The 72089-nt window shown below is 40.9% G+C and overlaps 1 protein-coding gene across 1 annotated transcript; it reads right to left on the reverse strand.

The window, feature by feature from the left end:
* Positions 1-41721: 41721 nt before the first annotated feature.
* Positions 41722-55942, reverse strand: Cldn1 (claudin 1). The gene is made up of 4 exons (XM_051150796.1): positions 55494-55942; positions 47245-47409; positions 45786-45870; positions 41722-44100 (listed from the first exon to the last, which is right to left on the reverse strand). Exons 1-4 carry the CDS (start codon positions 55714-55716, stop codon positions 43938-43940), a joined length of 636 nt encoding a protein of 211 aa, XP_051006753.1. The 5' UTR covers positions 55717-55942; the 3' UTR covers positions 41722-43937.
* Between the last annotated feature and the right edge of the window lie 16147 nt (positions 55943-72089).

The following is a 72089-nucleotide window of genomic DNA, read 5'->3' on the forward strand; positions in this document are numbered from 1 at the left end:
TTAGCAGACATCTTGCTACATGCTATCTAGACAAATGTATCACAAAAGATAGGCTATTCAAATTCCCTCTATATACAGTCATGCTTAAATATTGAATAACATTTTAGATATTTCTGTTTTGAAAGGAATAGGTATGGTATAGACTGTATACTCATTTCTTATAGCTCACTGGAAATAGAACATTGTACAGAGATCATATCTTAGTTTTATCCTATAACAAGTACTGAAGATAACCAGCTCATGGAGAAGAGGCTTTTAATCACAGTGCTCATGATCAGCTGAACTCGCTGCTTTGGGCTCACAGTGGCACACTGTGATGGGAATGCATTATGGATCAAAACTTACTTTATGGCTCAGGGGTCCCACAATCCTCTTGAAGGTCATGACACTGATGACCTGAAGGCTTCTCACTTGGCTCTGCTTATTATATGTGCCATCATCCCTCAAACAACTGCTCTGGAGACCAGACCTTTGACACATGGCCTTAGAGAACTTTAAAGATCCAATGGGCACTTCACAAGAATAATGAGCGAATTTGATTCCAAGAGAAAAGATGATAACACAAAGTCAGCTCCATGGCTCCAGTTTGCAGTGAGTTCACAGGAAGGCAGCCATGGGTGAAATGACAAGCACACAAATGTACACACGAGGCTGAGTGCCCAGCAGCATAACATAGTTTAAGAATGAGAGGACTTACACTATCTAGGACAAGTGAAGCTTAGTATAGAGTGTCTGTGTACCATGTGCAAGGCTCCACAGCCAATCTTCAACACTGTGGAATGTATATACATTAAAGATGACATAGGATCAAAATTACTCTACAAAGAGAATTTTTAACCTACAGGGAAGAGATTTAATCCTTATGGGTATAAATATTATTATGACCCAATGACCGCTCTTGAGGAAGCCAGGACAAAGTTCTGGGGCTCAGACAGACTTAATTTATGGATGCCATTGTCTCCTGCCCCACCTCAGCATTCTTGGAAAGATGTCCAACAGATGCCAGTACCATCCACAGCCAACAGGAACATGATGAAAATAGAGAGAAATGGGGAGCTTTGTAGCCAAAGAAAATCAACAGTGGGCTGCTTGGTACTGGGCAGCAGTAAGACCTTCAGCTAGAATGACCATCCATGCCAGTTTGACCCACCCAGATTTTTAAAAAGTATTAAATGTAGATGAATATTAATAATGATGATGTTAGTACTAGTATCTGGCTGAGTTGCAATGTATATAATATTCATTTATACCATAAAACAATATCAGAATCGGAAAAAGGGCATATGAAGTTTAAGTGTCTCTGCCCTTCTTTTAAAAAAGAAATTAAAACATTAAATGGATAGATACTTTTGACCAGCTCATTGGTCCACTTTGGTTCTCAGGAGTGTCTTTCTCTTTCTTAATAAGCTGTTCCTATTTCTATTATGAAAAAGAAACTAATATTATACTCAAGGAATTATGTTTTAATTTCTAGAAGATATGGAAATTTTTCAAAGAAGAGTAAAAGGCTATATAATTTTCAAGTTCATATAAGGAAAAACTAAGAAAGTAACAAAGAGATTCAGTGGAAATAAAGAAAGGAAAATACATTTAAACTAGGGAAGAACATAACTATAGAAGTAAGGAGAATTTGGCAGTAAGAGTAATGCAGGCATGTAAACTCACCTGAAAGCCTAATTAGAGCTAAATATTCTGACAAAAGAAAAGTACTGCCATAGAGGATAAAGAAAGCTTTTAATCAGTTATTTTTTAAAACATAAAGATGCAGAAAAGAATCATAAAAGATAGTAGAAAACATGCCATGTGAATATTGCCTACAGAAAGCCAGTCACTGTTATAGTATCATACAAGCAGCCCTTAAGGGGAGGTGACTTCTCCATAGATATAAATGCTCACTTTAACAGGATTAAATAATTAATGTCTCTGAAAGAAATGCCATTTCAAATTTGTAATAAAAAAGCACAGATTCAGAGCATACAGCTTCCTGGTCCAAGAGAGTGGTGCACAGTGGAGTCTGAGTACCAGGAACATGCTATCTAGAGGATGAACAAGCCACCATGCTTATGACTCCAAAATGCCAATGCCCATTTCCCCCCAGAAAGAGTAGAGGGGAGAAAGTAGAGGATCCTGCATGCCAGACAGGCACAGTACCACCCCCAGATATTCCACCTACACCTGCCATCCTGAAGAGGATGCTAGATTCCAGAGGTATGCAGATATAGACTATGGTTTCTGGCTCTACTAGCTATCTTGAAGAGATTTTCAGCCTCTCACACAGGTTAGAAACCCTCAACCTAATTTCCTGCCTATAGGTACAACTGGGATACAACCAGCAGGACAGAGCTGTAGGCTACAGGAGGAGATTCATTCCCCAGCTTACAAGCTAGGGCTCTTCTTCCATGCCCAAGAAACCCAGTAGAATCCAGGAACAACTAGCCAAGTAGTTTATTGGAGGAGACTCAGGCCAGAGCCCACGGCCTAGGTCTTTTCCATGCACCAGAAAAGTCCAGTAGGTTCCAGGAACAATCAGCCAACACCAGAAACAACCAGATGGCTAACGGCCAGTATAAGAACACAATCAACAAAAACCATAGCAATATGGCAACAAGCTCTGGATATTTTAACACATCTGAAACAAGGAAAACAGTCTTAAAACTATGGTTATGAAGATAGTAGAGGCATTTGAAGAGGAAAAAATAAACTCCTCAAAGAAATACAGGAAAAGACAACCAAACAAATAGAGGCTTTTAAAGAAGAAATGAAAGAAATACAGAAAAACAAAATCAAATAGATGAAGGAAATTAATAAAACAATTTAAGACATGAAAATGGAAATAGAATGAATAAAGAAAACACAAACCAAGGAAATCCCAGAAATGCAAAATTAGGGTTGACAACAGGAACCACAGAGGTAAGCATCATCAACACAATACAAGAGATGGAGGAGAGAATCTCAGGTTTAGAAGATACAATTGAAAAAAATCAATACATATGTCAAAGAAAATATTAAGTTAAAATACCACTCAGCTATTAAAAACAAGGACATCTTGAAAATTGCAGGCAAGTGGACGGAACTAAAAATGATCATCTTGAGTGAAATAGTCCAGACTCAGAAAGACACACACGATATATACTCAAGTATAGCTGGATATTGGCCCAATATAGATGTCCTTTGAGAGACTCCACCCAACGGGGGCTCAGGACATATTCTGGGCCTTTGTGCTGGGCTTCAGCAAAGTGGTTGGACACAAAACTAGTTTTAAAAAATCAGTAGCCCTCTTGTATACAATGACATATAGGCTGAGAAGGAGGTATTTTTATCCCTGACTTCAAACTGTACTACAGAGCAATAATAACTTAAAAATGCATGATACTGGAATAGAAATAGACAGATTGATTGATCAAAGACTTAGAAACAAACTCCTACACCTATGGAAACCTGATTTTGGACAACGGAGCAAAAATGATACAATGGGAAAAAGAAAAAGCATCTTCAACAAATGCTGCTGGTCTAACTGGATGTCTATATGTAGAAAAATGCAAATAGATCCATACTTATCACCCTATATAAAACTGAAACACAAGCAGATCAACAACCTCAACATAAAACATATACACTAAGTCTGTTAGAAGAGAAATCGGGAAAAACATCTTGCATTCATTGGCACAGAGACAACTTCCTGAGCAGAACATCAACAGCTCAGGCCATAAGATCAACAGTTAAAAAATGGGACCACTTCAAACTGAAAAGGTTCTGTAAGGCAAAAGATACTGTGAATAAATAAAAAATGCTATCTAGAGACTGGGAAAAGATCTTCCCTAGCCCTACATGCAACAGAGGGCTAATAATCAAAATATTTAAAGAACTCAAGAAATTTAACCCTAACAAAATAAGCCAATTAACAAACGAGGCACAGTTAACAAATTAACAATTAACAAGTAACAACTGAGGACTCTCAATTGGCCAAGAAGCCCTTAGAGAGGTGAGACAGGTGGATCGCTATGAGTTTGAGGCCAGCCTGTTCTACAAAGAGAGTTTAGGACAGCCAAAGCTACACAGAGAAACCCTGTCTCAAAAAACTAAAACAAGAAAAAAAGAAAGAAAGAAAGAAAGAAATGCTCAACATCCTTAGCCATGAAAGAAATGCAATTCAAAGCAACTCTCAGATTCTATCTCTACACCTATCAGAATAGTTAAGGTCGAAAACTCAAGTGACGGCACATGCTGGCAAGAATGTGGGGAAAGGGCAACACTCTTCCATTGCTGGTGGGAGTGCAAACTTGTACAACCACTTTGGAAATCAACCTGGCGCTTTCCCGAAAACTGAGAATAGTGCCACTCCTAAATGATGCTCCACGATACAACAAGGACACTTGCTCAAGTATGTTCATAGCAGCTTTGTGCCAGAATCTGAAAAGAACCTAGATGTCCCTCAACTGAAGAATGGATAAAGAAATTGTGGTCCATTTACACAATGGAATTTGACTCAGCTATTAAAAACAAGGAAATCATGAAAACAGCAGGCAAAGTGATAGAACCGGAAAAGATAATACTCTGTGAGGTAACACAGATCCAGAAAGACGCACATGGTATATACTCACTTGTAAGAGGATTTCCCCCATAAAATACAGGATAAACATACTATAATTCACAGACTCAAAGAAGACAAGTAACAAGGAGGACCCAAAGGAGGATACTTAAATATCACCGTGAAGGGGAAATTTAATAGACAATGGTAGTGGTTGAAGAGAGGCAACAGGGTAGGAGAAGGAGCTCCTAGAGAAATGAGGATAGGGGTCAGACCTGGGAAGAGTGGGGTGGGGTCAGGGATGGGGAGTGGGCTGGTGAGGAACAGAGGGCATGCAGAAGGAAGAGAAACCATGGAAGAAGGCATCTCTGGGGCAATCTGGAGACCAAAGGCAGGGTAGGTTTTGGGGAAGATATGGGGGTGACTCTAGCTGAGACTCTAGTAACAGGGGTCATGGAGACGGAAGAGGACACCCTCTAAGTAGACCGGACTCCTAGTGGAGGGAGGGGAACAACAACCCACTCACAAAAACTTCGACCCAAAATTTACATTCCTACAAGATGTACAGTGATGAAGCTCAAGCCGAGATTGAGGGAATTGGCCAACCAATGCCTAGCCCAACGTGGGACCCAACCCATAGTGGAGAGCAACTCCTGACACTATTAAAGATACTCTGCTATGCTCACACACAGGAGCCTAATATAGCACCCAGCAGCAGATCCAAACAGATGCTCAGACTCACAACTAAACATTGGACAAAACATAAGGAGTCTTGTGGAAACATCAGAGGAAGGATAGAAGGACCTGGAGTTGATGGGCACTCCACAAGAATAGCAACAGAACCAACTAACATGGGCCCAGAGGGGCTTATAGAGACTGAAGCACCAGCCAAGGAATACGAATGGACTGGATCTAGGCCCTGTACACAGATGTAGCCAATGAGCAGCTTGAGTTTCATGTGGGTCCTCTAGTAAGGAGAATGGGAGTTATCTCTGACATGGAATCTATTGCCTGTTATTTGATCACTTCCCCCTGGCAGGGCTTCCTTGCCAGGCCATAGATGAAGAGGATGCACTCACATCTGATGCAACTTGATGAGCTAGGTTTGGGGTGGTGGCTCCTCTTTTCTGAGGAGTAGGGGTTTAGGGATGGAGAAGAGGGATGGAGGGTGGGACTGCAAGGAGAGGAGGGTAGGGGCTACAATCAGAATGTGAAGTTAATATATAAATTAATTTTTAAAATCACACAGTCTTAAATTACATGAAGTAAGAGATTTAAAAAATTCATAAGTAATTGATTCTATTCGATGCCTTTAAGAACATCTGAATAAACTTTAAGAGACTGACCACAGTGTGTGTTTGTTGACTAAAGTGTAATCAATATATAAATCAATAATTAAGAAATTAGATGAAAAATAGTTTCATATTTTTAAATTTAAGACAACAAGCTTCTAAAGAATGTGTTATAATGAAATAAAAGGAAACTGGAACACGTATTTAGCTAAATAACAGAAGTCATTTCTGAGCTTAGAGAGTGCCAGCAAGTTTATACTTAGAGGGAAACTTATTTATAAATTCATGCACAAGTAAAAGAGTGAGGCTGAAAACATCAGTGGGCTCAGTTAACAGCAAAATTAATTAATTAATTAATTAGTTAATTTGTATTTTGGATGCTAAATGGCTTTGCATATGGTCAGCATGTACTCTACCACAAAGCAAAAGGAGGAAGGAGATTATAAAAAAAGAGAGTGAGAACCAGGGTAATGAAGAAGGGCACAGTATCATGATGTGTGTATAAAAATGTTGCACTGAAATTAATTTCTTTCAGTGCTAATGAAAAAGAAGGTAAGAAAGAGGATAGACTACCTAGCACCATAGAAGAAGCACTGTAGATAGATACTGTTGTGGTCTGGATGAGAATGGCATACCGTGAGGACGAAGACCAGTCAAATTAAAAAAGAGTCAAATAACTGATTACCCGAAAAGCTTAATCCTTAAAGAAAGCAATGAAAAAATTGAAGGTGAGAAGAAAGCATATCATTTCTATTTAATGGCTGGAAGGAGTGTGTTCAGCTTGCATTCAGGTTGCATGCAAGTCACAGGGATTTCTACCATGGTCAGGAACAGACGATGCAACTTAGCAAATGCTGAATTTGGCTCTGTAAAGCAGTTGTTAATCAGTGATGCACTTTTCCCTGCAGGTATTTACTATATCAGTTGGCCAGTCCTGAAACAATTCACAGGATTCTCAGCTGCTGGTAAAATATAGTCTATCACTTCCATATGGTCCCCCACATCACACATAGCATAGTCTCTTCTTTTTAAAGCTCCATAAACATGAAAAGCCTCCTCAGCTCTCCATAGTTTGTATTAAACTAAAACTCTTTTCTTTGTTTACAGTAAGCAAGAGAATGTGGTTTATTTGCTCTGACATCATGACTTCTCGCTTGTGAGACTAAGTAAACAAACAGACATATGCACATACTTATTTTCACAAAGAGCTCAAAGTATAAAGGTTGAGGGCACAGAACATTGCTCACTGAACCAGCATGAAAGCCTGAGTGCAAATCTCCAGTTAGACTTGGTAGAGCCACCCTATCAAGTCCTCCCTTTTGGAAGGCAGAGAAAGGTAGCTCCCTGGAGTTGTTTTACCCATCTAGCTAAGTCAATGAGCTCCATGATCAATCCGAAACCTTGTCAGAAAATAAGATGAACATCCATTGAGGAAGACATCCAGTGTTGACCTCTGGTCCCCACATGTATGCACACATGAACACACATGTACACACACACACACACACACACACACACACACACACACACACACTTCAAAGTATAAAATTTCAGAATAAAGATTTTAAAGTATTGACCCCTGTCTTTGCCTTTTAAGCAGAGTCAAATTCAACACTCACCTTATGGATGTTATATTTTGAGTCTGTATTCTAGAGTTTGAGTTAAGCTGGCAACATAAATGACAGCATATGAAACAGAACAATCAGCCCAGCTGTTCTCACTTAAGGGGTTCCTAACTGCCAATCAAATCCTAAGTGCATTGCTCCGAACGCTCCACACAACAGCTCCAACCACTTCCACATTCTAAGCGATTGCCTCCTCTCAGAAGACCTCCAAGTCCATCAGACCATTCATTGCTCCCTGACACGATCCTGAGCTATCTCTCATTGGGCTGCATGTTCCTCTTCCTGAAGAAATCATAAAAATCTTTTGAAGCCCCTCCATAAATTCTTTTCAAACTTCCCCCTAACTGTTTTGGTTCTCTGCAGCCCCAACTAATAGTTTATTGCATTTTCATCAACTTAAAATGAAACAGAAAATCCAAAACAAGAACAATAACAACATTACTCCTGACATTTTCTAAGACCAATATTTGTAAGCACATACCCCAATTATTTGTATTATTATATGCAAGTGTTTTATGGAAACTTACCATGTATAATTGACTTAAATCACGATGTTTGGAACTGGAAATAGGGAACAAGAGAGAGAACAGGAGCTAATAAAGGAGTGTAGGTATGGGAAGGTGGGGGAGGCAAAATCTCAAAAGAACAAAACAGAACACTAACAACGCTGTGGCTACAAGAACCAAGAGAGTTTCTTGGACTCCAGGCCCAGAGTGAGCTAGAGGTCAGCTCTAGTGTCTTTCATGTTTGGAGAAAACCTGAATTTTTGTGGCTAAAGTCTTCAAAGTTGAAGCTTTTCTGAAAATTTAGTTTTTATATTTGTAAATAGCAATTATATTTTTTGACTTATTACAGTCTATGCTTGAGACTTTTGTGATATAACTGTGTGAAAATGCTAAGTGAATTATGACAAAGGGTACAATTTTGTTTCCATACTTATAATTTGAGGAAGGAATTGATTTGATATGGGTAAGATATATTCCTAATAATCCATAAAAATAAGTAGACATAAGAATATATATACACACACATATATATGTATGTATGTGTGTGTGTATGTATGTGTGTATATATGTATGTATCATGAGAAGACAAAGCTAACATATGTAAGTATCTGTAAAATGTCAGTCTGTTATTATGGTATTGTTTTGTTCTCTGCTTTGAGCCTGAGAAATGGGAGCAAAATTCTCAATCTTCAATTGCTCTGACTACGGAATCCTGGTCTCAGATCCAGCTTTCAGAGTCTATGTTCCAACCTGGCCTCTGTGTGTGCTACCAGAAAAGTGGCAAGAGCTAAGATTAACCCAGAGAACTTGTGGAAAAACCATCTCCTGGAAAAACTGTTTCTTTCTATGAACCATTCCCACTGAAAAGATGATTGGCAGTATTTTCAGAGCTCTACTGAAGGAAATCTGTTTCCTTCCTAAGCATCAAATTGTCAACACAGTGTCAAAGCTAATTGAATATCGTCAAAGCTCTTTTGCTTCTATCCAATTTAATTGCAATAAGCTTACAGCAAATTAAGTTTGTAAGGAAAGAAGATTTAGCCAGACCCAAAATATGATTCTCTTGTGACATAAATAAGAAAGCAAGTGTATTCTACAATTGCATAGCGATCCAAAGGGTTTAGATTAAGCAGGGGTTTGGGGCCACCAGCATTTCTGAGAACACTCTAGGCTACAGAAGTGCACCCTGGGCACTGCAGAGAAACCTGGCAATTACAAGGGAGGCACATGAGAACTTTCTATGCTCAGTAATCAGTTGTACAAACTGAAAGGACCCTCCATGGTTCAGGCTTTCATCTGAACACCATCTGGGTATTGTTTCATCTAAGTGTATGCAGTCTGTCTATCCCAGCACAAAGGCTCTCAAGCATCCCCAAATGCCCAAAGAGTATCTAGACAGTAAACAGTTATTAGTGGTCTGTGTGGGAGTAAATCATTCAGTCACTTTTTGTGTGGGTATGTTGTTTTCAGCTTCAGTGGAAGTCTTCTTTCTAGCCTTAACTGTACAGAAAATACTCATCAACTAATCTGTGACAATAAATAGCTAGGCTTGTTTTCTTCCACTGAAACAAAATGTCACTGCCTGGGAGAATTGTAAACAAGAATTTGGGTATGGTTAAGTTCAAGATCAGAGCCTACCATTGGTTCTTTCTTGTTGTATTGTAGTGTTATGGTTGGTATCACCCTGGGAGAGAGGAGCACAGAGGGAGTGGTAAAAAAAAGGGGAAAATAGGGAAGAAAGGGTAGGGTAGAGAAAGAAGAAGAAAGGGAAAAAGAGAAATGAGGAACAGATAAGGAAAGAAAAAATAATCATGGTAGAGAGAGATGAGAAGAGAAAAAGGAAGCCGTTGAGGGAAGATTGGGTGAGGGAGAGAGTGAGAGAAAGAGGCATAGAAGAAGAGAGGAAAACTGAATCAAATGCTCATTTATCAAGAGAACACCCTGCATTGGCTACCACACTCCCGTGTTAAAGTCATGACCACAATAAAGGCATAGCCTCATGATGTCATATCCTCTTAAGTACCAGTGTCTTAGTACCTTCATAGTATCAATCACATTTCAGCGTGAACCTAGGTGTGCTGCTCGAGAGAACTTGGCCTAAGCAGCTGGTTTAACCCCTGGTCCAAGAACAGTGTGGGGCCCTAAAATTCCTTAGTTATACTTGTTCCATTTCCCCCTGACACTTCAAATATGATCTGGATTTAGACTGTCTATATAACTAACTAGAAACATTGGCAGAAGATTCTTACAGGACGCTAGGTCTGAACTAGGTAACCAAACTTGACCGATGGCCACTGTCTGAGAACGTTGATGCTACTGCACCGTGAAGCATGGTTTATAAGCAGAATACACTTATTTCCCATGGTTCTAGGTCCGGAAGGCCAAAGCTAAGCCTTTGGTAGTTTCAGTGACAATTTTAGTTCTAGTTCAGAAGGGCTGTCTTCTTGCCATAAACCCACAGGGGAAAGATCACACTGATGTCTCTTACACAAGGCTACTAATCTCCTTTGTGAGGTCCCCACACCCATGACCTAATTAATTTTCAAACGATCCATCTCCGAATATTACAATTGGGAAGCAGGTTGCAACATATACATTTTTGGGTGGACACACTGTGCCTTCAATACTCAGACATAAGTTGTGAATCCTAGCCAAGACCTCTTTCCAAAAGGAAGAATTTGCTGAGCCTCTTGGCTTCCCTACTTCTGCGTTTATATATATATATATATATATATATATATATATATATATATATATATATATATATATATATATATTCCATTTAGGTGTTTGTTAAAAGAAGCATTCTATCTTTAACCTAAAGTACTTTTTTTTTTTTAATCAAAAGGTATTTTATAATACGAAGAATGCTCAGTAAGTCACAGAACTGGTTCTGAGCTCACCGATGACCAGCATATATCTTAAAATAGCTCCTCTTCTTATTGCAAGTGTGTAGATATAAGCACACTCCATCTAGACCTGCAGAATTCAGCCAGGACTTTCAAAGCTGCTGCTCTGATGGTAAGATAACACAAACAAATATGGTTTTGAAAAAGAAAGCCCTAAATATAAAAATCAATTTCTTTGACTACTTTTATTCCCTCCTGCATTTACTCCTATTTCTGCCTTCTTTTTTCCTCTCCCTAATTTTTTACTTTGTGGTTACTGGCCAAATAGCAGTGCGTCACTTACTCAGAGACTTGTCAAGTAAGCACTATGTATTAATTTTATAGAGGTGGGCAGAGATACACACAGACTCACACAGATAAATGTAAACTTACTTTGATACAGGATCCAAAAAGACACCTGAGATAGTTTGATTGGCCATAATAAATGGAGGCTGTGGTGTTTTGAATGAAAATGGACCCCATGAGTTCATAGGGAGTGATACTATTATACAGTACGGAAGTACTTGTGGCTTTGTAGGAAGAACCGTGTCACTGGGGCGGGGGAGGGGAGGTGGGATTTGAGGTTATAAATGCTCAAGATAGGCCCTGTGTCACTCCTTCTTCTTGCTGTCTGCATATCCAGATGTATAACTCTCAGCTACCTCCCCAACACCACGTCTGCCTGTGTGACACTATGCTTCCTGCCATGACAATAATGAACTAAACTTCTGAAACTGTAAGCCAGCCCCAATTAAAGGTTTTCCTTCCTAAGAGTTGCTGCGGTTATGTGGTGTCTCTTCACAAGAATTGAAACCTTATCTAAGAGACTTTCTTCAGAAAGTAAGAAATCTAAAGGGAACTAAGTTACAGATAACAGCAAGAGTTTTGATACAGAGAGAACTGAGGGACAAAAGCTGTTGACAAGAGTATGTGTGTGGAACAATCAAGAAACTAGAAGAGAGCTGGTGCAGTGAGAGTGCCACACGGTCACATGGTACTGGAAAAATGGGCACATTAGACCACACTTGATGTAGACCATGCAGGCTAATATCTGCGTAGTTATCTTTTTCCTAAGAGAATAAAGAAGCATGTTAAATGTTTCAGAGATGATGTCAAACTCTCCGTCACCAGTGGGGGATTGCTATTTTTTTGTTGGTTTGGAACCATTAGAAGCTGGAGGGAACAAGTAAGTGACCAGACATTGATTCCTTTCCCCCAAGATATCTTATCTGTGACTCCTTTCTCTGTTGCTTTCTTTGTTGTGTGTTTACTATAAGATAAAACCTCCCCTGCCTGGTGGTCTTGTGGGTATAACATTCTGTCGATGGAAAGAAGGGACATGGGCTGAAACTTCAGAATCCACATGTTAAAACCAATCTTTTTTTTTTTTTTTAATTCATGTTGTTTTCTAATGCATTGGGTCACAGCATGAAATAACTAACACACTGGGTTATCAGGGTCTATAGAGGTCAATCCTTCTATAACATAAACAGCACACAGATATAGTGAGGGGTTTGTTTGCGGACTAGTTGCCCAGGAGTAAGAGGAATGTGCATATTTGAATGTAGTCGACATAAATAAGTGACTTAGACAAAGGTAATAAGAAAGAACTATGAGATATGCTTAGGGGAAAATCATCAGGTCTGGATGATGGATTAGACTTGCGAAGGAAGGAAAAAGTAAGTATTTGGAGCAGTGGCAACTTCAGCTATTTTGTGTGTGTGTGTGGGGGGGGGCTTTCTGAAGAATTCTGCTGTACAAAATAGTTTCTGAATGTTTAACAAAATTGTTCCTTCAGCTTCCAGAGAATATGAAAGGGTGGCCAGCAATTAGCTGGATGTTATGCATCAGTGAAATAGAAGTCTAGCTGCTACCATGGCAACATTGCTTATTCTTACCAGTCGATTCTAGCACAGAGAGCTGCAAATTAGTTGACCAAGATACAGGATGATGCTTGGAGGATAATGGATCTCTTGGATATCTCATTGGGATAAAAAGTAAAACCGGTTTTACTGTCTACAAAAATCAGCCTACCAGAAAAAATGGGAAAGGTAACATGTCAGGTAGGTATGGCAACAAACAACATGTTTGAGTGAGTTTTTTTAGTGTGTGAAGTATTTTGAGAATTTCTATGAAGGGTCATCAAATGTTTTAAATGTGATACATCAGAACCAAAGTTAAAGATGTACCTGGTACACGGATCTGTGGCACAGCTACTTAGGAGGTTGAGGCAGGGGGATTGTGGACTCGTAATGAGATGGAGCATGTTCAAACCCAGGAAATCTCAAACATGAGATTTAAAATCTCATCTTGAGAAAGGACAGTGTAGGACAAAGCTCTATGTTTTTTACTTGCCTCAGGGGCTGGTGATAAAACCCCAAAGTAACCATGTGACAGGTGATCAGTCATGTGAGCTTGTCACCTATTATCTTTCCCCATGTAAATAGAACATCGCCAGAATCCTAGTCCCAGCCAATGAAGTGCATTCATACCCCAAACCCCTCCCCATTGCCCAAGGTTTGTAAGTCCCTGTTCCACATGAAATAAAGCTCGCATACAATCTAGTTCATTGAAGATCATCTGAGACTGGCTGTTTATTCTGAGCTGTAACATTGGGGAGAAAGTGGCCCCCTGCTCCCCAAAGAATTCAGCCCAAGCAGCCATTCTATTCACCCAAATCAGGTCAGGCTTCTGCCACTGCCCGTCTCAGTTTGGGAGTCCTGAACTTCTGCTGCTGTTTGGTGATGGCAGTCCGACTCAAAGAGCCATGAAACTTTGCTGTGGAGAAATCCTTTTCTCCCATGCATCTCCAGCTAACCAGAAACCCTGTGGCATGGGCCTTGTTTCGCCTTCCATCCTTCCCTGCCCATAGCCTAAAGTTCCTGAGGGAAGCAGAATTTGGGACCCCGTTTCATCCTTTTCCACACGGAGACCAATGATGCTCAAATCTTAAGGTTCAGTTCAGTGCCTGAGGGCCTCCGGGGAACATGGAACCACCAAGGATTGCTATTTTAAGGCCTTTCTGAGACACAGAGCAAGTTCAACAACTGCCTGAAATAAGATTCTATTGTAAGTTTGTGAAAGGATTGTGTCTGTAGGCCAATGATAAAAAGCTAGTCTTGCATGTATGAGAGGTCTTGGGCGCAAATTCTAGTACCTTAGGGAGGAAAGAGAGAGAGAGAGAGAGAGAGAGAGAGAGAGAGAGAGAGACTAAGTAGTCTCTTTATCTGTCTTCAACAGCTTTTGGCAAGAAATTTTCAAGAAAGCATTGAAATCTTGACACAATATGAACCTATGGCTGGTGTACCATTAGTGCCAAGCTTTAGTAAAAATGCCAATAGAGGGTATCTAAAGCAGTTCTCTTAATATTCTATATAATGATACAGTACCTCCATGACCTTAGTTAAACATTTACCATTTTCATTGCTTTGTACTAATTCCTACACTGGTTGTAAAGAGACACAGATCCCATTTCAGAACTTTGCAGCAGCCTTTCATTTTTAACTTTAGTTTCACCATTTATTAGTTCTGGCAACATTGAGTTGCAAGGTCACCATCCTGGTGTGTACTCATTTTATACGTGTGTTAAAATCACATCTGTATTCATGGGAACAGTCTATTGTCCCAATCCCTAAATTGTCACACATATGCGTGTAAGCAAAGTTTGAGAACAACATGTAATGTGAACATTTTCTATATGGGCTGGGGCAGGGAGTCTGAGGCAGAACAAAGGTCTATTAAATACTTATTGACATAAAATATCTTATACGTCATAGAGTCTTTGAAGACCAACAAAATAGTTTTGGGGATACATTATGCACTGGGTTCAGAAAAGCTGTCTGGAAGCCTACATAGGCAATAATGCCATGAAAAGATGCCAGCACATAATCTTCTAAAGTGTAAGAGCTAGGGGACGAAAGAGGCAGAAAGAAAATGTCGTGAAAGGAAACCCATGAAGGGCTTGGAGACAAAGCATGTAGAAACTGACACCTCCGATTCCATGAAGATGTAATTAACCAGCTTGGTTGCTATGTGTACACAAACAGGAGGTGTGTGTGTGTGTGTGTGTGTGTGTGTGTATGTGTGTGTGTGTGTGTATGTGTGTGTGTGTGTGCATGTCTATGTATGAGTTGTGTGGGGGGCTAGGGGACTGGTGTCACATTTGTGGGTGTGTCCAAGGAGGCCAGAGGACACAAGCTACCTCATATGTGTGATAGTCCTTTTGATCGTTTAACAAGAATGAAATACTTAGAGATAGTGAGGGTTAGATACAACTGGGAGATAAGCTTCTGCCATGTGTTTGGGTGCATTATCTTGATTGATTGTTGTGGAAAGACTCATCTTAATTGCAGGCAGCACCATTCCCAGAGCAGGGAATTCTGTACTCCACAAATGGAGGAAAGGAACCAAACAGCAGACAAGCTCCTCCCCTTTTTGCTCTTTGTTTCTTACAGTAGACACAATGTGATGGATCAGCTGCTTTGAACACCTGCTGCCTCCACTTGCCCATGAGTGCCTTGACTTCATGATGGTCTGCAACTAAAACTGAGCCAAAACAAGCCTTTCCTTTCAAGACACTCCATTGCAGCAGTAGGAAGAGAGACTTACATGGAAGTGAAGACATCAAAACGTGTAATGTCTTTATATGTTGAGAAGTACCCAATGCTGATAGGAGAATAACAAAATAAATACAGAGATACATCATATTTGCGGATTGAAAAGTCAACATAGTCAAAACACCAACTTTCCTTTGACTTTGCCAGCACCTTTAACTTAATCTGTCTCACGGTCCCAGCATGGCTTCTATGAGTTTAGCCAAAGAATTTCAAGATTTATGTGGAAAACGAAGTATTAGCTAAAGTAATTCTGAAAAAAAGATTAAGATGGGAAGGACAGAAAGTTAATTCAACGTTTTCTGTGGCAACTGGGCAACATGAAAATGCGAACCCCCAACATGTCGCATACTTGACTACAAAAAAGAACACAGAATGAGAAATGTGTAGACTATCAGAGAGAAGAACAAGAGAAAAATCGTAGCATGTAGAGGCAGGGCTAAAGTTTCCGGTGCTACACCTAAGGCACAACCCAAAACAATAAAGCTGAACCTGACTAACATCAGTGACCTGTACTCTCTTGTCAATAAAATCCAAAGACAATTCTGTGGAGTGAAAATAAAGAGAAAACTAAGGATCTGGGCTGAAAAGTTGGTTCAACGGTTAAAAGCACTTCTGCTTTGCCAAAGGATTGGCGTTTAGTTCCTGGCACTAACATCCAGCCCCTCACAACGACCTGCAACTCCAACTCCAGGGGAACTAATGCCCTTTGCTCTTTTCTAGCCTCTTCAGCTCCCCCACCCTCACCATTCACTCACACACACACACACACACACACACACACACACACACACACGCACAAATAAATGATATTTTATAAAAAAGAAAAACTGTGTATCTTAGTATTTAGAATATGTAAATAACTTCCAAATACAGTTAACAAAATTTGCAGCCTATTTTGTAAATGCACGAGATATATGAAGGCCCATGATGGCGCTGTATAAATGTCCAAGTGTCACACTGGATGATGTTCAGGAGCATGGTCAAGAAGGTGGTGTGTGTGCTCAGTCCATACGAGATACCCACAGCTGGGCATGGTGGCAGAGGCCTTTAATCCTGGCACTCCAGGAGGCAGAGGCAGGCAGATCTCTGTCAGTTTAAGGCTAGCTTGGTCTGTAAACCTAATCCAGGACAGCGAGGGCTACACAGAGAAACTCTGTCTCAAAAATCAAACCAAAACATAGGAGGTACCCACAAACCTATAAGGATGGTTAAGATTAAACAACAATAAAGACATGCCATGGAATAATGTGATTTTAAAAAGCAGAGGGTTGGCCTAACTGGAACTAACATGGGCACACCAATATCTCCCGAGATTCAACTTCTTAAGAAAAAAACAACAAAAACCAACCGAACAAATGAAACTGGACTTGTTTGAGGATAGAAAGTCTTTTGTGAGAAAGGTGCTTGTTCCCCTTGGTCTTCAATGACTAGATTCTAGTTCTTAAGCTTTTAATTTTACTAACTTTCTTTTTTATTTTTAAGCAAACAACAAGGATTGCCTTGGTTTATTGACACTTTCTGTATTTTAAAGGAAAATTGAGAAAATTAAAACTATTAACATATACAAATAACAACACCAAACTCCTTATATGTTAACAGAAGCAATATGGTTATATTTTAAATTATGTTTTGTGAGAAAAACATGTAATCAAGGAAAGTAGCGTTGTCTTCCAAGTTTATAAATCTCTTTAGAAGACAGCTGACTTCCAGATGTTCAGCAGTTATTTAGCTAAAATATGTCTTTTTTTTTTTTTTTTAAAGTATACAGAAACCAACACAGATAAGCTCACAAATGTAGCTGGAAAATGGGAATGTATTTCATAGCCATTTTCTATTTTTTGTAGATACTGTTCTTTGATACTAACCTGATAACCTGACAAATAGTTTCATAAAGATTAATTAAGATATGGGTTGTGAGACTATATTAATGCCTTTTTTGTTTTTCTTCTTTCATGCAAAATCCATTACTTGCTTTTATACTTGGTTTGCATATTTCTATTGACCGTTTGTAATTTATTGATTTATTGAATTAAATAAATCTAAGTAGTAGACCATTTTTCTATAATATTAACAAATTCTAGTTGTTAATATTACCAGTCTTATCAGAAAGTTTCTGAAGTGGCTTTGTCAAGGTTATGGTGAGGGATCCACCTTTCCCAAATTATACAGAGAAGTGAGTGTGTGTGTGTGTGTGTGTGTGTGTGTGTGTGTGTGTGTGTGTGTGTTTTACAAGTGCTGTCAAGACTGCAGAGACTCTTGCTTGTTTTCCTTGAAGTAATAGCCTCTCTTCATTTTGGGGCTCAAGGAAACATGTATCTAACACAGCTTTAAGAATAATGAAGGTTTTTTTCTCTCTCATTATTCTTTCAAGGAAAACCAGTGTTCCATGAACACAGCAGCTGTTTCAACGTGTGACTCACACACTCCACAAGGCTTTCCTGGAAGATAGCCATCACATTTTGGTACTCAGAAAATATGTGGTAGGCAGTTGATATCTAATAAGGTTAATTGCTTTTTACTACCTCATGAGGGCCTTCTGTAATGAATGAAACTGGTGTGGCTGTGAGCACACTGTGATGTCACTATGCAGAGCCTGCACTCTCACCTCACTGGGAGTGGTGCTGATGAGAATATTGGGAGAACAGTGTTGACCTCTCACACACCCTGAACAGAAGGCCTTTGTGTTCCCCAGAAGACTAAACGCTATCATGTAGCCTTAACATACTGAATTTGTGTAGTTGTTTTACAAACCTGGAAAAGACCTTAATTTATGATTCCCTTTATCACAATAACAAGGCTGTAGCTTCTGCTCCACAAAACTTATCTTATTGTACCCGAGAAACATGGTGTTACCCTTGATGATAAGCACTGAAAATAATACCAGAAAACATTAAGGTAAATAGAAGTTATCAAAGTATTTCCATAATTGAATAAAAATGTTTTATCTGTAAGCGACATCATTATTTGTTAACAGAGACGTCTTAAAGTACTTGCCTATCTTTTACTAGAATGTGGTGTCTTCTAGCAAATTCTCCTTGATATCAATATAATTCACATTTTAAAACCTGACCCGTCTGTACTTACAGCTACTTTTGTGTAGGTGCTTTCTCTGAACACAGTAGAAAATAATATGACAAGGTATATATTTCCACCCCAGAATACAGAGAGATTAACCTACATTCTATAGTCCCTCATACTGATGTTCAGAAAAGCACTAGTGTCCCAGGCAATGGCTGCCTAGTGGACACCAGGACAGGAAATCATAGCTACTTATTTCACAGTAACAGCAACTCAACCCATTAAATACTTATTAAAACAGATGAAAGTGAGCCTCAGAGAGGACTCTGATGCCCTTGCCAAAGTCAGAGCACTAAGAGGTAAGGAACATAGTCATGATGACTTCTAGAATTGACCAGAGAAAGTAGAGACCACGCAGATCAAGCCGATGGCTCCCCATGCCTAAATCTGTAGCTGGCACTAGTTTGTATGTTTACTGGTATGGACAAGCCTCTCCTGTAATTTGACATTGAATGAGAAACTGGCAAAAGAGCACCTCAGATGCGGGCATCTCTGTGCTGGATCTGTAACCTGAGTCTTGGGGACAGATAGCATGATGACACTCCAGCTGCAGATTGAGAGAGAGCAAGGCTTGGCAGCAAGCGTCAGTGTGTGTGACAGCTCCTCCCCTTGCTTAATATTGTGGCTGACAGGGGATTTGGAAGGTGCTTCTGAGAACTTGACAGGGAAGTCTTGCAGGGAGAAGTGAAATGAATATCAGACTGTGTTGGGAAGTCCTCTTGACTTTGAAGCCTGGAGACCACAGCCTTGTATTTCTGTGAGTCACTCATCTTGAAGAGTAGAAAACCATTTTTTTTCCAGGATCTTGGAAAAAGAATCAAGCCCAGTACAAATGACACCAAGAACTCAACCTTACCGGAAGAGAAGTTTCAGGAGAGAAAACTACTTTTTATTCCTCACCGGTTTCATTTATGAACGTTCCCTGCTGGTATCACTACGTCCCTGAAATTCTACAGAGATAACTAGCTCTCCAGTTCCCTGCTTCCCCAGGACTGCTGTGTGTATATGTCTGTGTCTGGTGTGTGTGTGTGTGTTTGTGCATGTGCGCTTGTGTGTACATGTGTGTATGCCTCTGTGTGTGTGTGTGTGATTGTATGTGCATGTATGCATCTATGTGTATGTGTATATGTGTGTTATGTATGTGAACATGTATGTATGTCTGTGTGAGTGTGTATACATATGCGTGTGTGCGTGTGTGCGTGTGTGTGTGTGTGTGTGTGTGTGTGTGTGTGTGTGTGTGCGTGTGTAGGTAGGTAGGTAGGAGTGGGCTTTCTCTCTCCATTATGTGAGTCCGGGGAATTGAATTCAGGTCACCAGGTTTGGCTGCAGCTATCTTTACCCAATGAAGAAGCCTGACAGTCTCCTATTTTTTTTCTTGTAAGAGAAATAATCTTGACATGTGGCCCAGGCTGGCTCTGAATCCTCAATCCTCATGTCTAAGATTCTGAAATAACTGGAATTACAAACCTATACCACAGCACATTTGTCTGTTTTAGATGAAGAGTGTGAAGAAAACAGAGTCAAATAATTGTTCTAGTTCTGGCTGTTGGGGACCTGCAATACAGTAGTTGTGCAAGTACTAAGGAATGTGAGAAGATTTAACCACTTCTCAATTGTTTAATAAATGCTTGTCCTGAGTCAGGCAAAGTTCTAGAAACTGAAAATACAGCCTTTCACAAAACACTCAGAAATTCCATATTTCTTTGGGAATACGAAAGTAGATGAGCATAAATCAGCATATAAGCTTGGGATAAGCATTGTGGGTTAAAAAGCTAATGTGTAAGGAAGTGTTGAAGGGTAGGCTTTGTATGTATTTGGTGATCAAGTGAGTGTTTTTAAATGAGAGATGAGGTTAAGACTGGGCCAGTAGAGGAGTGGAAAGATCAACGGAGCCTGCCCATGCAGTTTTGGGAAGCTGTGGAAACTGTTTGTCCAGTGTTTGAGGACCATGGTCTCTGCTAGGGCAGTGTTTGGGAGCTGTGGAGACTGATGTTACTGTTAGGGAGTTGTGAAGGCTGCTTGCAGGATGCTGGGAGTTCCCAAGGTTACCGGATGTATCTGACCTGCAGTGGGAGGGCGATCTCCTCACAGGAGGAAACACCAAAGGCTCAACTTCGCTGCTGTACAAGCAGGAAAGGGAAAGCTACCAAGAGCCATATGATGTGCAGGGGCCCTGTTGACCATGATTCGATGTGTGCAACTTAAATTTTATTCCTACTATAAAATTCTCAGATGGTTTTGAGCAGGAGAATGATGCATATGGGTTGAATTTTAAAAGGACCTGGTTGTTCTCAAGAAGTCAGTAGACAGTGCCTAGCGCAAAGGTAAATAAGATTTTGCCAATCACATGGGAGACTTTGCAGTGAGAAGAAATCAAATTGGTAATAAAATTTAGACCATAGTTAACAGGATTACATAATCAGATGAAATGAACAGATGGTAAAAAGAGTGTATTGTCAAGGGTACTGTGAAACTTTGCCCAGGAGACTGAAGAAAAGGATGCAGCTACTCTTAGAAGAGACAGAGAAGTGGGTTTGTTTTGTCTCTATGGTACTGATGAACAAGGGCCAGAAGAGGAGTGATGGTTTAATTTGAGACTACAATTAGCAATTGGGTGGACAGACAAAGTGAGTGGCTATGCCATCCCTGGTTTGCTGGGGGACTGTCTGAACTGCATCGTATGCCCAGGGTGGCTTTAGGTGGTAAACTGTAGTGGAGCCAAAGACCAGTGGGAAGAACCACAATGAGTCTGCTGATGGTTCTGAGAGTTGTTCCCTGTTGGGATTTACCTGATCAGTCTGGAAGTTCTACACCTAGGGCAGTTTCTAAGACTTCAGACGGTCCTGTAATCACTTTAATGCCTCCGTCATGTCATTTTGCATGGTGAGTGCTGGTGTTATGCCTATGTCAGAGTAGATAATTCAGCGTAAACATTAAGTAAGTTAAGTTGTTGCATTAGGTCAGTGCTGAGAGCTTACTGTACGTAGTTGATTGTTATGAGCACTTAATTCATAATTTGGGCTAGTATAGAAGTACAATGAATTAATGCTTAATGTGATAAAGTGTTCCATAAGACTCTAATATAAATGCAAATTGAGTCAATTCTTAATTTTTATCAATATTTGCATTTAATTTTCTTCTTTTTAGAAAATGGGATTTAAAGAGCCAGAGATAATAATAAATTTCAACATACCTGAGTTAGTTAACTAAAATGTTTTAAAAACCATTTAAAAGAGCAGCTTAATACAAATGATTGAAATATACAATAAGCATTATTTTTATATTTTAATTTAAAAACAATTCCATTAAAAAAAGTTTCTGAGACGTTATGTTGTACAGATCAGAGTGGCCACAAACTCACTATATAGCTGAAACTGGCTTAGAACTCTTGATCGTCTTGTTTCTGAGTCATAAGTGCTGGGACTGCAGACCTGTGTCACCACACCCTGAACACTAATTCTACTTCAAATATCAAATTATTTGATCTGTCAGAGCCAGGCTTTGTCTACATTCTTTTTGTTGTATTAAATAGTTTTCTCGTAATAAATAGTTTAATCTACAAACAACATTGCATGAAACTTTGGGTTAAGTAGCATTTTGAAGCATCTCAAAAACTCAATAAGAACATACCAACTATGAGAATTAAAAATGCAGCACATGGGAGGCAGAGGCAGGCAGGTCTCTGGGAGTTCGAGGCCAGCTTGGTCTATAGAAGGAGTTCCAGGACAGCCAGTGCTACACAAGCTAAACCGTCTCGAAAACAACCACACGAAAAGAATTAAAACAGAAAGTCTGTCAGGAAATTTCATGTTCCCTCCAGTAATCTTAAAACATAACGTGGAGACAGTCATCTCCCTAGCTTTATTTTAACCCTCCCCTAGTACATAACCCATAGGAGGCCTGGGGGACCCAGCACAGGTACATCAGAGCTCTGAAGGTATAAGATCTCGGGCCACTCTCACACAAATGGTTGCTGTATACAAACTCCAAGCATTTGTTTTCACAGTCACTGACTGTGAGGCACCTGGACCACAGTGCCCCAGGAATTGAGGAAGAAAGCCCTTTGCAATCCTGTCAGTCTGCAGTGACCCTGTGAAGGCTGTTAGGTGGTGCACAACAGTGTACAAAGACAATGACTGGCTTGTGTTCATCAACATGTAGGGATTTAAAAGACTTGTGGGAAGCCCAGGACAAAGCACGAATGTAACAAATTTTGGGGAAAACCAAATCTTGATACAAAGATTTTTTTCCCCCAGTAAACCTATAGCTTAAGTTAGACTGAGAGGCTTAAACCTGGTATTTTCTTTGGAGGAAGACCCTTTCATTTTTTTCTAAGCTGATTCCCCTAGAGTGATGTGGCAGTTTAGATTTAAAAAGACTAAACAACACTGGGTATTTCATCTCAATCTACTTAGTTTCCTAGGATTCCTGGCTAGAAAACAATGTTGTTTCATAAATGCACAGCCAGAGTTCACAGGATAACCTGAATCCATGCTCCAGCTAAGCAGTAGAGTGGAAAAGCCAGGGCTCGGGCTCACAGGAGCCAAGCTTGGATTTGGCTCCACCGTGAATTTTGTGTGCATGAGCTTTTTGCGGGTCCCAATCTACTTACTGTTGGAGAGGAATGGCGGTATCAGGCAAGGCGCCTGCTGACTTATCTGCCAGACGTGCAAACCGAAGCACGTTAAGATCATTCAGTATTTAGTCTTGCATGTAACTGAAAGCATCAGGGTTCTAATTGCTTCTGAATGTGCTTGCTGGCTTGGCTGTGCACATCCTCAGGCGCTACCCCTCCTCATCTCCCAGTTCCTCCCTACCTGTACAGATGGCCTTATTTGGTGGTGTTGCAGTTTTAGCTTTATTTCATTATCATTAGGCCTCTCCCTCCCTCCCTTCCTCCCTCCCCTCTCTGATGATTATTTTATTTTATGTACATTGGTATTCCACCTACATGTAGATCTGTGTGAGGGTGTCAGATCCCCCTGGAACTGGAATTACAGACAGTTGTGAGCTGGCACGTGGACTCTGGGAATTGAAACTGGGTCCTTTGGAAGAGTAGCCAGAGCCCTTAAGCACTGAGCCATCTCTCCTGCCCTGGCTTTTCTCTTTTAATTCAGCAACCTCTTATCAAAGTAAGGTTCCTTTCCTAATGCTTATATTAGTAAGAGATCTGAAATGTGATTTCATAGGTTCAACCTGGTTGTATGCATTTAATAGATTAACAAATCAATATTCATTAATTTATTACTAATCATTATTTTATTCTTTTATCTCTACTAGGTAATGGAACTTTTTTTAGACATATGTTACAATAAACAATGGAAATAAAACATGGAAGTCCTTTGCTTATAAAGACTTCATTCTTTGGGACAGTCAGGCATAGCCTTACATATGATTAAAAAATACTGTTTTTTATTCTTATCATATTACACAGGTAAACAAAAGCAGGGCAATGAAGTAGAGCAGGCTGAAGGGCTATTTTGTACACTGTGCGTCACTCTTTGCTGATGGACAATGTGTGAGATTCTTTTGGGAGAAAAGCAGCAAGTTTAGGATACTTGTTTGCTTCTCAGGGTGGAGAATATCGGGCATGGGATGAGCTGGGAAGCTAAATATTGACATATCTCATTTTAACTCAGCTGGAAATCTGGAGAATAGTGATTAGCAGTGTGATGAAAGAATCATCTAAGATTAATCTATAAACAGTGCTGCTATTGTTGCATAGCTGAAAGGTTGTAAGAGCTAAGACCAGAAAGGGCAAAACCAGCCAGGAATTGTCCCAATGGCCCTAGTGGGAGTATGGTGATTCTATAGAACTGCCAAGGAGAAATGGTCATCCTCATAAGAAATTCCAAAGGCGGAGTCAACAGCATCTGCTGATGGGTTGAATGCCCTTCAGAAAGAAGAACAAAATCTGTAAGATTATAACTGTGATGAAATAAAGATATAAAGCTCTATGCTCATGCATGAAGGACACTCTTCCTCTGTATCGTACAGTTGCCTTGGTAAAGATTTCTGTAGTTCTGCTTGGGATAAGGGATAAGTTCTGCTTCAATGTTGGGGGTGGGTGGTGGCGGTACCATGCCAACCACACTCACACAAGTGAAGTAGTACCTCACAGACAAACCACAGTGCCTCTTATCGAAAGGGGAAGTAGACACTAGCTGCAAAAGATTGCAGAAGTTGTCTAGACGCTTCCCTTTAGCTCCACAGAAGTACTGTTTTCCCCCTTAGGAATAAGGGAAGCAAGTAGTATGGCCGCTTAGCCAGGAATGGTGGTATACACTGTAACCCTTGGGGGATGGGAACAGGAAGATCAAGGCCACAGTCAGCTAAGTAGCCAACACAATGAAACCTGGAGTGTATGTGGCTTTGTCCTAATAAAAATAAAATCAAACAAATAAGCCCTCTGTATGTTATTGACTCAGTGTTTTACCCTCAGGCCTAGGAAGTCTATAACTTGAGTTCTCTCCAGGCCTAAGAATGAGATGGATTCCAGTTTAGTGCTATTTGAGATGACTGTCCCTGGTCACAGGGTCAGTGAAGGTATTAACAAGAGTGAAATGGAGGGTTAGGGAAAGTGTTGAGGCTCTTTAGCTATATTTTCCTTCCTTTCACTTGGTCTCAATGAGTAAACCGTTGTCTCTCTAGGCACGCCCTCCACTGCCCAGTGGCATTCCCTGCTTTGCTGTGTGCTCAGCAGCTTGCTCAGTCTGGGCTTTTCTTTCATGTATCAATCTTTGGGTCTACAAGCTTTGAAAGCTATGAATCTAGAAAAGGGCACTCTTTAGAACTTTGCCCTGAATGTTCCATATATGACAGAGTTTCCCTATAGGGACTCACAGGTGCTTGTCATGGATCCAGGTCTTTACACCTACCTCCTTTATAGCAGGCTGAATGTCAGCATACATCAATGTAAATACCTTTTTTGTCTAGTCCTTAAAAAATTAAAAGCAAAATTTTTAAAAATCATTCTTTGAGTGTCTTATACAATGGTTTTTTGGTTTCGTTCACTCCCCATAATTCCTTCCAGATCTCACCTTATTTCCATACCCACCACCCCCCTACTTCCTTTTAAATTCCATCCAATTTCGTTCTGCCTATATACTTCTGGCTGTGGGCCCAAGCCCTGACCACAGTTAACCAGGAGCCACATCCTTAAAGAAAACTGACTCTTACTCCTTCAAATCTCATCACCTGCCCACAGCTCCTCTGCTAGGGATGAGAGCCCAGTTATACCCCCCCAACTCCATGCTGTTGCTCATCGCCTTGATTAAGTGCATGGCTCATGCAAACAACCTGCCATAAATATGCTTTCTATTGCTGTGATTAGGAAGCTGGTGAGGAAAAGGTACACTTCGACAACATCAATGAAGGAAGTCAGGACAGGAGCTTAAATAAGACATGAACCAGGAGGCAGGAGCTGATGCAGAGGCCATGGAGGAGTGCTGTTTACTGGTTTGCTCCGTGTGGCTTGCTCAGCTTACTTTCTTATGGAACTGGACCCATCACCTTAGGAATGGTACCGTCCACAATGGGCTGGGCCCTCCACATCAATCAGTAATTAAAATAATGCCCTACAGGCTTGCCTGTAGCCTGACGTTTTGGAGGCATTTTCTCAACTGAGGCTCTCTTCTCTCAGATGACTCAAACCTGTGTCAAGTTGACAAAAAACTAGCTAGCATGCAACCACAGAAGCTGTGAGTCTGTGAATATAATCAACAGTCCTGCCGTGACCACAAAACACTGACTTCAGTCCAGCCTTACCTCTGCCTCTCACAATCTTTCTGCCCCTTATTCTGTGATGGTGGTCCATGAGCCTGGAGGGAAATGAGTGTTATATAAATGTTCCATTCATGGCTCATCATTTTTCTGACACTTCTTATTCTCCGCACTTCGATAAGTTGGGAGTTTCTGCATCCACTGTCATCTGCCTCATCTTTTCTGATGGAGTCAGAGAGCTGCACTATCCAAGGCGAGAGATACAGATTTAGAGGGCACTTTGATACTGTGTCCATCTAGCAGAATAATAATGGTAGGGGACAGTGACCTTCCAAATCACTGGCTTCTTTGCCAGGTTTATAGTACCAGGCCAGTGTGGAGAGGATCTTAAATATAACCAGAAAGCAGTTTGCTTTCTGTGATACCATTTGTGCTAATACTGTACCCATATCTTACCACTTAGATGGGTGAGGTGAGTGATGACCGTTCCCCGACAGCCACTTAGTGACACCTCTCACTATTATGAAAGGTAGCCAGCAGCAAGTATAAATTTGATTTTTCCAATGTAAAAAAAAAAAGCACAATTTTAGAAAAAAGTGATCAGGGTGAACTTGGTAACACAGAGAAGTGCTGTTCATACCTGGAATTTAGTTTCTTTAAGAGTAAAATTGTATTACAAAGCAGTAGGTTTCCATATGGCTTTTCAACCTCTTCCCCCCCCCTTTTTTTTTTGGTTCGTTCCTATCCCCTTTCTTGTCTAAACCTTTTAACTCCCAATATTATTCTGTCTACTGTCATATCATCTATGGTATACTGTCCCTTCTTCCCTAAGCTTCACCTCAGTGCCTTCTACAGAACCTCCAAGATAAACACATAGATTTATTCATTCAAACCTAGAATATTAACACAGGAGAAAGAATGTACAGCATTTTGTTTTTCTTTCTGTGTTTGGGTTATCTCACTCAGTTTAATCTTTCCAGTGTCATCAACAGATGACTTACACATTTTATAATTTTTTAGAAACGGATACAATTCTACTGTGTTTGTGTGTGTGTGTGTGTGTGTGTGTGTGTGTGTGTGTGTGTGTGTGTACCACATTCTCATTGTCCATTCATCAGTTGATGGACATCTTGGTTGATTCCATGTTCTAGCCATTGTGAGCAGAGCACTCACAAATATATATTTCCATCCTAGGATATAAAACCCTTTCCGTATGTGCCCAGAAGCAGTGTAGCAGGATCATATGGCAGCTCTATTTATAGCTTTCTAAAGAACTTCCAGACTTACTTCCACAGTGGCAGCACAAGTTTACACACCCACAAACAGTGGAATGGATAGATGTTTCTCTTGCTCCACATCCTCACAAGCATTTGTTGTCATTTGATTTCTTGATGATCACCATTCTGCCTGGGGTAAGAGAGAATCTCAGGGTAGTTATAATGTACATTTCCCTGATGGCTAAGGAGGTTAAACATTTAAAAAACTGTTCTTACCCATTTGCATTTTCTGTTTTGTTAATAGATATTTGGATCTATAATCAATTTTTAAAATTGAGTTGTTGTCTTGATTTTGTGTTTGAGTTCTTTGAATATTCTGGAAATTAACCTCGATTGAGTGTGTTGTCAGAGACTTCTCTCCCATCGTGTAGGCTGGCTCTTCACCTAGTCCTCTGCTTCCCCTCACCAAACAGAAGATTTTTTTACTTTCAAGATTGTTATGCTTATTTCCAGAGCAGACAGAGACCGGTTCGGAAGGTGCTTATTGGAGCCTACATACTGTAGCTTAGCCTCCCACTCCCATCCCTCCTCATCTGTTCCAGCAACTTTAGAGCTTCAAGTTTTAGTGGCAACCCTTGATGCATTTGGAGTTTATTTCTAATGCAAAAAGAGAGGCAGCGACATACTTTCGTTCTTCCCCTTGTAGAAACCTAGGGGTCTTTTATATCATTTATTAAAGATGTCATCTTTTCTAAAGCACATATTTTGGCATCTTTTAAAAAATCCTATTGGGACTCTAAATGAGAGACGCATGGGAGAACAGCAAAATAAAAGGATCCAGAGGGTCCTAGAAATCTACAAGTAGAACAATATGATAGGCAGATTTGGGCCCAGGGGTCCCACTCAAACTAAGGCACCAGCCAAGGACAATACAGGAGGTAAACTTTAAACCCCTTCCCAGATCTAGCCAATGGTCAGAATATTCTCCACAGTTGAGTGGAGAGTGTGATACGACTTTCTCACGTACTCTGGTGCCTCACATTTGACCATGTCCCCTGGAGGGGGAGACCTGGTGGCACTCAGAGGAAGGACAGCAAGTAGCCAAGAAGAGACTTGATACCCTATGAGAATATATAGGGGGACGTAATCCCCCTCAAGAACAGTCATAGGGGAGGGGAAGAATGGGAAAATGGGGGGGGGGCAGGAATGGGAGGATACAAGGGATGGGATAAACATTGAGATGTAACAAGAATAAATTAATAAAAAAAAAATAAATAAATAAAAAATAAAAATAAATAAAAAATGTAGCTAAGTGTAATTGTGTGGATTTATATCTATGCCTTATATTCCATTGATCTATACTTTTACTTTTCTGTTAATACTATGCTGTTTTCTTGCTATGGTTCTGTCTTATAACTTGAGATTAAGCGTGCTGATGCCTCTAGCAGTATTCTTATTGCTCAACATTGTTTTGGCTATCAGGGATCTTTTGTCCTTCCATATGAATTTTAAGATGGTCTTCTTCTATTTCTGTGAACGATGATGTGAGAGTTTTTTTTATTGGTATTGTAATGAATTTTGGTGGGATGGCTTTTTCACAATATATATTCTTCCAGTCTTTTAACACACGATCTTTCCACATTCTAGTATCTTCCTCAATTTCTTCAGACTTTTAAAGTACAATTCTTCACCTTTGTGGGTGAGGTGCATTGCAAGATTTTTGTTTGTTTGTTTACGGCTTTTTTTCCAGCTACTGTGAAAGGATTGTTTCCCTTATTTCTCTCTCAGTGTGTCTGTAATTTGTATGTAGAAAGTTTATTGGTCTTTATTTTTAATTTTCTTTGTCTGCTTCTTTGCTAAAAGTACTTTTCAGTTTTAAGAAATTTGTGGTGGTGTTTATAGGATCTCTTATGTGTAAAATTCTATCCTTGGCAAACAGAGATACTTTGACTTCTTCTTTTCCTATTTGTATCACTTTTATTTCCTTCCCTTGTCTTACTGCTCTTGCTAAGAATTTGAGTATGATATTTAGTAGAAGTGATGAAAGTACACAACCCTGTCATGTTCTTTCTCTCAGTAGGACTCCTTCAGTTTTTGTACAGCCTTTATTGTTGAGGTTTATTTCCTCCATCCCTATCTCTCCAGAACCTTTATGATGCAGGAACACTGAAGGGAGAGATCCTGCAGTGCTGGAAATTGCTGGTCCTAAGAGCCATGGGTTATTGACCAAAAATCTCCATGCCAGGTATGAGATACCCCCCTAGAAGCCACTAGTCATAGAGGCCTCAAAGGCCCTCAAATCCAATACAAAACAAAAACAAAAAATCAAACAGGCTTTTGGCATTACCTCTTGGATGCCTCACTGAATTGTTCAGTAAGATTTGGCTGCTGAAGAAAACCCACTTTGGTCACAAGATATAATGAATTCAATTGAAACTGGGCTTTAAGCTTCCCCCTCTTTGGTTAGTTTTCACAGTGGCTAAAAGTGCTGGGCAGGCTGCAAAATGAGAAAAAGAGGGGGATCGATGATTGAACATAACTGTGAGCTCTACAAACTATAATATCCACCTGCCAGGCAAAGTGGTGCAATAGTGCTATGCCTGTTATGGAGGTAACCAACCACTCGCTGGTTGGATTTGAGGTGTACTCCAAAACAGAATTCATGTGGTACTGTAAATGTGGTTAGAAATCTATGGCTTGGGAGGTCTTACACTTCTATTTTTGTTTAACTAAATTGACATGTTACCAAATTGCCTTCTAAATAGCTATGTTCCAACACATGCTCCCCTTGGCTTTAATCAGGGAAGCTTCTCTTTGTAATATATGACAGTGAATCCAGAGCTCACAGCTTCTTAAGCTGTTAAGAGTGACAACTGAGCACTCACCCTTACAGAGGACAGTTATGTCACTCCCTCTGTGTAAAAGAGGGGTGGGTGTAAAGAATATGAGAGCTTAAAGACAAAAGAAGGATGCTTAAATGCTGTCATCTGGGCATGATTACAGCCATTGCAACCATGGTCTCATAGGAGCTACTGTTGCTGGCACTTAGATTGCCCAAGACTAGGCCTGGCAACTGTCAGTCCCTGCATTAGGGAGGAGCTCACAGAGCCACACCTCTCCATTCTAAACTATTGGCTATTGCTGGGTTCTGAAGGAGGTTCAGCCATTGTCTAGAGTTGTAGACCCACTGATGAGCCCACCAAGCTCCAATGGATAGCTCCAACTTCAGGACTACACAGACAACTCTGGTTAAAAATTAAGTGGGTCACAAAAAATTGACATGAGTGTGGGAGATGAACTTCTTAGGGAAGGAGATAAGAGAAGATGCAGTTGTACTTAGAGTGCATTTTATGCATGTTATGAAACTGCTAAAGAACCAAGTTAGTAAAAGTAGCTTAAAAAGTAAAACTACTTGTTAAGCAGTAAGAATGTATAAGTATAAAATCCATAAAATACTTATTTTATTTTTGTTTATTCGTAGTTGAGATTTTGACTTCTTTTACCTTTGGTTAGTTAATTATGAGTTAAATAAAATCTTACTGTATAGCCCAAGCTGGCCTCAAACTCATGATCCTCCTAGCCTCCTAGTTCTATGTCCAAATGCTAGATTTGTAAACATGCGGCACCATTGCTGGCCACTAGAATTGTCTGCTTTTAACGTCACTCTTCTTTTGAAAAACTAGTGAATATGTATTCCATGTCTGAGAAGATTATAGCCACAGTATTTGCTTCCCCCTTGCTTCTGACGTTCAAGAATTACAGGTGAGCCTGTGGCCCGTGAAGTGTGATTACAAGATGACGGAAACCTCATTTCATCAGGGCAATGGGAATACGTGGCAGAGAGGGACATGGGGAAGGTCTATCTTCACCTTTCTGAGATGCTGATGTGATGAAAAGACAACACCAGCATATGTGGTCCCAAGGAGAGGGGACTCAAGTGGTAGCCACTAAGAACACTGGCAGTGACCAGGACAGGAGAAGATGCTCCTAAAGATGTAGGGAAGGCCATTAAACAAACCCATTACGTTTCTAGTGAATTCTGAGAAGTCATGTTAGTGTAAGTAAGAATCATTATTCCTGGTATTTTTATTCATTTATTAAAAAATTATTTGGCATAACCATTGCTACATACATTCATTGTTTCTTTTGTGTTGAAAAAAATCCAAAATATTCTCTTCTAGCTATTTTGAAACGTTTAGTACAATATTGGCAACCTCGAGCCAGGCGTGGTGGCGCACGCCTTTAATCCCAGCACTCGGGAGGCAGAGGCAGGCGGATTGCTGTGAGTTCGAAGCCAGCCTGGTCTACAAAGTGAGTCCAGGACAGCCAAGGGGACACAGAGAAACCCTGTCTCAAAAAACCAAAAAAAAAAAAAAAAATATTGGCAACCTCTCTACTCTCTGGTAATTAGCCAACTTTCCCACCAGATCAGCTACGTTTCCAGCCCACATATGACTGTGGTGCTTTGCAGAAACACAGATGACCTTGAGAGACACTTTATTTGGTGAAATAATCCAGACACAGAAAGAAAAAAACTTTTCAAGAGACAGAGTTGATCATGTGATCAAAAAACCCACCTGACAAGCAGTGATTATCATGTTTATTTTTTGGAGTTGCTCCAGGAGACTCTGGGCATATGAATACCAAGGATGCTAAAACACTGCTCTGGTCCCTGGATAAAGTTTGAGGCCTCCATTGGCTTAGACTCCATAATTTCTTTGCATTCTACTTGTCTTAGGTGCTGAGCATCCTGCAGATGGTAAGTGAGAAGCTTGGCTTCCACCTGATACTTGAGTTCTCATCACTCTGTTATTTGTCAAAATAGATATTTTAAGTTACTAGGTTAATAGCGATGAGATATGATAGATATTAATCTCCATTCAGGAATTTAGACCCAACATGATAGGAAAGATGTTCACTTCAAGTTTGCCAAATACAAATGATCAAATCACTATGAATGTAACATTTATATAATTCCTGATTGTCTTGTGGTTCTTCCTGGTGTATTTTTTATTTTTATAAACCTCACTTCATCAGGGCAATGGGAATATGTGGAAAGGTGGGGCATGGGGGAGGTGTATCCCCATGTAGAGTTTATTTTACTCATGTGTAATAATATAAATGTATATATTAAAAAAGAAACATAATAAAAAAAATTCAAAAATAAAAAAATAAAATAAAAGAAACCCCAGTCTGCAGAGGAAAGGCAAGCCTTGCTGTGATAAAAAGCCAAATTTCAGATGCTTGTGTACCTACGTCAAGCTTACTAGAGAAGATATCCACAAACCAAAATAAAAACTAAGTCAAACCAAGCAACCAACCAAACAAAATTCTAAGAATAGCCTGGTGATTTCTATAGTATAGAAAGATTTGCTGTTTTTAGCATTTTGCCCATCATCATGTGCTTTCCTGTTCCATCTACTTTAAAACCTAAAGTTATCTAACATTTAATTGATAGCTAAGTACTAATAACTGATAAATGCCAGGGGGCTTCTTTCCTTTGCTGTCTGATCTTTGTCACAGTAAAGAATCAGCACATTTATGTTCGAAACAATCAATAAACTCACCGTTGTTAGACATTATTGTTTGATTTTCTATTTGTTTTCCCTTTTTTTCCTGAAGTTATATGATTTCATAATGTGTTGTCTATTGTGACAAAGTGAATCTGAGTCCATGTATTTTTCTGGAAGACAGATATTGAAAGCTTGTATCCCAAATTATGGAAAGAACTCTACCCAAAAAACCACCAAATTGGAGAAATATAAAAAGTTTTTTTTTGTGTGTGTGAAACGTAACCACTTGTATGTTTGTGGTATTTTTGGTTTACAAAGGGTATTTGAATATATTAGACATCATTTAGCTTTCATGAAAAATTGCGAACTAAATTGGACACATTATTGCTATTAATGAGATGAATTGGTGCGTTAGTCACAGTCTCCTAGCTGGTGAGGCCAGCAGAGGCTGACTCGGGTACATGGCACTGCAGCTGGTTTTGAAATGAAGCATTCTAACTTTTTCTGTGGCCAAATATAACCAAGGAAACCATTCTACGTAAGGAAGTGTAAAAGTGAGAGCCTGCTGAAGATCTATTTTAAAGGTTAATTTTATTGCCTTTTCCATACTATATTAGATATAAACAAAATTATATGTCAATTTTAAAGAATGAATGAGTATGAAATGAATGTCTATAATCTCAAAGACTGAGATACTCTCAGTGACCCATTCTTATAAGATTTTTATACAACTTTACCTTCCAGAGCTGACTCGGAATTTTACAGATGAGATCCTACATTCAGGGTGGTGTCACTCTAGACAGTCCTGAATTTTACAACAGTCATTGTCCTGGATTTTCTTTTCAATAGTTTCATTATATCAATATTCCACCAATGTTACTTAGTCAGTAATACAATCTATTACTTCTTTTGTGAGTCCAGAATTATAAATTGTGATTATGCTCAATGTGTCCTTCTAGGACGTTCTTTTTCCTTCCTTATTTATGTCTCTAGAAGAAATCATTTCTTGTATAGCTGTAATGATTTTATTTTCATCATAAGATACTCCATTGTATAAATTAGCTATTACTTATCAATCCTCGCATGAATATCTAAAATGTTTCTAAATTTCTTGCCATAAAAAATTGTCTCCGGGGGCTGGAGCAGTGGCTCAATAGTTAAGCACACTGGCTGCTCTTCCAGAGGACTCAGAATTGACCCCCAACACCCACATGGTGACCCAAACATCCCAGGGGATCTAACATTCACTTCTGGTCTCCTCAGGCACTTCATGCATGTGCCGCACAGATATACATGCAGGAAAAACACACACAAATATACAATTAAAAAGTTTTAATTGTTTTGTCATTTCCAAAAGTGTTTCCTACTTGGATATAATGTTCTATAACAGGTTTACCCATGATCACATTTTAATATGAATTGGATCTTTGTAGTATAATATAATTATGTCTTAAAATTTTTAGATCAATTTAGATCCATGGGGTGCATGTGTGGTGCATGTATGTTTGTGTAAATGCATGTGGTAGCCAGTGGTCAATATTTGGTGCCTTCCTGATTGTTCTCCGTTTTATTTTTTAGGACGCCCTGGAGCTTGCCAGCTCAGCAGACTGGCTGACTAACAAGCCCATAGAACCCTCTCTACTTCTTCAGGACTGAGATTATATGTACATGCTGATATACCCAACTTTTTTTACATGGGTTCTGGGGGATCCAAATAAAGTCTTCGTGCTTGTTCAGCAAAGCATTTCACCCACTGAACAACTTCCTCAGCTCAGAGAAACCATTGGCCCTTATTCATTCTTCCCATGACAGGTGTAGCATCAGATTTCTTAGCTTTTGTCAGTCTAATGGAAATATGATTCTAGTAAAAATTACACTTTTAACATTTTTATATTTGTTAACAAGATAGAGGATATTTTCATAGTTTAGTGTCCCCATATCATTTGTCCTTTGTGAAACGTCTGACTGGCATTGTTTTATATTCTGACTGGGTTACATTTTCCTATTAATTTCTTGATGGTATTTATAGTCTACATAGCCATCTTTTGCTTATTATGCACTGTGTGGTGATTTCCCTCACAATTTCCAACAGCTTTTTCCTGTTCCCATTTCACTTTCCATAAGCAGAAGTTCTTCATTTGTTCTTGCATACATCTATTTTTTTTTTAAATTAGTTTTGTGCCTTATATACTGCAAAAATTCTCTACTCCATGCTAAGGAATCTATTGTCTTATAATATGAAAGTTCTAAGGGTTTGCTTTCTTATTTTAGTTCTTCCTCCACACAGCATGGATCTTTGCACATGATATGTAGTAGAGTCAGTTTTTTTCTTACACTGATGCTCAACTGCCTCATGGTTTACCTAGAGGGAGCACTCATTTCCTAATTGACCTGTGTCTGTCTTGTACATGGTCTTGGGTCTATTTAGACTCTCTGGTCTACTCTACTCTTTCACTCTACCCTAACTGGAAATTTCTGAGAAATTATTGTTATATAGATGTATGACATTCTTCTGTGCTTTCCTCCGGTTTTTCTTCTTCTATTATATAAAAAAAAATGAAGGTAGAGTAAGTAGTCTTCACAAAATAACTACAAGAATGAAAGCCATAAGCCAAGCATGACGAAGTAAAAAGCTGGAAGATGTTCAACCTTTGATGTTATTATGACATGCTGAGCTCATCATCCTTGTATTACCTAGTCTGAGTGACCTGCCAGGGTGGTAAAAACCAATGTCTATTTGCTTAATTCTTAATACTTTCATGTGAAAGGAAGGAGATGAACCGCTTACAGTACTGTTCCGCTGAGGATCAGGGCAGAGTGCCTACAGCTTTGCAGCATGGCACTGCTGGCTTCTGCTGCAGCTTTATAGATGAAGGTACACCCACTCAACATCTGGGGTGCTAAGGCTTAGCCATTTCTGCCCAACGCATGACACTGTGGACATCTTTTAAACTCAAATTCCCTAGGTGGCCCCCAGGACTCACGGGACTGCTTTGTGGTCCTACACAAATGTCCTTTCCTCCAAATCTGTTCTCACATGTGTCTGACTAGGTCATATGGTCCAAACCTAGACTTCGGCCAGTTTTAGCATAGTCTATAAACTAAGGATTTTTCTTATATTTCAATCACTGGTTCTCAACCTTTCCTAATGCTACGACCCTTTAATACAGTTCCTTATGTTGTGATCACCAACCATAAACATATTTTTGGTGCTACTTCATAACTAATTCTACTAATGCTATGAATCATAATGCAATTCTCTGTGTTTTCCAATGGTATTAGGCAACCCCTATAAAAGAGTTGTTTGACCCACCCCAAAAAGGGGTTGTGTCCCATAGGTTGAGAACCACTGTTTTAAATGGTTATTAAATAAAAAAATAAGGAACAGTATGCAATAACCAATGCATATGGCCTATAAATCCTACAATGTCACATTATTGGCATTTACAGAAAACCAACCAACAAACTGAACAGAAAAGAACAATGCTTGGAAGGCTCTTACTCCCATGTCCTGCTTTCTTTCACAGGCATTCACAGTAGTCTCTATCAGTTTTGACTTAGTCTCGGTATCCCACAATACTTTGATGGACATACTTAGTTTGTGTCATATAAAATTACTGAAGCATAGTTTTTAAAAGGTAGAGTGAGTCCAAGGCAGAACAAGGTCCACATCCAGGACAAGTCTATCCTTGAGGCACCAGTGTCTTCAAGAAATTCCTTAAGAAGAAAACTGGGATAAAAAATTTGGAAATAAAGAAAAGACAGATCCAACAACGGGCAGTAGTTTACTCCTCTGCCCTGCTGAGCTTTGAAACTGGTGATAGACATCTGTCCATTTAAATGTCTCTAGATCAGTGAAGCTTCTCAGCTTGATGAATTCTATGAAACTGCTGTTTTGTTTCTGTTTCTGCCCGAAAATGCTTTCTCTTTTCTAGTTCCCTGCATTCCAGTTTCAGGCTTCGTTACTTGGATGCGTGGCATACAGCACAAACTCTCCATGCACAAAATTAGTGTTCTGACTCGCTCTCTGAAACCTGCTCCTCCACAGCCCTTCCTAGCGTGGCAGCTGTCTTGAGTCAGTCACACAAGTGCCACGTTTGGAGGGCGTGATTGTACAATTCCATAACTCATATTCAGTCAATCAGCTTGATCGCTTGAAAATATTATACAGACCCTCATCACTTCTTCCTTCTATCCCTATCCACCCCAAGCCACCTTTCCCAAGGATAATTGTAACCTGCTTCAGACTGGCCTCAAGGATGCTGTCTTGACTCATTTTGTTTTTCAATAGGACAAGAAGCATGGTGCCATAACATTTTGATGCAGATCGTCTCTCATTTCCTCTGCTCAAAACCTAACAGTGCATTTCCATTTTGATTAAAACAATCGGGATGTTTGCCTTTACACTTTTATATGGGCCTTCATTTTTCCCACTTTATCTCCTACCCTGGCCAATAGCCTTTCTAGAACATTTTATAAAATGATTCTACTGTAGGGCATTTATGCATGCTGTATTTAGAATGCTGTTTCCTAAAAAGACAATGATTTGATTTGCTTCTTTGTCTTCCTTATAGGGTTTCTTAGAGAGTGGTGAGATGGCTCATGTGGGAAAGGTGTGTGTTGCCCAGCCTGACGATCTGAATTGAATTCCAGAACTCCAGGTCACGGACTCCTGCAAGGGAACTTTTCACTTTTATGCATGAGTCATGGTACAGACTCCCAAATAAATAAATAAAAACATTTTGAAAGCCTGGTTATAAGCCAGGTGTGGTGGAGGATGCCTTTAATCTCGACACTTAAGGGGCAGAGGCAGGTGGATCTCAGTGAGTCTGAGGCCAGTTGTGGAGATGATTCTGATAGTGGAAACAGGAAAAATAATTGACAAACACCGTGAAAAGTGGGTTGGGGGGAAAGCCTCCTTGCGATGAGACTAGGAGACAGAAACTGGTCAGGTAGGGCAGGGATCCCAGGGCAACAGGCATGCCAGACGAAGGTTCTGATTCGTGGTTCCTTCTTATCTGGTCTCCTAAATGAGCACCCTGGCCTCCAGGGCCTGGCAGGAGGATGTGGTGACCTAACTGGAAACCCCATGGGTAGTCCAACTGGAAAGACCACTTCCTCAAGCCTGACCCTAGTTTCTGGCCCCAGATTACCAGCTCAACAGCACCCCATTTCCAGGGAACTGCTCCTGTACACAGGAGCTCCGCCTTTTCACTCCTCTTAAGTTCCCACCTACAGATCTGTCATTCTTTCTGAAGTTTAGATTCTATGATCTGACTAATGCTTTGAATTCAGAGACAAAAACCTTGAGCCCACTGACTCAGTGGAAGTGTGTTGACTGTGAGCATCCGGCACCATAACTCCTGAGATAAAGCCCAGGTGAAGGAAGAGAAAGGAAACCATTGAATTAAAAAACATCCCACCTCCCTGTTTCCATCATTGGGAGTGTGTGTGTGTGTGTGTGTGTGTGTGTGTGTGTGTGTGTGTGTTCTTTTTCATTTTTGAGTGGGGAAAATCAAGGCAATAGTTCACAGAAATGAAGAAATGTGTAAATTAAAACAGTTAGAAATGCTATTCATTTAAGAAAATGAAGCAAACCTAAGGCTTAAGGACTTCTGTAAAAAATCACATAAAATAAGAATAACTAAGCTCCATTTTTTATATAGCCACTCATTCTTGAATATACATTGTTGTTAAATAGTAAATTGGACTTCAATCCAGTATTTGTTTTGTGGGTATAAATTAAAAGTAATAGAGAGTGGGAAGGAAAGAGGCTGTGTACAACGAAATGCAGCAAACCTTTCTGTGGGCCTCTAATCCTTTAATCTCCTACATCAAACACAAGCAAAGCCCAACACCAGAAATTTAAAAGGTGACCTTAGAGAAAGAAGGAAAGGTAGCAGTGCAAACTACCAAGTCCCTACATGTGTGCTTATGCAGAATATCAGATTGCACTGAAGATACTGGGCAGTCAGTGTTTCCCATGGCAGCTGTTATGTGAGAATCACCAGGCCAGTTTAAATACGACTTTCCTGAGAGCTTCTGGACTACTGATTTGAAGCACATGCCTAGAATTAACATTAGAAGGTTGCAAAAGCTCACAGGTAACTCTAAATTGCTTTTATTGGGAAGAGCCGCTGTAGGAACCTATGAGACAGTGAGTGGGGGAATTTCCACACTCACATGGCTGTCAGGAGTGGAATCAGAGCTACATGTCAGGTTTGTGTCTCACTGGACATATTTCACACAACTCAGGCTCAAGACTATGTCTAATTTATTTAACACCTTCTTTAGGCTGTCTGTATTTAATGGGGCTGGCCCTATAGTAGGTGCTTAGTAAATATGAATTTAATGAATCTGTATTTAGTTTCCAATGACCAATATCGGTTGCCTTGGAAAACTGTTAGTGGATGCCAGATATGCAGAATACCATGATGTCTGCGGAGATTTGGTCTCAGCAAGTCATTGCCACACAACGCAAGAGTCTCAGAATACCTTCTTTCATAGTTTCTAATCAGCTAAATAAAGAAATTTTTAGAAGAATCCGGTGTAAATGAGGTTGAGACCTATGGGAAAGCAGACATCTTTCACATGCAAATAGAAAAGCTGGGGCAGGGGGCAATCCCTACTTGCACCAGGCCAAACAACATGGGGATTTCCCGCTGGCTGTGGGAGTATGCAGAAGTGCTAAATTAGAGGAGGGAAAGAATTAGTTGTGCCACTAAAGGCCCACACATAGATGAACTGCTGGAGCTAAGAGTCCACTTGGGTGATTTGCAGCCTGTTTTGTTTTGTTTTTTTCTTCAAGTTCTTTGTTTCATTATCTTGGACCTCACCCTTTGAAACTTTAATTCTGGGGGAGGCGGGAGGCATTGCTGTTGCTGCAGCTGTTTATTTTAAGGGGCATCTAAACTGACAGGCAAAGGTTTCCATCCCTTCCCCATCATGGACCACCTGAGACTGCCCAGTAGAATTGAAACTTCTACTCACTCCCCTAGTTTCATTCATATTACCAAGGGAGAGGCCCTAAGGCTTCTCTCAGGCACAAATACTTTAAGAAAGGAATAGTTTCATTACTTGCATTCTTAAGAGATAGTTTTCCTGATAAGAACAACGATAGATAGATAGATAGATAGATAGATAGATAGATAGATAGATAGGTGATAAATAAATACATAGATACATAGAAACATCGATATTCCCACACCATGTCTTTTATTCTTCATTCATTGTTGCATGTCCTTTGATGGATGAAAAGAAGGAATTAAGTACCATCTCCAGGTATTTATGCCATCATCCCAGAGTGGATATATCTTTGTGAGTGGAGCAACACAAAAGTATGAAATACAGGCCAGGGTGAATATTGATAAGGGCAAGAAATAGAAGCAGGTCAGGTAGCTTAGGACAGAGACAATACAAGAAACAGTTCAATACTTGTTCTGGGTCAGAAGGTAGAAGTGATCTCTCTCCTGTTTGGGCTAAAGGCCAAAGATGTCAGAACATAGCTTTGGTTTCTGTGTCCCTGTTATCTCTCTTCTAAATGAGCTCCTCTTCCTGGAGGCTACATGTGAGGGTGTGACTGAAACTACAGTCCAGACACTGGTTCCTCCTGGTAAAGAGCTTTAGAACTGAATTTTAACCTACTCATAACCTAAATATTTTTAGGCTCTTTATTCTTACTTGGGAGTAGCTATAGCAATTTTGGAGGTCATTACGGATGGCTGTCGAGGCTTTGCTGATGTCCATTAAGGGAAAGTTAATTCCCCCTGGTCAAAAGACCAGACTCTGTCTCTGGGTAGAGGCATGACATCCTAATCTGTTCCAAAGATTAGAACATTACAAATTATTGTCTCATCCCTTAAAAGTTAATCCAGCTGAGCCTAGCCATCACCTTTGTAGGAGACCACTCTCAGGAAAGATGATTCACTTAAAGGCATGCAATGGAGATGGGAGGAATAATTATCCCTTCAATGAGATCATGAACATATCCTTCTCAGTAACTCCTTCCCTACGGAGTAGCTTGCAGAACCCCCATCCTGTAGGACTGATGTGGTCTTCCCACTATTCTGAGTCATTCTAAAACACTCTGGGTATTGTCCCTCTTTCCCCAAAGCCTCTGTTATCTTCTGCAGTACAACTGCTTATCTGCAGTATGGCTGTGTGCTGACTGCCATCATTGACTTACCCTGTCTGCTTCCTCAAAGGCTTGGCTTTCACACTTCCTCTCCCATCTATCTCTTCCTGACAGCTGTAAAGATTTGCAGCTTGTCTGGTTAATTGTTTTTCTTACAAACAAACAAGGAAACAAACAAACAAACAAAATGTTCTTCTGTTTCTAAATTATTTTACTAATGAGACTACGACCCCAACGAGGGAGCCCCAGTTTCCTTGGTAACGTGAAAGACCTAATGATCACAATCCTGTCTCATGTATCTCTCTCTCATACACATTAACAATCTTGAAATACGTGATTAGAAAACAAGCCATGAAGCATTTATTTTTAATTTAAAAAAAACAACAATTTATTGAAAAAGAGTAATGCTTTATACAAATTCCCAAAGCAGCCCCCAAATATCAATTGGTCTGTTTCTAGGTTTGGTAGTAGGATATAAAAGTATCAAAACCGGGTAAGTGTTGGCATCAAACAAAATAGGATTATTTGGGAATCTAGAACTCTGTAGTTTAAGCAAGTACGCATTTACCTTACACATTAGGAGCCATAACTGCGGCAAAAAAAGATCTTTGCATGATTGCTTTTACACTCACAAATACAGTAAAAGTTACATAGTTCAAATCCACATTAAGGCTCCATTCTTTCTATAACTTTTACCATGTGGTTTTACAGTGAATTATAATTCTTAATTTCTCCTAAAACTGCTAGCTTCCACTTAACTTTGACAGTATCACTGCTCCAAGAGCATACTCTATGCCTTTAGAGGACACAATGTCACTTCCCTCCAGCACATTTGCTTAGCCCCAGAAGTATCAGGCCCAACTAACAAAGCTATGAAGTGACAGTGGGATGGGTCTCATGCCTGTCCTCAACAGTGGGAAGGCTGAGGCTGAAGGATCTTTGGGTGACACCAGAGTTCTTGGCCAGTTCAGACCACAGACTTGAGGCATTAACTCAAACAACAAAAAGCTTTAAAGACGTAAGATCAGTTTAACTTAGTGAACTTTCAGAGCTCATTTGTTTGAGAGACTTCTTAAGGAAAGAAACCCATTTAGCATTTTTCTCTTTCTAGGTGTCTGAAAAATAACCTCAAAACCTATCCACTTAAACTCCTTAATTACTAGGCAGTAACATGTCTCCCCTCATAAAACAACGTTTGCATGTGTCCCAGCTTGAGACATGTGACACAGGCATGACAGGAGTTAATGAACCCGTTGCATAGATGTAGCAATACATCTTCTTTGCCCAAGCTTCGTAATTAAGGGATAGCACCAAGATTCAATTCCAGGTCTCCAAATGTCAACGGCAACACCCTTCCTATTACACCACCCTGCTCTGCTAAAGGGCCTGTCCTACAGATTGGAATAGTAAGAGCACTTGTCCAAGTGAAACAGCACCAACAAGAGGCCATGCACAGCTGAAAGGAATGAAATAAACTCATGAACAAAGAAAGATACAGAGCAGTGTGAAGGTGCACGTGCACGCACGTGTGTGTGTGTGTGTGTGTGTGTGTGTGTGTGTGTGTGTGTAGATTTTATTCAGTGACTTCAAACCTGCTAATTGAGCAAGGAAAAAACACTACTTAGGCATATTTCATGTTCAAAGAATGAGAGTCATATCAACTAATTAATACTCACATTACCTCTACCAGATGGTTAAGTATAATTATTCCAAGTTGACAGATGGGAAAAGAGGTATAAAGACTGTAAATTGCCTACAGCTACAGAGAGAATATTTGTCACTAGACTATCACTTCTGCAAGTCTAGCAGTTTGGGTAGATAAACAGACCACACCTCTCTGAGAAGAGCTAAACGATAGGATAATTATATGTGAGAAAACAAGATAGCTGAGAATGGAAGAAGAAAAATGCAGTTTGTAGGATATGGAATGATGAATAAGCACCTGAAAAATGCAATCAATAAAACTGTTTCAACAACAGGGTTAGCAGTGCAGCCACTCAGTGAAACAAATATTTTCAAAGCAAACAAGATAGCTACAGACCAAAGTGCAAGGGCCGTGGGGAAAGGTCAGCAGAAAAACATCATCTGTCCAGAAGATTTGTCCCCACAACTCAGACATGGAAGTGACGAGTGATTCTTACCGGTTTTAAGCTTCAAATGTGGTCTCTGAAATTCACTGTTAAGATTCAGAAGATAGAAACAATCCTCAAAATAACAGTCTGAAAAAGCAGTTGTTGTCAGAGTTTAAAAAAAAAATATATGTTGATGTAAAGAAGACACAGGGGGAAAAGAACGAAGGGAGACTTGGTCAGGGAGTTTGGTCTTATGGCAAAGATACTACATGCTGATCAAAGGGTTGATATTTGACCGATCACATATGTTCACAGAAAAAAGAATAATACATCAGTAGTCTTATTTAATCAATATGGGGTTGTACATATTTTAGAGTCATTTTAAGTATGCTGGTACCAATAGCAGGGTAATAAGAGGTTTTTAACTGTCTATTTTTTTAATAGAAAATATGTATATATACACATATCGATACACACTTAAGAAGCACCCTTCCCCCATTCGAGTGGGATTACTCCGTGGGAGGCAGCAGTTCAAATGCAGAAACGGCTTTCCCTCCTGTACTCAGGACAGGCGATAAGGCACAGGCACAGCCCCTCACAGCCACGGGGATGTACAAAAATATGCTTCCTTTTGTTAACACCACAGTTCAGATAACCATAGTCCACAGTCTGGGACCTTCACGTCAATGCTAATTTCACTGTTCACTTCGTGTTTGCTCCAGGAGGACGTCTTCCCTTTGCCTCTGTCACACATAGTCCTTCCCACTAGAAGGTGTCGGCTTGGGATAAGGTCGCGGTGTTGGGTAAGAGGTGGTTTTCCGGGGACAGGAGCAGGAAAGTAGGGCACCTCCTAGGAGGCAGAGGGAGGAAGCTGCCCAGCCAGTGAAAAGGGCCTGCCCAAACTCATACCTGGAAAAAAAAAAAAAAAAAAAAAAAAAAAAAAGACAGCAACAGGCTGCTGTGAGGACCATTGGCAAAAGAAGAAAATCAATAGCATATACACATGTATGCATATATATGTATATATGTATAAATAGACACACATATATTGCTGATTAAAAATAACCCCATGTTACCGGAGGAGTTGCTGCTGTTTGTGAGCCCATCCATGAGACAATGTTTACATTGTAATTATCAATCATTTGTAACAGCACATCAGCAATATGACATACAACACACCAGTTTAATTACACAACTATTTTCTTTCCAAGCAAAGACGGCTTGGAAAGGATATGGAGACACCTGAGCCATGAGGACTGGGCCATCATCTTAGGCTGTCGCTTACGAAGTCCAGTTCCCTCACACAGCAATCATTTCTCTAACAAGGATGATTGGCGATCCAACACCCAAGTTAGAATAAAATATAAAATCTGTGTTTGGACAAAAAGACATCTGAACATCCCATGGCCGATTCCAGATTAAACAAGGCCAGGTAGACACATTAACCTACATTCTTGGCATGAGGAGGAGCCTATGGGTAACTGTGGATGGCAAAGATCAAGCTGCCTATAGTAGTCACAGGCCTTGAGTCCTGATAGAAGCCTAACTGTAGCCGTCCCAGAGCTACAGCCCCGCCTCTCATCCTTGATTTTTTTTCCCTTCGAAGCAGAATGTCCCACTTGCTTTTCCTGGAAGGCGTCCAGGGTAATGCGTCCGCATATGATAACAAGGGCACAGAGCCCGGCAATTTATAAAATGCTTTCTCGTGCACTCCTAATATTTCTGCTCTGCTGAAAATGTGGCCCATTGACCTCCAGCAGTTTCTGTCCCTACATCATAAATCTTACAGGATGGGCTGGGCTCCAACAACCACTGTAGCCTATGTTCTTTTGTGTGGGGTGACTGTACAAAAAGGCACACACTTATCTCTGCAAACACTGAGACTTTTCATTCACTCACCCTAGCACTCACAAACAGTAATTACATCTTAACATTCTAGCTTTGAATGCAGTCATTAAGCTTTAAAGATGGGAAGACGGTGAGACCAAGAAGTCTTGTCCCTGATCAAAGATCATTGTTACCCGAGAGCTGAGACTCAGATCCTGAACTTGCAGAACTTGAACTACTAAGAAAGGTGACCTTTGTAAAGTCAATTTTATTGTTGCAGTGGAACACAAAACTTTAAAGTGTCTTCTGAATGTACTAAAAAAATACATCGTGATTTCGCGTGGGTTTCCACTGCTATGGTGATACAATTTTTTCCAATAAATCATGAGCCTGTATACTAGTTACAAAGGATCAGAGGAATTAGAAACATCAGAATACACTTCAAGAAGAACATGTCTAAAACATTAGCACTTTTGTTCATATTGAGGGAATAAATAAAAAAAAGATGTGTTATGTTGTTGGCTAAGATCCAGCTTAGAACATTTCTCCTTTGAAGTGCATTTGTCTTCAGTACTTGCTGTTAAAACAATTATCCAATTCATTTTAACATGAGTCACAGGCCATTTAAATTGTGTGCAAGTTTGACCTAAATTTCCATACAATTCCTGAAAGCAAATCGGAGAAACTAAGGCACTGGTGGGAGCTTGTCAAACACAAAAAGGGTTGTCTTTGAGAGAGTGGACTATTTTATGCATGGCTAACGTTACCTGGCATTGACGGGGGTCATGGGGTCATAGAATTCTTGAACGATTCTATTTCCGTACCATGCTGTGGCCACTAAACTCGCCAGACCTACAGAAATTCAAAGCAAGGCCATTAATCACTATGGGACACTGAGCACAGAAACACAGAGTATTAAACCTAATTGTATTCTGTAAGAACTGAATCTCATCAAGAGTGCTGACACTTTATTTTATTATTATGGAAATCAATTTGACTTAGGTATGATTTATCCTGACTCTTCTGCAAAGAATTATAAAGACATTAGATTGAAGTCGGGCCTAGATTATGTTGTTTATGACATCTTATTTATTTATAGTTCAAGGCCACTGGCACAAATACTTTTCTTCAGAAAGAACTAGGTGGATCCATCTTATTCAAAATCCCTGTCAAAGGTCCTGCAGTGCTGTAGCTTAGTATCTGAAACTACTTTTGAATTAAAAAAAAAATTCATTTTAGTTCATATTAGCAGAGAATGGCTTACAGAAGGAAAGCTGAAAATGCTCCTGCATTCTTCCTGACAAAGTCAAAATGAGTCCTTACTTTCTGGTCCAGCAGCAGTAGCAGAGCTAGCTGCACAGGAATGGAACCCAAAAGGACCACAGCATCCAGAGTCTTCCTTCCACAGGTGCAATCAATACCCAGCCCTGGTGTCATGTGTTGAGGTGACACACTGGGTTATTTGTGTAAGTGAACTCAATTGTTCATGATATTGGTTTTAAATTCAATAATGGAAGGACATACATTGGGTAGTATCACTCCTTCCAGCATTTATATGATGTCTAAATTATAATTAATTTTTTATCCAAAGAGATATTCATCAAAAGATTCAAGCTTTCAAGTAGAAAGTAAGGATAAACTCAAGAGATTTTTTTTTTTTTTTTTTTTTTTTGTACAACATAGTGCCTAAGGTGTCCTTAAAACTTAGAGAATAGCCAGGCAGTGGTGGTGCACATTTTAATTGCCAGCACTTGGGAAGCAGATTGCTGTGAGTGTGAAGGCAGCGTGGAATACAGAGTGAGTTCCAGGACAGCCAAGGCTACACAGAGAACCCTTGCCTTGAAATCCACGTTTCCCTGCTCTCAGCTTTCTCATGCTGACATCACAGACAAACAGCCTTTTCTAAATCCCATAAAATTGGTCCAGCTTTCTGAATCTGAAGAGACTGAGCCTAGGAAACAAGTGGGCACCCGAGTCCTTCGTGGCTGTCCCTGACAGAAGCACACAGGCCAAATGTCCATTTGAATCTTACTGAGAACGTGAAAGCCAACTTACTCCCAAGGCCCAATGGGTCCAGATGGGAATATGCTTCAAAGCATTTCAAATGCAGTAAATCGGACATAAACTAAAGTCACTAAAAACATAGAGAACGAGATTCCAAACCACACTTGAGAAAGGTGAATGATGGGGGGGGGGTGCAGGGGGAAAGGGCAGAGCCTCTCTTACCAGAAGTGAAGAATATTACGCCCCCAATGACAGCCATCCACATCTTTTGCACCTCATCATCCTCCAAGCATTTCATACACTTCATGCCAATGGTGGACACGAAGATGCCGATCAGCCCCAGCAGGATGCTGATTACCATCAAGGCTCGGGTTGCCTGCAAAGTACCTGGCAGGAGACAGTTGGGACATGTAAAACTTGTGCCTAGAGCAGCAAGAGGAGAGTGGTGCGAGACGAAATGCATTTCAGTGTTTTGTGGGAAGGACAAAAGTGAACAAAGAGCCCAAAAGGACAGAGGACTCCAGTGACATTTCTGCTGTGGCCACAAGGATGGTTGCTGGGAAGACATGCACAGGGGCTGGGGGATGGTTAGGACCTCCGTTGTTCAATTCAAAATCAACTGGAAAATAATTAATGAATCAGTAACATAGGTCTCATTGAATTGAATATGCAGTCATTACTACATGGGTATTTCCATTTTGAACTAATGTTCACCCTTTGTAATTAAATGGCGTAAAGGACATATTTAGTACTGGTCACTCATTGTAGACTACAACCTTTATGCTTCTAAAAAAAAAAAAGACTCCAAGAGAATATGGACAATAAATGAGTGTTTCAGAGATGGTCATGGCTGGATAAGCAATATTTCATCCCTAGCTATAAGAGGTTGAGAGGGGAAGGGTACAACCTTTTAAAACATTGATTGAAGGCAACCGTAAAGAAGGTGTCTTGTAACACAGCAGTAGATTCATAGAACATGACCCCGCCAGTTTTTAAAACTATGAAAGCATCATGCTATAATGTTAGAGATAACAATCCTCGCTCAGATTTCTCGGGGGGTCTGCAAATTTTCAAAAGTCCTCATTCTCATCTTTGTCATGTTAAACTATTGCCAGAGATGGGATCAGGTTTGAGAGACTGAGCCAGCGTGTTTTCTAAAGAATAAAAGCTGAAAGCTAACATTATGGTATAATAATAAAATGTGTATGTATGCAGGAGGGTGACACACTGGTTAGAAGACCTTTAAATTACAGATGTACTTCCTCTTTCAACTGAGCATCACTATCTTAGTTACAGCCTTAATACCGGAAAATGGAAGTGTTTCTATGGAGACAGTTAGATTGCAAAAAATTAGGATCTTGGGAAAACGACCTAAGATTCTTTGGGACCATGTTCGTATTTTATAAAATATGGCGGACAACAGCTCTATCCAGGGAGTTAGAACAGTTTGCTCCTTTGTGGTCTTCAGGAATGACTAAGGTGACGATCTTCCCAGTAGTTAACGTGTACACAGGCTTAGCTTCTCACGTTCAAGACTGGGATGTTAAGGTACCAATCTTAAGTCAAACACAAACAGCTCTGGAATGACACTACATATTAATTACAGCCATTTGTATCCTTGTTATTACAATCAATGACAGAGTCACACTAATCCCTTTCTAAGCAGTGTCAAATGCATTTTCACAGTATTTCAGTGACAATTGGAAACAGTTTTTACTCTTTCACCAAAATACTAAACACTCCACTCTCTGCCTCTTCTATCATTTTCATCTGCCCATAAGTGTGCAATGGGCACATAATGCATACCTCTTTTGCACATCCCAGGGTTCCAGGGTAGCAAAGAAACTTCTGGATCAAATCCATGTTCCATGGTCCCTGGCTTTACTAGGAACGGAAGCTGCCCATGTGACCATTAGGAAACTTTCCTTTGAATCACAAACCATGCTGCAGTACAAAGAGGGAAGTCCTGAGGACTCCCAGGTGAGGTGTTCACTTCCTTCTGATTTATCAGAAGTGTTTGTTAGGGCAGCTGTTACTTACTAGGAAAATAACAATTTAAAAACAAATAATTATGTTCTTATAAAACACAGATTGCAGATTTTGCTCAGGCTGAAAGCATTTGGAGAAGATGCTGCAGGCAATGAAGGGATCTATGTGCCTGGAGCAGAAGGGTGAACCCTCCTGCCAGTTTGCCAAAAACACTCCATATTTTAAATGAAAAGCCCAGCATCCTAAGAAGGTCCTGGATCCTGAGTAAACTGGTGTAATTGGTTATCCTGTAGATAAATGACATATATATATATATATATATATATATATATATATATATATATATATATATATACACACACACACACACACACACACACACACACACACACACATACACACACACACACACACACACACGCACTCATATCCATATATATCAAAGCTTTGTAGGCAGGGTCAAGAGTTCAGAGTCTATTCAAAATGGAATGAGAAGTCACTGGAGGGTCCTAAGGTGGGGTAGCCTGACTTTTACCCATACTGGAGAAACAATATAATTAGAAAACACTAATGCTATGGTTGCCCTTCACAAATGTATATAGCCTCTTCTGTCTCAGGCAACTCCTCTTTACTTTGTCACAATTCATTTGTTTAATGGCTCTCCATGAGTGACTTTGGTTGGCATCATTGGTCTCTCTGGAAGTTGTATTTGTTACAAGACTCCAACCCAGCCTTAGCTTATATAATAGTCATTCCAATCCATTCATGAAGTCAAAGCATGGGCCATTAGCAGCACAGGTCTGAGTGCTGGGCTCAAGGCATCCTTCAGGAGCCTCCTGAACAGCAGACTCCCGACTCTGGTTTCAGATACCTCTGCTCTTCTACTACGGAGCACTCAGGTATAGCCTATGGGGCATGCAATGTGCATCTACTTACAATGATCAAATGTTCACAAGACTTTCATCTTTAAATAAACAGTAAGGCATCTGTGCTTCATGCCATTTCTTTTTTCATTTGCTAGTTTTGTAGAGTTAAAGAGAAGTGACAGATATTCTATCTCATGCTTGCTAACAGTGTCATTTGTCTAACATACAAACCTGGAGCCAATGGACAGTATGCCTTGTAGCCACAAAACCATATTGGCAAGTGGTCTTGTTTTCATTTAAAAACATGGTGAAGCAGTACAGAAGAAGAGTTTTGTTTTGACAAGTGACCCTTTCCCATTTATACCCGGAGCCACTGAGTTATGAATTATCTTCTGTTTTTATATTAGACTGGCAACAAATGGAGACACTGGACAACTCCTCACCATGACATATACAGAGAGTATAAAAATATCATGTGTATGTATGTAAAGTACACAAAATAAAAAAGCTTTCCTGCACACCATGGACAACAGAGGAAAATGATAACAGTAAGAAAATTTACTAGCTGGTTTCATATAACGGTGGATTACAAGTTAGACTAAGACACCATTGTTCCAAATGTGTGGCCGTTTTATGTGAAGATCCCCTCTGAGCCAGAGCTTTCATCTGGAGCAGGTGAACGCTTTCCAACTAGAAGGCCTTTCGAGTCTAAGCTGTGTAAGTATGAGCTGCTGGACGGTTGTACTCGGATGGCTTCCGTCAGTTGCACTGCTGACACTTAGTTCCCAGGCATCGCCCAGTCTGTTCCTTGTTAGCCTTGACTAGAAGGGTGCCTTTGCTTTTCAAAACTGGCCACGATGTGATATAAAAAGCACCTACGCGTGTTCGGCTCCATCTTTGAGGCACTACTTATCTGATAAACACCTCCTTTGAGGGCCCCGGGGAGGCTAAAGTTTTGCTATGTAAGCCTAGGCTTGAATTGGGCAACAGAATGCTAGAATTTCCCACAGAGGGGAAAAGCTGCACTTTCCCTTTAACTTGATACCGGTTTGTAAGTTCTTGCAATGGTGCTTCTCTTCCGTCCTCTCTCAGCAGAATGAAGAAGGCATAGACATTTACAGTTGTCCGTGCACTATTGCACTACCCTTAGGACCACTTACTTTTTTTTTTCTTGGGCCTTTAAATTTGTAGCTAGCTCTATAACATTATAAGGAAAGTCAAGCTATTGTCTCTGAGCATTATCCAGCAGCGCACAGGAAGGTAGCCTTTTAATTACACTCAGCCGGATTGAAAATCTGCAGCTTAAAGACCCCCTAAGGAGTTCTCACCACTCTCAGCCTGAAAGTATAATTTAAAAAATACTTACAAAGATCTCTACTTATAAGTCAAGAAATGAGTTTGACACTGCCCTTCTACTACAGCTGTTTAAGCCAAAGTTTGCACAGACAAGCATAGACAGGCAGGGAATGTTTCCCCCCAAACTTTAAAGACATGCACTCCAAGCAGTAGAATCTCCATAAATACCTGGCACTGAGCATGCTCTGTACTATAGTCCATTAGCCTACCCTATGTTCTACATATCATGAGCAAGCCAGATCTTAGTGGTATTTCTGCCCTCACAAAGTCCTTCCTTATTACAATATGTGCTAATAAGTCTCAGGGGGATAAAATCGCTGCCCACTGTGTGACTAGAGCAGAAACACGTTTTTCAGTTTCCCAGTTGAAGGAGCTTATTCGGGCTGTCAGAGAACACTGCTGTGGAGTTATCCATTATTTAGGCTTTCTTTCTAGCCAATGTCTGAAGGTTGACAAGGACTTTCATTGCTGTGTTTCTATTTGAGAGACGGATGAGCTGGTGGGCTACTTGCGACTCAGCGTCTAAGGGTCCTGAAGGATGAGGGATCAGCACCTTGCAGGGAGTCCTGAGAAGTTTTGCTGTCTCTTCTTGAAAACGTAATTTTCGTTTTTTAAAAAATGGCTCATTATTAAACATATGTCCTTTATTGCCATTTCCACGACGCCGTGTTTTATTAAAGTATGATTATATTATTTCTCCACTCCTCTTTCCTTCCCCCAACCTCGCCCACTCACTCCTCACCTCAGATAACATTTTTTTTCCCGTCACTCTACTCTAGAAAGCTTGTGCTGTGCCACTTGTTTCTCCTTTAGTCACTGAAGTTAGTAACAAGGAAAAGCTGTCACTGGCTAGAGCCTTAGAAATGACCTTTGCTGCGTCCCGACTACTGAGAATAGGGCCAGGCTCAGGTCTGACGAATAGACGAGTGGACCTTTGATTCATCTTCCCAGTCCTCCCACTCTGCCCTATTTTACCACTGGTGAATCCACCTTAGCTCAGGGAGAGCAAGTAGGTGTACCTGGATAGTGCAAACTGGGGCAAGAACTCAAGCCTTGGCTCCTGTTTAGTTTTTGTTCCACCCTGCACGCCCGTGCCTTTTCTGAATGTTCTGTATTTGGCAGCGTAAAGGAGTCTGGAGAAGGCTGAGTGGCTGCCGTCCCCTCTGCCTGTGCCGCACAGACCTCCAAGCCAGTCAGTGATTTTGCTCCTCTGCTTGAGCTTGACATCATGGTGAGAGTGCTGGGAAACCTCATGACAACCAATACTCATTAAGCACACCTACACACATGTGGATTCACGCCGAGCAAGTTCTACAGGCTGGGGTAGCTCATAAACAAATTACAGAAGTCCAGGGCTAGATGAGACTTAAAGAGAGTCTAGCATAACCTCCCATTTGTCTGGTGTTTGGATCTTCACAACAGCACTCCTATGAAAATGCTTACTGCTTCTCTGCCCTGATACCTCCCAGCACGCAGCCTCCTAGGAAAGGCCTGTCTTTGCACGATGCTGGCTATTAAAATGAAGCAAGAAGAAGCAGGTTGCTAAGTACATGAAATAGATAACCAGCTTCCCACTGTGTTGGGAACTAAATCAAACCAAGAAAGATGTGTAAACTGCATGAAGGAAAGTCTACTACAGCTGCACCTGGTCTTTTCCTTTGTATGTCCAAATTTTAGCTGCAAGGATCATCACTCTAGATAATTATCATATACAGGGACATGAAAGTGGTCTCGGCTGTTGTAGACCATAATTCACACTGTAACAGCTGCTTATCCAAGAAATGTGTCAGTTACATTTTCACCAACTGTTTGGCAAAAACTACATACAGTATGGCCTCTTTAGGCTGTATCCAGTAGTTCTATATGGGGCACAATAATAATGCACTCCTTGTATATATTGTGTAAAGGTCATGAGCTTTTCACAACTGACACCGGATATGACAGGAGAAGAAGGCTTTTAATGTCTGGTTACAAAACACTGGCACACGTCTCTATCATGGTACTTAGGTGAAGTAGCCTTTACTGGCAAAGCTCGAAACTACAAATTTCAGGATCCCATTCATAGCTGTGCTTCTACCTCGAAGCATTTCATGAGAGGTAGCCTTCACGGGATACCACACACACACACACACACACACACACACACACACACACACACACACACACCTTTTCATCTCTAGGCATCATGGAACGACACCAAAACCAGCCAGTGAATCACCAACCAGATCTCTTTATCAGGTGGGCGTGAGCACCACAGCTCAGGTGGAAAAACAGACAAGTTTTCTGGGCCTGGTCCAAAGGCACCTAGTGAATCACTGCTGAGCTGGGAGAGAAGATGTGAGTCAGGGTACAGGCTGATGGGAATTGGTTTGCGGAGAGAGAGGCTCCTGGGCTCCATTTGAATAAACCATTAGCTTTAAGCAGAACAGAGGATGGAAACAGTTCTCTGCTAAAACAAGTCAACAAAGAAGCAGGTTCTGAAAATGCTTGTGAAGGAAAGATATTCACTGCATTCATCACAGTTTCAAGAACTATAATAACTATACCAACAAGGAATAAATTCCGATAGAATATAGTAATTTTAATATAGTATTCCGGAAAGGGATGATGCGAGTATTTGCTTCATGGACCATTATTCTACCCAGTCATCCAATTAAACTTGATAAGATGAAGAGTTTGGGGGTAGAGGAACAAAACTGGCAGGGAAGCCCTCTCTAGACTTGTCCAGAGCACATCTCACCTGACAGGTCCACGCTATGGTTCTGAAAATGGCTGGCATCATTTCGCTAAATGCACTTCTCTTTCCACTGGGAAGCTCAGGATTTCCCAACTGCTACACGTAACCCGGGAAGGTAACAAGCAGCACACATTTACCCAAGGTATAGATTACTTTTGACATAGGAGTCCCAATGTGGAGAGAAAAGCACATTGGCTGAGTACATTCTACAGGTCCTCAAGATGTCAAGCTGGTTTGTGGCAGGTTTCATAATTGTAAAGCGAGACACTTTGGCTGGGATGGATGAAGAACATCACCCTGATAGGACTGGAACCATGCACAATGCCAGAGCTGTTCACAGCAGCATTCATAGAGGACTGTGGAACAGCTTTGTTTAGGCAAAAGCTAAAGGAATTCTTCCTGTGAGTCAAAGGGCAGACCCACAGAGCAGAACACACAACCAGAGTCATTTCTCCAAGAAAAGAAAATGGCCATGAATGCGATCACCTAGATGGTGTTCAATGGATTTCTGGCAAAGCTCTGTAAAAATGAAGGATTTGCATTAGAGGAACAAAGCCTGATAACATGACTCAAAAAGTCCTAGCTAAAAGTGATGGCAAAGGCACTTTATCACCTGTGCCCCAGGATCTGTAGAAATATTTCTGTCTACACATTCCGTTCTAACTTTATATATGAGGAGCAATCCTCTTATACATGGAGACCGATTGGGGAGGCATGGGGAGACCCTTTCTTTTTTTCCTCTCAGCCTTCTTTCCAGTTGGTAACCACTTCTGACAGTGCCCCCACCCCGCCACACCAGTAGGCTGCCTCCTTTTCACGGTTAGTCAGAATCGTTTTCTTCATTGACCCCTTCCCCACATGCCACCAGCCTCTCGTTCTAAACTTTGACAATACACGCTGCCTCTTTTGCAGACCCTAGGCTGGAAAGCCAACCTTTGTTGGGGGGCGGGGGATGGGAGACTCTCAAGAGGTTCTTCAAGGAGGAAAAGCCAAAAACATAAAGGGTTAACTTTGGCTGTGTGTAAAGACACGCCATTGCTCAAGTCAGAAAGTTTCTTGTCTGGAATTTCAGAATTACGTACTTAGTTTTGAAGGCTTGAAGCCTACCCAGAATGCAGCGTTTTCTTGGCCAAACCCTATAAGAATGTGCAGAATAGGCCCAAGAGTCCAAGTTCCACTGTGATCTTCATTCTTCCAATTTCCACCCACCCTGATTAGAATTTGAGGGGAAATCACACCTAGAAGCGCAGAAACTGCCAAGCAGGGACTTAGAGGCAAATCTAGGGCTTTGACCTGAGGCCCTGGCTTTCTCTGCTTTCTCACAGACAGAGCACATGCTCAGAAACATTGACCAATTTAGAGAGGATAGCCCCATATAATTACAGAACAGTTCTGGGCTGAATGAAACTACTAGAGAGTGTAGCCCCCCCCCCCCAGCCCCTGGAGGTGGGGAAGGTGTGGGATGAGGTGGGCGAGTTGGGGGGCGGTGCGGAGGGGGTCGAGGAGGGTGAGAATGCACTTACTGTTAAGATTCAGCAAGGAGTCGAAGACTTTGCACTGTATCTGTCCGGTACTTTGCGATACACAGGACATCCACAGTCCTTCGTAGATGGCCTGGGCGGTCACGATGTTGTCCCCAGCATAGGAGTAAATCTTCCACTGGGGCAAGGCAGTACTGACGATGGAGCCGATCCATCCCAGCGAAGCCAGGATGAAACCCAGCAGCTGCAGCCCCGCGTTGGCCATGGCTCCTTCCAAGGCTTGTGCACGCGCGGGCTCAGTGGCAGGTGCAGGAGGGGGAGTTTGCAAGGTACGCACCTGGGCTCCCCGAAGGTGGCCGGGTCTCGGTGAACAAGTTATTGCTAGGACCCCTGTTCCTGTGTGGCCACGGGCGAGCTCCTGGCTTCTGGTCTGGGTCGGCAGTGGAGTCTGGAAGTGAGAAGCTGCGAAGTTCTCTGAGACTCTGAACCGCCCGGCGCTGCGATTTAAAGCAGCTCCGCCCCTCCCGGCAGGCAGCGCCCTCTGGCGGTTTCATGGCTGAATCCCCATAGGGAGCGCTGGGTCCTCGCAGGCCACCTCATCCTAATGCAGGGGGAAATGTCCTGTAGAGGACCCGCGCCTGGGGACCACCTGAAGAGAATCAGGCATCCCTACCTGCTCCCTTTCGTTTCTCTCCCAGCTCTTGGTAAGCATTTCCTTCATTTCATTCTACAGTTAATGCAAAAGTCACCGTGTCTGTGTAAATAAAAAATTAAAAACGGACGGAGCCAAGAACCTATTTTCACTTTTATCATCGTCCTAGTATTTTACTGAGAAACACATCTAACTCTGTACTCTCTTCCCCATTGGGCGTCTTTTTTTTTTTTTTTCCCCTTGTTTGGTGAGTGCCTCCTCTTTTCTTTGTGGAGCTCCTTGTTCTTTAAGACCAGTAGGTTAGAATTCCCTCACTTCTCTCAGGGCCCTCAGAGATCTTGAAACTTGGTAGAGTAGGGAAACGCTACCTGAAGAGTGCCAGCCGGGCAGATTTCTACCACATCCAGTGTTCTGTTCCCAGTCCTGTGTGCTGGGACTTTTCACTGCATTTCCAGTTGTAGGAACAATATGCCCCTTGAGTTAATAACTTCCTTTTGAAAATGCAAATCACTATCCCCTACAAAACACACACACACACACACACACACACACACACACACACACACCCTACCTTTTCTTTAAAGCAATTTGCTTAGCATAGCAACTTCTTATCTGAGGCACCTGGCCAATGAGTGACAAGTTATCAGATGGAATTCAGCAAATTCGCCCACAGTCTCTCCCAGGGGACAGAGGGACACTTGGATGTAGCACCACTGTGGCAGAGCTCGGGATCGGGCTTGGGACCTGGCAGTAAGAGTTATGCCATCTCCTCAGGCTTTGATCTAGGCAGCCTCTAACCTTCCTCTCTAGGCCTGTACCGCTTCCTTGTTTGTCGCCACTCAGAAGCCCACGTTGTGGTTGAGAGTAATTAAAATGTTTGCTCAGCTGTTATTTTGTACGTGGTGTGAGTACGGTGGGGAGAGAAGCTTGTATGCTTTTAGTAAAGACAGGAGACTTGACGGGCGAAATAAACATGTGGCTGAAAAACTAGGTATGGCCAGGTATGCTAAGGAAGTTGCAAGATTTGCCACAAGGAGGAAATGGTTAAAAAAAAAAAAAAAAACAAAAAAAACCGAACAAACAAACAAACAAAAAAGCCCCACCACCCTCCCTCTCAGTTAGATACCTGCTCAATGCTTAGAGATAAAGACCCCATGCGCTCAGGGACTGAGGGAGCAGCAAAGACAGGGACTTGTGCCCTCAGGCCCTAGGCCTGCAGGCTGTACCACTCAGTGAGTTCAGGTGAATACTCCCCTGGTGTTTTGTGTCTGTCAGGGCCAATGAAATGTCAATCATGCTGGGTACACAGAATTCCCCAAAGGACCTGCACCGTGTGAGAGTGTAAGGTCACATCAACTTCTACTGAGGTTTTTCAGAGTCACTTAAAAAAATACACACACACACACACACACACACACACACACACACACACACACATTTGACTTCTTCGAATGCATTCTAGCTCAGATCCTTTAAGTCTGCATTAGGACCCTTTTCTATCAAGCTGCAATTGGCAGGGAATTAGAGGCACTGATCCTATTTTGTCTTGTTTTGTTCGTAATCCAGGTCTGTGTGAGACTGATTATTCCCCTGCCCACAGCTGTGTTTGGGTGGCTGCGGTAAGAGTCCCTCTCTGCTGCTTTGTGCTCATCTCCACAGCCACGGCCTAATCCTGTCTAGTCTTCTGCCCCTGGCCTGAGAGCAGCAAGAGATGAGATAATAGCTCGGTGTAAATCCATTAATTGGAGAAGAAAAACAACCCACAGACACCAGCTTTTCACACATGAAACGTAAATAATAAAGGCAGCAGCATGACCCAGAAGACTGTAGAAAGGTTGCCAGTAGTGAGGTAAAACATCCTGGCGCGGTCCTAGGAACAATCTGCCATGAACCAGCACCTAAATTCTTCCTTTTCCCTGCCTCGGTTTAGCAATCAATAAAAGTGGGAGTTGACTTTTCAATCATCACCTGCCTACAACATGCACTTGCGAGCTTATCCTTATCAAGTGCTGTGCTCCTCCTCCTCCCTCTCCTCCTCCCCCTCCTCCTATTCCTCAGTGACACCTTACTGCTATGTGAGAGGAACAGAGTCAGAGGTCACACTGCTTACCTAAGAATCATAGTTGGAAACATGCAGTGTTGACACTCCACATGGCAACTCTGCTGTGGACCCCACCTGAACCATTGCCTTGTAATATCTCTCCCTAAGTAGCAAGTGCACTGAGCACAAAATGGCTCTTCCCTCCACGCCCTATTTTGTGCTTCTTGGTCCAGGTGGTGGGAGATGTTCTGCTCTCTGGTAGTCCCTTCTTAGTCTCTGTTGCTCCCCAATGGATACTCTTCCTGGAGTGTCCCGAGTTCCTGCATGGAGGGTTGTTGGTGCCGCTGAGGAGGGTGGTGTATAAGCTAAGAGTGAAGAGCTCTCCAGCCACTGCACATACTTGGAAGACTGACACTTGGGTTCAGTAATGACCCTGAGAACCAGCAGAACACACACACACACACACACACACACACACACACACACACACACACACGGAAGCAAGAGACCAGTGGTGCAGAAGAGAATGTTGACCAAGTAAGACAGTCCCCAAGGGGCAGTATGAGATTCTCAGAAGTGGTTGATGAGAGGACAAAAGCCTTTGGGATGCAACACATCCAGTTAGGGACAGTGTGTGTTCAGGCTCACTGCTCACTGTCGAATGCTCTGGAAAGTAACAAAAGAATGAATTGGCATACCACTGAATCATCTACTGTGCCAAGAATGACCACAATTCATGTTTGAAAATACAGCATGAATTCCAGTGTTTGGATATCAAGGGTACCAACACTACCAACCATTGGTTGGTGTCTAACAACATCTTAAATAGCCTTTGAAACTGCTTGTAGCTTCTGAGACAGTAGTGACGGGTTGTAGATAAAAGGAGCAGCTGCTTGGGATGTGTAGTTATCCATACATATATGACTGAAATTCAGGATTGAATATGTGGTATTGGATAACGGGCTCAAGGCCTCTTTACAGGGGAAAAGTCTCAGGATTTCTCAGCTGCCTGTACTTCTTTGTCTGATCTGGGAGCCCCCATGAGCTTTCCCCTTTCTATACTAACATGTCTGTCAGTATCATCTTACTCAGATGGATCTTGTTTAGGCAGCCATATTGTTGAGACTTCAGGCTGTAGCTTCTCTGGCACTTTTAAGAGATGCAGTTTTCACAGGAGAAATCCCTTTCCCCTGGCTCTTACAGTCTTCCCTCCCCTTCTTTTGTGATGTTCCCTGAGCTGTAGGTTCAGAAGTTGTTTTGTAGGTGGAACATCTGGGGCACTGGTTCTCTGGCTTTTGTCCAGCTATAGTTTTCAGTAATTGTTATGTTTATATATTAAGAAGTGTGTGTGTGTGTGTGTGTGTGTGTGTGTGTGTGTAAAACAATAACAAAAGGCCAGAAGTCATGAATTTGAGAGAGAACAAATGGGAGGAGGTACCTGAAAGGGCACTGGAGGAGGAAAGGAAAAAGGAGAGTGATGTAATTTTATTTTAATTTCAAAAAAAAAATTTTAAAGCACCAACTTTGAGAAACCTGATACACTTACTCGTAGAAGAACTCAAAAACTTCACACAATGTCCTTGCCCTCTTTTAAATTAACCAAAGTCTAAGGCTGAGGTGGGTATTAGAAAGGCTAATGCATGGACGCTGCCTCACGTACGGCAAGCAAATATGAAGTGGCAGTTGTTATTATTATTATTATTATTATTATTATTATTATTATTATTATTATTAATACAGATCAGGTTCACTGCACTGTCTCATCCTGTCATTTGCAAATGAGTCTCATTGTTGCCTCTTGGCCTCTATTAAGTTCCAACTAATGAAACAGTCTTTGGGACAACAACACGTTCAGTTCTTAGGCCTGTGGGATGGCTCAGCATAAAGGTGTTTTCTGTCAGGTCTGATGATCTGAGCTTGATTCCCTAGACTCACAGGGTGGAGGAAGAGAACTGCTTCAGCATGTTGTCCTCAGATCCCTATGTGCTGGCCATGGTACAAATGCGCCTACACAAATACACATGTTACACACTAGTTAGATATGAGATAGGCAGACAGATAGATATATAGATAGATAGACAGGTAGATGATAGATCGGTATGATAGATAGATAGATAGATAGATAGATAGATAGATAGATAGATAATAGATATAATAGATGATAGATATATAGATAAATAGATGGATGGATAGGTAGATGATACATATATTATATATAATAGATAGGTGATAGGTAGATAGATAGATCGATAGATAGATGATAGATAGACAGTTCTTGCAGTTCTATATCAGGAGGATACCACCCTGCATCCAGAAACAGACAGGCCAACAGAGATGACGAGGCTAAGGTAGTAGATGAGATTTCTAGTCCCCTCCAGGCACTGCAGTTTTCCTCTCTGAGAGCCGTGCACATCCCGTGACTAGGGTAAGAATCTGAAGCACTCTTCCTGCGCATCTGGGAAGGCGAAATGTGGTCAATGAGACCATCAAAGGGGTGGTCTAAAGTGAGTTTCATGATCAAATATCTGTGTCATCATCCAAGTACTAGACTCCTCTTTAGACTTTTCCCCTTCACTCTTGATTAGTATCTCTCTCTTGAGCAAACTAGAAGAGAAAAGTTGGGGTTCCAGTTGCAAAGCCTGTTTCAATCATAAATCTATGGTTTGAAGCAAGTTGCTGGAGGTCTGCAATCTCTGTCCCTTGCCTGTGTTACCCAGAGCAAATGTTCTTTTAATCACGAGAGGTGGCAGTGACATTTAATTAACTTGATCATGGAGCCAAAGTCATCTCTGTTATGATAGTTCACCTTGTGTCCCATAAGGTAAGATCATCTATATTTGTCTACATACTTTAGAAAAATCAAGCCACTGCGGTGTAGATATGTGATAAGAGCGATAGTGTGCATTTGTGTATATTGAGAAATAGTGAATGAGGGAGGACAAAAGAGAGAGACAGACTGAGTGTGTGTGGGAGGGAAGGAGAAGGAGAGAGAGAGAGAGAGAGAGAGAGAGAGAGAGAGAGAGAGAGAGAGAGAGAGAGAGAGAAGTTCAGGAGAGAATCCTTTCCTTTTCTGGTTGGGTGAGCCCCAGTACATTAACAACAGCAGTGAGCTCCACTCTGTCTACTGCCTGAAAAGTTAATCATATGCAAACAAACCTTTGACAGCCATATCTAGGCGAGTCAAGTGTTGTTGAAACAAGTCACCACAGCCTGTCCATGTGGACACAAACAGTTAACCGTCACGTGCTTACTCTGTACAGAGCTGTTAGGTGCTAAGAATTTTTCTCAGTACACAAAGAAGCCACTGAGTCCGGGAGCTGCCGTTACCAATAAAGTGTGGCCCGGGTAGGTAAAGCACTTTGTGTTAAGTGAACTGTTAGAGGGCACACTTGGCCTCCTACCTCAGCTGATGTGGCTTCCCAAGCAGATAGCAGCTCATTCTGTAACACCAAAGACAAAAGCAAGCTTATCTATCAGCTCCGCCGTGATTACTCCACAGTTACAAGCCGAGTCCCTAAGCTATAAGGCAGTTATATTGAAGAAGAGAACAGGGCATTTTTAAGTTTGGCTGGCTGTGGCAATCTGTGAGCAGAGGAGGGCCTGATGGAGGAAAACTTACAGGCCTTTATTATGAGAATTCCGAAACACCGGAAATGCATTAGCGGATGAAAACAATTTTGACCCTCAGAGAGATTCTGGGTTTTATGAGAAAAAAAAAAAAAAAAAAAAAAAAAAGACAACCAAACAAATGATGTGACATTACCAAGGGTCCTTAGTGTTAGTACCTTTATCCACACAATGAGACAATCTAGGACACAGAGTTGCCTTTTCCTTGTGGTGGGCATATTAAAGAGGTTATGTCATGTCTCTGAGTTTTCTTTCCTAGCCTGTTAAGCAAACTAAATACAGATAACACAGAGCACCATCTCACTAAGATGCACAACACTGCTTCAAGTAGTTCCGTGCAATTCTGAGCCCTGTACCTTGAACACAGAAAACCATCTGTGATGAACGAGCTGTGAGCACCGAGTGATCACGCCTTTGTGTAGCGCTAAGGATGTTTGAACCAAACTCCTTCTCACATAAGGGCGGGGGTGCTCACAGAGCAGAGGTACAAGGCTGTAAGGAGCAGATCAGATTTGCCCAGATGTGTGTATTATTTTAAGATTTCCTGGAAAATGTAGATTCTTCTTCATCTACAATAGTCCTTATAGTGACAATGCAGTGGGGATGGAGATGTGTGCCCTCTGATTTCCCATATTCCCTCATGGTCTTACTCCTGCTTTTGTCAGTTTCATTACTTCCCCGAGCCCTTGTAGGTATCTGATACCAGTGCAAACATAGGTATTACATTATACAGTGATTTTGTCAAGGAGTGGGCAGGAAGAGGTGGGTGATAATGGTGTTTCAAGGAAACTTGAATAGATTTTTTTTCTTTGTTTACAGATAGGTTTTCTCTGTGTAGATCTGGCTGAACTGGAACCTGCTCTATAGACCAGGCTGGTCTTGAACACACAGAGATCATCCTGCCTTTGACTCCAGAGTGCTGGAATTAAAGATATGTGCCACCATACCACCTAAATGTTTAATTTTATTTTTAGATTTATTTATTTATTGGGTGTGTATGAGTGTATTTTGCTTGCATGTGTGTCCAAGCACCATGTGTGTTTTTGATGCCTGAGGAAGTCAGAAGCAGGCATTGGATCTGCCATGTAGGTGTTGGAAATTGAACCAGGATCCACTGCAGGAACAAGTGGTCTTAACTACAGAGTCATCTCTCCAGACCCCAGATATTTCTCTTTTTTTATTTTTATTTTTATTTATTTTTTAGTAATTTATTCTTGTTACATCTCAATGTTTATCCCATCCCTTGTATCCTCCCATTCTTCCCTCCCTCCCATTTTCCCCTTATTCCCCTCGCCTATGACTGTTCCTGAGGGGGATTACCTCCCCCTGTATATGCTCATAGGGTATCAAGTCTCTTCTTGGCAACCTGCTGTTCTTCCTCTGAGTGCCACCAGGTCTCCCCCTCTAGGGAACATGGTCAAATGTGAGGCACCGTAGTACGTGAGAAAGTCATATCACACTCTCCACTCAACTGATATTTCTCTTAAGACAGGCATTTTCTTGGTGGAAGGAGACAGCAATAAGAGTTTACGTAGTGAGCAGCCTGTGGACTCGCATAGGTGCACTTGGTCAGAGGATATGAGCAATATTGAAGTCAAGGATGCTGCCGTAGAGATGTGTGCAGGGCAGAGATGGGCGGAGATGAGTGCTCCATGCTTTAATATCACTTTGGGTGATAATTTTGAGTCCTGAGTGATCATTTTTTTAAAAGTATGGGTAGTTTTGTGCACCAACACTAGGTACAAGCATCACATGTGGCCCCAGAATAGCGCATTGGAAGGAAACCATGGCTTTCAGCTGTGACATTTTAGAGATGGGTGTGAAGCAAAGCTGCAGCTTTCAGACTCGCCCATCAGTCTCATCTATGCTTTTGAGGGGGATTATTATCTACATTATTTTCTTCATATTAACAATATTTTATGCCAGGAGATCATGCTCCAATGCTTTGTGTTAGAAGGGGCAACAAGACAGGGTGGGGAGAACTGACGAGGGACAATAGATTTCAGAGATTCTTCCCAGTGAGTGGTGTGTGCAAGAGGCTGCTTGAACTGGAGTTTTACCAGTGTTTTTTCCCTTAAAGGTGACAGAAACAAGCAGAAGGTCTTCACCTGGGTCAGGGACGTGGCTCAGCAGAGTCCAGTCCCATCAACCCTGACAAGCTAGAACTGGGACTCACAGGGTAAAAGGAAAGAATCAATGCAACAAGTTGCACTCTGCTCTCAACTTGCATATTTTAGCATGTACATGTATGGACATGCACACACACGCAAATAAATAAAATGTAATTCATAAAAATGTAGTAGTAACAGCACAGTCTGATAATATTTGCATTTCAACTCACTGACTGGAAGGGTGGGGACTTGAGAAAAGTACAACAGTGCATCCCTGTTAGGCTGTTAGGGGCGTCCAGAAGAGAGGTTGTGATGGTCAGGACCGAATAATCCAATGGAAAGTAAAACAAGGACCAAGAATGCAAAGAGTGTGGTGGGATTGTATCACTGGTGTGCTAGAACCCAGTCAGCTGTCTAATTAAGGACTAATGAACAACTTGTAGGAGTGAGAGCTCACCCTTTCCCTGTTTAACCCTACGCATGACCACAAGCAAGATTATGTGGAAGTCAAGGAGCCCAAACTACAAATGTTTTCCAACTTGAGAGCATAGTGTAATGCCCAGCCTTTATGGAATTCTAGCTGGATGTCTGCTATGTTGAGCACTCTACCTTCAGATTTTAGAAGCAGAAACATCATTCTCTTTCTTCATTAATAAGTCTTTTGTTGATTCTATTTCTTAGAATGCTGGTTCTTACATTATAAAAAGAAGTTACCCACTTACTGTTTTTAAGTTAGCTATGCTTTTTATTATATAGTAACAAACTGTCCTGGACAGGTTTTCTTTTTTAAAGCAAGAATATATATTTTTAAAGTTATTTATTTATTATTTATACAGTGTTCTCCTCACATGTACACTTGTACATCAGAAGAGGGCACCAGATCTCATTATAGATGGTTGTGAGCCACCATGTGATTGCTGGGAATTGAACTCAGGACCTTTGGAAAAGCAGATAGTGCTCTTAACCTCTGATTCATCCTTCCAGTCCCTGGTTGACTTTTTTTTTCTGTCAACTTGATGCAAGCTAGAGTCATCAGGAAGAGAGAACTTCAATTGAGAAAATACTTCCATCACAATGGCCTGCATAGAAGTGTATGGGACATTAATTGCTTAATGGTTGATGAGGAATGGTCCAGACCATGCGAACAGAGCTGTACCTGGGCAAGTGGACCTAGGTTGTACACAAGAAGCAAACTGATTGAGCCAAGTGGAGCTAGGCAGTAAACACCACTCCTCTATGCTCTCTGCTCGAGTTCCTGGCTTCAGCTTCTTGCCTTGAGTTCCTATGCTGACTTGTCTCAATGATGGACAGTGATAACTAAGTGTAAGCCAAATAAACTGTTGCCTCCCCAAGATTTTTTGGTCAATGTTTAGTCACAGCAATAGAAAAACAAAATGGAACATTAACCAATTAGCTGGCATTAAGTCCATTACTGATGCACTGGTATGTGTCATAATAAATCTGTAGAAGTCTGGATGCAAAAAAAAAAAAAAAAATGGTCAAGAAGATTGTAGTCTTAGCCATGCATGTTCCTGCATGGTACAACACTTACATTCCAAATGCCTCAGTTTCTCTACTAAAAGTTAGTATAATGATATTTTGAATGTTACGGGTGGTTGGTGTTTGGGCTGGGTGTTTTCAGGTTCTTGACCTCTTATGCAAGGACTTGTAATAAAATATCACTCAAATGTTCAACAAATGTTATTGTTTTAGGCAAAATAATAAAAAAAGATCAGACTCCACAGCACTGGAACATCAGGCCACATGTGCAAGGGTATTCAAAGCCCCCGTCTATTCATTGGAGTTCCCTTTTATAGAGCACCAAAGAGGGGGTTGTGTTCTAAATGGCGAGGATGTTTTTCTATTTTGACTGATAGAATTGGTCACATAACCATGTTTCTGTTACAGTGTATGTCCCTTCCTATAACACATCTAATTTTAATCATATGCATTTCTGTGGTAGTTTGATGGTTTTTACTTTTTACATATATATAATAAACTACCTACAGCAATAAGAACCATGAAACAAATATATAAATGTTACATTCATAGTGTTTTGGCTATTTGTATTTGGCAGCCTTGAAGAAAATGTCTTTCCTATCTTGGTGCATCTAAAACTCTGAAGTAAATCACTATCTATCATATCTCTTCATTATCAACTTAAAACATCTCTCTAGACCTAAAACATCTCAACCCCTAAACAACTAAGCATAATTGTAAAACAAAGCTATCTGGTTTTCAACCTCATTAGAAACTTGAGAAGAAATACAATCAATTACCTGCATATACAGAGAGTGCAGGTTAGTACCTTCCAAAATGAAAAAATGACAGAGACACTTTACTTCCTGAACAGTCACTCAAAACTCTCTATAACATTGGGGCATCATCTTCAGCCTGACATACATATTTGTGAGGCAGGAACTAATGAGGATTTGCTTACCCTGTCTTGGCAGAGTTTGGCCGTCAACTCTACCTGCATCCAAGCTTGCCCATTTTTAGGCAGAATTCTGTCTGTGGTAGAAATGAGGACATTTTGCCCAGTGGCTTGTTTGTCACATTTGAAGCAATCTCCATAAAGAGGTTCTTTAATGCTCATCATCTTCTTTGAGGTAGGATGGGTGTCCAGTTCTTTTGTTCTGAAAACATAATTTCTCACAAGCATTGTACAGTCCTGAAATTATAAATGTATGAGGTGTGTGGGATGCACAGGACAATTAAGGTTGGTTCTTTGTTCTTTGTATGAGCAGAAGAAAGACATCTGCAAATCTTCATTCATGTCCTGAAGAATGACATCTAATAATAAATCACAGGGATTCTGTAACCAACAAGAAGCATTGTCAATGCATAGATATTCATGTCTCAGCCCGTCTCAGAGATATTTCCATGTAGTGGGATAAATTACCTGCTTGTTCTGCAATTTGAGTTTTTCACATCTCAATTGTAGCCCCTCCCTCATCACCTCTGGATCCCAGCTTCCTCCCTGGCCCCCTCCCCCTTACTCCCCTAGTCCTCAGAAAGGGGTGCCCTTCTCCCTAACATCTGACCTTAGCCTATCAAGACTCAGCTGTACTACCTGTATCCTCTTCCTCTGTAGCCTGGCAAGGCCGCGCTGCCAGGGGGAAGTGATCAGAGTTAGGGGGGACAGAGTCCATGCCAGAAGTAGTCCCTACTCCCCATATTGTGGGACCAACAAGGAGACTGTGCTGCCTGTCCACTACATCTAAGCAGAGGGTCTAAGTCTATATCATCCATGGTCCTTGGTTGGTGCATCAGTCTCGGTATTGTAGTATGGTTATCTTGTATTATGTAGTTAATATCCATTTATGAGTGATCATATGCCGTGCATGTCTTTCTGGTCCTGGGTTACCCAACTCAAGATGATCTTTTCTGGTTCCATCCATTCATCTGCAAATTTCAAGATTTCCTTGTTTTTAATACCTGAGTAGTATTCCATTGTTTAAATGTACCCCAGGTTTTTAAAATCCATTTTTCAGTTGAGGGACATCTAGGTTGTTTCCACATTCTGACTATTATGAATAAAGCTGCTATGAACATAGTTGAGCAAATGTGCTTGTTGTATGGTGGAACATTTTTCACGTATATGCCTGGGAGTGGTATAGCTGGGTCTTAAGGTAGCAATATTCCCAATCTGAGAAAGCACAGATTGATTTCCAAAGTGGTTGTACAAGTTTGCACTCCCATCAGCAATGGAGGAGTGTTCCCCTCCAGACAGTGCTCTTAACCCCTTATTGAGATGTTTAATCCATTTGGACTTTATTTTTGTGCAGGGTGATAGATATGGATCTATTTTCAGTTTTCTACATGCAGCCATCCAGTTAGGCCAGCACCATTTGTTGAAGATGCTATCTTTTCCCATTGTATGGATTTGACTTCTTTGTCAAAAATCATAGGTGTGTGGGTTTATTTCTGGGTCTTTGGTCTAATTCCATTGATCAACCAGCCTATTTCTATGCCAGTACCATGCAGTTTTTAATCCCTGTTTCTCTATAGCACAGCTTGAGCTCAGGGATGGAGATTCCTCTCGAAGATCTTTAATTGTTTCTGTGGTCATTTGAATTACAATTACTCTTGTAGACTCAAATATTGAGTGCTTGGTCCTCAGTTGGTGGAGATGTTTGGGAAGGATTAGGAGGTGTGCCACTGGGGTTGAGCTTTGAGCTTTCAAAAGCCCATGCCATCCCCAGTTCTTTCATCTGTATCTGTCTGTCTGTCTTTGTCTCTCTCTCTCTGTGTGTGTGTGTGTGTGTCTCTGTCATTCTACCTATTGCATGTGGCTCAGAAGCAAGCTCTCAGGCACTGCCTCAGCATCATGTCCCCTTGCCTGCTACTAGGCTCCCTACCATGATGCTTATAGAGTTGAACCTTATGGAACCAGAAGCCAAATAAACTCTTTTATAAGTTGCTTTGGTCATGGTGATTTGTCACAGCAATCAAAATGTACCTAAGACAATGCCCAATTATGCATAGACAAAAGGGAGAGAAAAAAGTCTCCTTAAAATTTCACCTCAGGACACATCTAGACAAGAGGGTGTCCCTCCCCCCCCAATCCTGTAACAGGATTCATTGGGAATAAGTTTGAGAAGAATCTATCATATGCTATGGTTTCTAGATGAGGAGGAACTTATCCCATTATTCAGAGACAGATGTATGTGCAGTATGATTCAGATAAAGGCCTAAGGTTTCTAGGAGCATTGTCTAGAGGGAGGTATGTGCAGGTAAAGGAGTTACACTACCAATCATGTTATTAGAAAATGAAATTGTTCCAGAGTGAGTCCCTTCTTGCTTATCTGATATGAAATTGCCAGCTTTTAAATCATATACATATAAGCAGGGGTTGACATATATATATATATATATATATATATATATTTGTGTGTGTGTGTATAAAACAATAAAAATTAAAGAAAAAAAATACAGAATTTGACAGATGGGGACTGTGGACGTGCTAGGGAGCTCATGGGAAGAATTAGAGAAAGGAAAATGAATGGGAGGAAATGAGCTGTTCATATTGCAATTATGATTTTAAAAAAGAAAATAAAGGGAGTGTGCATCACCCATTCTGCTTAGACTAAGCTATCCCGCGCTTGCTAGCCTCACCAGCATCATGTGATGGTTGGCGGGGAGGAGAAGGCTATTGCGTGCTTAGTGAAGGGCCCGGGACACACTAACTGCTCTATAATCTTATCTTTTATGACTGGTGTGGGATGAGGAGCCAGTCTGTAACCATAAGGATGGAGAGTGGACTAAGGGGTGAGGGGCTTTGCAGGGAGAGACACTTCCTTATTCCCTCCATAGATCAGATGTAAATAATTCAAAGTCCACGGTCACCAGAAAAATCAGCCAACATGACGGGACTTGATTATCTAATGATAAATATACACAGGTGTATTTTAAACTGCAAATCAGAATCTAAACCCTTGACAGGCATTGTAGAGCACGCCAGTAGTCCCAGAACTTGAAAGGTAGAGAGAGGTGGGTGAGGAGCTCAAGGTCATCCCTAGCTACATAGAGAGTCTGACATCAGCCTGGCTATGAAACCCTGTCTCACGAACACCACCTAAACACTAAAAGTCTGCTACTGTTTCAGTCTTCTTCCTCATTTCACTTTTTTATTTTCTGTGAAAATAGGAGTTAAGTTAAATAAAAATGGCAATCAATGAGAACCTGTGAGAAATAGAAATGGAACAAAGAACAAAACACTACGAAAGTCCCACAGCTCCCAGGGAGCAGGAGACTACTTTTCTGTTTGTCTGACCTATGATGACATCCATGTCTGGGGTGAGGGCCAGTCTCAATGAGAGCAGTCTGCTGGCTCTTATCACCTGTGCTCGCTGCCTAGGAAGCTAAGCGGACTGGAGTTCAGCTGCAAACCGTGATGTCCTGGCTGGTAGCTGTGTCCCTCTGCTGTGTCACATTGATGCTGTCTACAGTCTGTCCCCACCAGCTTCATTAAATATTGACTGAACACAGAGTTTGTCAAACACACCTCCAGTTCTTAGAGTGGGACGAGACCTGTTTTGGATTTAGTTCAGTATTATTAGTCTGTGACTCTTTGACAGGTCATAGGGAAAAAGATTTAATTAGGATTTAGGCTGTGCTGTCCAATTTGATAAAATGTAGTTTTTACTGGTGGTGTTTTTATTTTGTTTTGTTTTGTTTTAGTATTAGCTAATCAGAATTCTGAAATGGGTTTCCCCAAATACACAATCTTCATACCTTTGGAAGCTTTCTGTTTCTACTTCTAAATATAAGCTCATTAGTGTTCTGTGGCTACCACAGCCACTACTTTAATAATTTAAAACAAGACACAGATTATAATACGTAATAAATAAACATTACATAATAATACATTTATCATTTTAAATGTGACTCAAAAAAACCTTAAATATGCCTCATTGGGTTAAAATTATTAGCAGGGCCATATACTTTTCTGGAACTTTTTGTTTTCAGCCTTGCCAAATTCTAGAAGCTATACACATATTTTGGTTCAGGACTGCCTCTTGTCACTTCAAAGCCAGCAGCTTGAAGTCAGTGCTTTGGAAGAAACTACGTCAAGTTCTTTAATTTTTTTTTTTTTTTTTTTTTACAGTTATAGATTGTATATTGAGCCTATCCCCTGGCACTCCATTGTCTCTCTCTCTTATAAACACTTCTGTTATGTAACACTGAGTTTGCACAGATAATGGAGATAACTGATGAGAAACTTTAATTCTATTTGCAACCTTAGTTCCCCAGTTTCCCATGTAGTACAGTTTACTCACAGCATGATGTATCCAGATGTGAGCACCTCTAAGCAGGGGAGTTTATTATTCTTTCTACCAGAATGAGTCAATACTTTACAATGTATGATGGCCGCCTTTAAAACAGAACCTAGAGTGTCTTTATCCATTTTTTGGTTAAGGGACATCTAGGTTGTTACCAGTTTCTGGCTATTATGAATAAAGCTGCTATGAACAAGATGGGCAAATGTCCTTGTTGTGTGGTGGAACATCTTTCTGGAATAAGCCCAGGAGTGGTATAGCTGGGTCTTAAGGTAGCACTATTCCCAATTCTCTGAGAAAGCACAGATTGATTTCCAAAGTCGTTGTACAAGTTTGCACTTCCACTAGCAACAAAAGAGTGTTCCCCTTTCTCCACATCCTTCCTTGCGAGCATATTCTGTCACTTGAGGTTTTGATCTTAACCATTCTCATATGTATAAGATGGAATTTCAGAGTCATTTTGATTTGCATTTCCCTTATGAGTCAGGACGTTCAGCATTTCTTTTTTTTTTAATTTTTTATTATTAATTTATTCTTGTTACATCTCAATGGTTATCCCATCCCTTGTGTCCTCCCATTCTTCCCTCCCTCCCCTTTTCCCCTTATTTCCCTCCCCTATGACTGTTCCTGAGGGGGATTACCTCCCCCTGTATATGCTCATAGGGTATCAAGTCTCTTCTTGGCTACCTGCTGTCCTTCCTCTGAGTGCCACCAGGTCTCCCCCTCCAGGGGACATGGTCAAATGTGAGGCACCATAGTACATGAGAAAGTCATATCCCACTCTCCACTCAACTGTGAAGAATGTTCTGACCATTGGCTAGATCTGGCATTGAAGAAAGAGAAGATATCAGTCTCCAAGGCCCAGAAACTATTCTCAATAAAATCATAGAATAAAATTTCCCCAATCTAAAGAAAGAAATGCCTACAAACATACAAGAGGCCTACAGAACACCAAATAGAATTGACCAGAAAAGAAAAACTGCCCATCACATAATAATCAAAACACAAAACATACAGAACAAAGAAAAAATATTAAAAGCTGCAAGGGAAAAGGGCCAAATAACATTTAATGGAAAACCTATCAGAATTACACCCGACTTCTCAGCAGAGACCATAAAAGCCAGAAGGGCCTGGACAGAGATTCAGCATTTCTTTAAGTGTTTCTAGGCCATTCAATATTCCTCTGTTGAGAATTCTGTTTAGATCTGTGCCCTATTTTATAATTGGGTTATTCAGTTTGGTGCTGTTTAATTTATTGAGTTCTTTTTATATTTTGGATATTAGCCCTTGCCAGATGTAGGGCTGCTGAAGGTATTTTCCCTGTCTGTTGCCTGTCATTTTGTCCTGCTGACAGTGTCCTTTGCCTTGCAGAAGCTCTTAAATTTCACCAGGTCCCATTTATTAATTGTTGATCTTAGAGCCTGA

This window comes from Acomys russatus, chromosome 8 (assembly GCF_903995435.1).
Source record: "Acomys russatus chromosome 8, mAcoRus1.1, whole genome shotgun sequence".
In the NCBI taxonomy this organism is placed as follows: Eukaryota; Metazoa; Chordata; class Mammalia; order Rodentia; family Muridae; genus Acomys; species Acomys russatus.

What these genes read in the sequence shown, in the direction of transcription:
- Cldn1 (XM_051150796.1), bottom strand. Translation starts at nt 55,716, where the DNA reads ATGGCCAACGCGGGGCTGCAGCTGCTGGGTTTCATCCTGGCTTCGCTG. An exon ending in CGTAATATTCTTCACTTCTG is followed by an intron (nt 45,871 to 47,244) that starts GTAAGAGAGGCT and finishes GAATTTCTGTAG; the next exon opens with GTCTGGCGAGTTTAGTGGCC. An exon ending in ATGACCCCCGTCAATGCCAG is followed by an intron (nt 44,101 to 45,785) that starts GTAACGTTAGCC and finishes TTTTTTTTCCAG; the next exon opens with GTATGAGTTTGGGCAGGCCC.